The 58,459-nt window shown below is 32.7% G+C and overlaps 5 long non-coding RNA genes across 7 annotated transcripts; 2 read left to right on the forward strand and 3 right to left on the reverse strand.

The window, feature by feature from the left end:
• The first annotated feature begins 5,019 nt into the window (after window positions 1-5,019).
• LOC141704511 (uncharacterized) lies at window positions 5,020-6,405 on the forward strand. The gene is made up of 5 exons (XR_012567982.1): window positions 5,020-5,120; window positions 5,225-5,364; window positions 5,453-5,507; window positions 5,974-6,045; window positions 6,331-6,405. It is a non-coding gene; the product is annotated as an uncharacterized LOC141704511 (long non-coding RNA).
• Window positions 6,406-6,592: 187 nt separating this feature from the next.
• LOC141704509 (uncharacterized) lies at window positions 6,593-11,394 on the forward strand. Of its 2 annotated transcripts, XR_012567978.1 has the most exons (8): window positions 6,593-6,937; window positions 7,027-7,081; window positions 7,577-7,648; window positions 9,172-9,237; window positions 9,466-9,518; window positions 9,606-9,767; window positions 10,485-10,586; window positions 11,077-11,394. It is a non-coding gene; the product is annotated as an uncharacterized LOC141704509 (long non-coding RNA). The 2 variants fall into 2 exon arrangements; XR_012567979.1 differs by lacking the exons at window positions 10,485-10,586; window positions 11,077-11,394 and adding an exon at window positions 9,924-10,458.
• Window positions 11,395-35,438: 24,044 nt separating this feature from the next.
• LOC141704514 (uncharacterized) lies at window positions 35,439-39,199 on the reverse strand. The gene is made up of 3 exons (XR_012567984.1): window positions 39,120-39,199; window positions 38,131-38,202; window positions 35,439-35,492 (listed from the first exon to the last, which is right to left on the reverse strand). It is a non-coding gene; the product is annotated as an uncharacterized LOC141704514 (long non-coding RNA).
• Window positions 39,200-47,066: 7,867 nt separating this feature from the next.
• LOC141704510 (uncharacterized) lies at window positions 47,067-51,635 on the reverse strand. 2 transcript variants are annotated; one of them, XR_012567980.1, is made up of 8 exons: window positions 51,524-51,635; window positions 51,380-51,434; window positions 50,813-50,884; window positions 49,224-49,289; window positions 48,943-48,995; window positions 48,694-48,855; window positions 47,875-47,976; window positions 47,067-47,384 (listed from the first exon to the last, which is right to left on the reverse strand). It is a non-coding gene; the product is annotated as an uncharacterized LOC141704510 (long non-coding RNA). The 2 variants fall into 2 exon arrangements; XR_012567981.1 differs by lacking the exons at window positions 47,067-47,384; window positions 47,875-47,976 and adding an exon at window positions 48,003-48,537.
• Window positions 51,636-52,055: 420 nt separating this feature from the next.
• On the reverse strand, window positions 52,056-53,441 carry LOC141704512 (uncharacterized). The gene is made up of 5 exons (XR_012567983.1): window positions 53,341-53,441; window positions 53,097-53,236; window positions 52,954-53,008; window positions 52,416-52,487; window positions 52,056-52,130 (listed from the first exon to the last, which is right to left on the reverse strand). It is a non-coding gene; the product is annotated as an uncharacterized LOC141704512 (long non-coding RNA).
• Window positions 53,442-58,459: the final 5,018 nt, after the last annotated feature.

Consider the following 58,459-nt stretch of genomic DNA (forward strand, 5'->3'; position numbering starts at 1 on the left):
GATGTAAGAGAAGTGCAGCGCGCGGCCTGACTGGCCAGCTGGAAGAGAGAGACACAGACCGGGAAGCTTTACACGCGCTAGAGAGAAATTGGGCAGGCCCAAGTTAGAGGGCTTGACCAACTCTGCCATTTCCAGCAGCTTTTATTATTTTATTATTTTTTTACAAATCATGCACTTTCAACCAACGATTATAACCGTTCTGAAAAAACCGGTGAATGTTATATATTAAACGTTCAGATTTTCTCCTATAATAAAATTTTCACACTTCTCATTTTATTTTCCTAAGAATTTATTCTAGAGATAAATGAATCCCCATCAATATCCATCTTCAAATCTTAAAATACAAACCCAAATTCTCAATCTTCCACATCCGATTTCTGTATCCATTTCTGAATTTTTTTTCCGTCTGCCCAAAATACAATATCGATAATTCTCAATTTTCCAACCCACAAAATCCGCGTTATAATCCTCAAATGCCAAATTCTCAATTCCCGATTCCTAATCCTTTTTAAACCCTATGCTTACGGTTCAAAATTTTCACATCCAGATTTAGAAAAACAACAAACCCTTACAATAATCAAAATCTCCACACGCACAAAATTCTTTTTTGATACTACGAATATTTGATCGAAACAATGATGTCAATGAATTCGATGACCCACGAGGAGGTGCAACCCGGTGGACTTGGACTGAAGATAAACTCTTAATTAGCGCATGGTTGAATGTGTCGATTAATCCTTGATCGGGGCAGATAAAAAAGGTGAAGTATTTAGGATCGAATTTGTAACCATTGTGAATAAAGTAATCCCCGTCTTATCAAAAGAGGGGTAATAGCTATCAAAAAAAGGTGGCAACGAAAAATGAAGGGGCTTAGCGATATGGAGCATGTAATGAGGAAGTTGTCCCAAAAATAGGGGAGTGGTACAAATTTGGATAACATAATTGCGACAGCTCATGATTTTCATAAAAACTACAATAAGAATTCTAATTTGAAAAGCATTAGAATGATCTAAAGAGATCCTAAGTGGAGACAGCCTAAAGAGACAAATAGTGGAAGTGCAAAGAGAACTAAATTAAGTGATTTTGGAAACTACTCATCATCGATAAATGAAACACCACAATGAGAAGTTGTTGAATCACCGGTTAGTCCTAAGGGTACAAAAACAGGTAATAGGAATGGGAAAGGAAAGGCATAGTTAATGATCTTTAGAAAAAAGAGTATGAACAATAAAAGCTAGTTAATGCAGGAGATTAGATCTAATGGCAGATTTCAATCAACTTAAGAAAAAAGAGGAGGCTAGGAAAAAGAATGAATCAGATATGAAACTTCTTATGCTTGATACTAGTATAATGAATGAGGCTCAACGAGAGATTCATGCCAAATTATTGAGGAAATCAAATCAAGACGCAGTTGGAACTAGCCGTTGGAAACTAGTTGCTTGTTTATTTTTATTTGGAATTAGTTGTTGGAAGCTAGTTGTTTGTTTGATTCTATTTGGAATAAGTTCTTGGAAGCTAATTTTTGTTGTTTCTATTTGGTACTAGCCGCTAGAATTTAGTTCTTGTTTATTTTAGTTGGAACTAGCCATTGCCTTTATTTTTTATATTCTCTATATAACATGTTTGTTCTTTGTGATAGTCTGTACTCATTTCTTCATTCACAATAAAATTAAAATATATTATGGATGAGAACTCTGATGTGTCTAAAGAATTTATTGAAGAGTTTTTCTTTGATAATTCACTGGAGGATCGTCCCCTCGGGCTATTCAACCAAATCTATGGAGAAGGCTCGTCAACCACGACTAAACGAGTGATATGCAGAGACCGTGAAGCGGGTCATGAACGTTTGGAGAGAGATTATTTTGCTCAAAATCCAATAACCCCTAGATACATTCCGACGACAGTTTCGAATGAGAAGACACGTGTTCCTTCGAATTGTGGATGCTCTTTAAAATTTTGATCCATATTTTCAGCAAAGGGTTGATGCATTGGGAAGAAAGGGCCTATCACCTTTACAAAAATGCACTACGGCCATACGGTTTGCATATGGAATTGGAGCAGATGCAATTGATGATTATGTGCGCATTGGTGCGTCCACTACAATTGAATGCTTGAAAAATTTGTTACCAATGTTATTTTAATTTTGAGAGTGAATATTTGCGAAATCCTAACTCAATGATGTAAAACGTCACATAAAAATGGGAGAGGCTCGCGATTTTCCCGGAATGATGGGTAGTATGAATGCATGCATTGGCAGTGGAAAAATTATCCTAAAGCATGGACATGGATGTCATCGGTGGTCATTAAGGAGTTCCAACAATATTGCTTGAGGCTGTTGCCTCATCGGACCTATGGATATGGCATGCATTTTTCGAGTTGCTGCTTCTAATAACGACATAAATGTGTTAACCGGTCACTGATATTGATGATGTTACATGTAGTAGAAGGTCGTGCTCTTGAGGTAAATTACAAATAATGGTAACAACTATAACATGGGGTACTATCTACCAGATGGAATCTATCCTGAATGGGCTACGTTTGTGAAAAATCCACGCCCACGTAGTGTGAGAGAAAATTGTTCTCCATATAGCAAGGTCATCGAAAAGACGTAGAAAGGGCATTTGGCGTGTTACAATCTCGATTTTCAATGTACGCGGTCCATCACGATTCTGAGATAAAGAAGATCTCACTAAAATAGGCCCGCAAGGGTTGGCTCAGTTGGTTAAAGAGAGGAAAACTAACCTCTTGGTCACAGGTTCGAATCCCACGGAGGAGAATTTATGATTATGCCTCCTGAGCCAGAGCCTGTCGCTTAAATGCGGTTTACCTTGGTTCACGTGGTTTGCAGGCTATTACGTGAACTCGTAGGGTTTACCAGTGCGCACCGAAGGGTAGCGGCAACAGGTTACCTACGATAAAAAAAAGAAAAGATCTCACTAAAATAATGAGTGAGAGCGTGTACTATACTACATAATATGATCGTTGAGGATGAGAGAGACACATACGCCACTCCTTTGGCCATTTACCATCTTACGATGATGCACCTCCAAACTTAGGCGAAAATCTTTAGCCTCTTATGAAATGTATATCGGAAAAAACTATCCAACTTCGTGACAGGAAGAAACATCGTCAACTACAATCCGATCTGGTTAAGCATATCACAATGTTCCATAATAATAATGGTTAATTTGTTTCAGATGCAATCTTTTAAATTGTCATGTTCTTGTAATATTTTCTTTTTAATTATAAAAATGTATTTTAATAAAAAGTAATTTTAATTTTTAATTTGTTAATATTTAAATTTTAAATTTTTTAATTTTTTTAATTTTTTAATTTTTTAATCTTTCATTTCTTTTGAAATCCTTTTTAAATCATTTTATTTTTGTGATATCGTTAACCCAATATCACCTTCCAAACCCTTGTCATTCCCCTAACAAGTGAAATGACCTCATAAACTCTTTTCTCCTCATATAACTAGACATGCACAAAAAGGCTAGAGCCAAAAAGTGGGCCCGGATCGATTTCAGTCAAATTCTAATAAAGCCCTAGGCAAAACCCAGTCCGGTCAGATACGGTTAAAAGCCCGGTTATTGGCCCAACCTGATTAAAATTGATTTTTCTAATATTTTTTTATATATATTTATGTATTTACATTATCTATGAATATAATAATAGTGTAAAGACATATATATTTACACATTCATTACTAATAATATTATTTATATACTTTATTATAAGATTCATGAAGCAAGATATAATAAGTACACTATATATATTTGGATAATATTTATAAAACATATTATTTATAAATATGTTCATTTTTACCCCAGTTTAAATATTTCAATACATAGTGTTTTTATAAAATATTTCATGCAAAATACGAATTTTTTGCAATAATTTAGTTGTTAACCTATATAGTCTTTAAAATCTCTAATAAAGCTCGATACGATCTAATGCGGCCCCAAAAACCGGTAAAATCTGACTTGAAAATCAAAACGGACTCTGAAATTTTTCGAAAATCCCGACCTGATATGATATTAATACACTATCAATTCCAGCAATCAACCAAACATACTTGATAGCATATTAGTTCCATATATCGTTAACCTGATACGACCTTCCAAACACTTACCACTCCCCTAACAAGTGAAATGACCCTCTAAGAGCAACTTCAAGAGTTGTTTCACAAACTCTTAAATAAATTACTATTATATGTACTTCGAAGTCACTTATCACTATCCAACTCCAACAATCCTATTCAATTAAATTTTATGGTTTAAAAATAATTATATACACATTAAGCTATACTGCAGGTATTGGAGGGTTTAGAGCGGAAGTACTATATACTAATATAAAATTAGTTGAGAAAGCATTATATGCTGCTTAATAAAGATGAAGATTTTGAAGATCTTAAATGTAGGGAGACATAACGAGAGTGTTGGAGATGATTTTTGTGTTAATTCTATTAAAACATAACTGAGGAGGGATGATAGAGTAGCGCTCGGAGATACTCTAAACTCTTTCTCCTATATATAACTAGAGATGCACAAAAGTTTAGACCCAAAAGTCGGCCTGGATCGATTCGATCAAATTCCAGTGAAGCCCTATGCAAACCCCGGTCTGGTCCGACCCAATTAAAAACCCGGGCTTCGACCCGAGCCGATCTTTGGCATGACCCATCCCAGTTAAAAGTAATTTTAATTTTCAATTTTATTAATATTAAATTTTAAATTTTTCATTTTTTTTATTTTTTAATCTTTTCATTTCTTTTGAAATCCTTTTTAAATCATTTATATTAATATATATATATATATCTTAATTATACTACAAATTAAAAATCATATAAAACTGATTAAACAATAATTAAGCAGGACATACTAAAATTTGGACTTGGGCTTTGAATAAGAGCTAGTTGACCACCTAATTTACAAGCCCATGTTTTGCTCGTCGGCCTATATAATACGGCTTAGGGTTAGGGATTAGCACCCGTTTATTGTAATCAATTTCATGTAATCATGGTTTGGAGGTGAAATCGAGTTGCAGCCGATTGATTTCTTTTTGTACACGAAGCTGTCTCATCATATTCAATCTCTCAATCGCCCCTTTTTATTAATTATAAGGTGTCAATTTCAAGACTCAATTCACTTGTACAATCTTTATGAGTATAATTTTTTTTTTTTAGTTTAATTCTTCATTTTTATTCGAATTTCTGAATTACTTGTAGAAACAATGAAGAAAGTGCTCCACGAATCTCGTCCCCGTCCCCGTACAGTTTCAACTCAAGTTTGAAAATGTTTTTATGTTTCCTGCAAGCAATTGTTGGGCTCACTGCTCACCATTTCATGGAGTGCAGAGATTCTTAAGGTCCTCTTCTTGTACAATCTTTTATGAGTATAATTTTTTTTTTATATTTAATTCTTCATTTTTATTTGAATTTCTGAATTACTTGCAGAAACAATGAAGAAAGTGCTCCATGATTTTCGTTCCTGTTCACGTGTAGTTTCCAGGTAATTCTATTATATTTTTATTTTTGTTAAATACAACAAGTTGATCTAGATTTGTGTAATTGTGTGTGTGTGTAAAGTTTATGAAGAAGAAATCTAGAATGGATACGTTACACGTTCATTTTTGGTTGTTTTTTCTATTTAAATGGATCCCGATCCGTTAAAACTATCGAAATTTCCAGCCTCAAACCCATATAATTTGAAAATTTATTGTTAATACTTAACTTTATCCTAGGGCAACATTTACGGTTTATTTACAGTGAAATGATTATATCGTAAAGGATTAATATGGAAGATGCATTGTTAAGTGGTTGCAGAATAAATAAATTTGTTTTAATTTCTATTTATGAGGAAATATTCACAAAAATAGGCATGACTATGTAAATACGGTAGATTAAAACCGTGGTCTTTGAGAGGGCCTCACCAAGTCTGTTTCTAAAGTTTGTTTTCATGTATTCTAATTGGCTAGCCTTATACTCGTGATCTGGAAGCGGAACTGCACGTGATAAAAGAAGAGAATGCACGTCTGCAACATGCTTCGGTAAGTAAGACACTGGCTACGACTTTGTTTCTTTAAAACAAATCTGCATGTTTTTATTAGTTATCTTTTTGGCTAGTGCAAACATAAACTAGAAGCAACAAAGAGGATTAAGCAGCAGACATGTTGACCATCATTTTATATCTTGCATATTTTCATGTTCAGTAATCATTCATGTGCATTACTTTTACATGAGAAGGTCTAGTAATAAGTTCCTTTAGATTAATATTATTGATCTTGTTATAAACTTATTCTTATAATTTTCTTAACAAGTGCCCTGGTTTTCAGCAATTGTTTGAGGAAGCTGTTGCAGGCCATCTAAATCCATAGCATCTGACCGTGATTTGCTCAGATGAAGCCTCAAATATTATTACTGTGGATTCTTCTTTAATGTCCATCCAATTATTAGAGCAGCTGCACCTGCAACCTACTAGATGCGGTAATGCCCAGAATAGTACATGGGTGCAGAAAGCAAAAGGTGCAGATAATTACTTTAGTCTCTTCATCTTTTTCAAAGACCCTATTTATATCTTTTTGCATATATAGGATAATAGGATGCCTCCGCTGGACCTTTGTTGCACTGTGGAGCAATCAGCTTTTGTTTCTTTGAAGTTCCAGCAGTCTCCAGTGCTTCTTTCGGCCTGAGCTGCTGCATAAGAATCTCGCTAAATAAGGGGTTCTGAAATGCTTTGGCCATGCTAATGAACATCTGCTGTTGCTTCTGTTCAGTCCTTCTCAGCCTCTCTTTAACAGATAACAGATAATTATCTGCATTCTCCTGTTCCCGCAAGTTTCAACTCAAGTTTCAACTCAAGTTTGAAAATGTTTTTATGTTTCCCGCAAGCAATTGTTGGGCTCACTGCTCACCATTTCATGGAGTGCAGAGATTCTTAAGGTCCTCTTCTTGTACAATCTTTTATGAGTATAATTTATCTTTTTTTATCTAATTCTTCATTTTTATTTGAATTTCTGAATTACTTGCAGAAACAGTGAAGAAAGTGCTCCATGATTTTCGTTCCTGTTCACGTGTCGTTTCCAGGTAATTCTTCGTATTTTTCGAAAATAATGCGAGATTTATAATAGTATTTATTTCTGTTAAATACAACAAGTTGATCTAGCTTTGTGTAATTGTGTGTGTGTAAATTGTATGAAGAAGAAATCTAGAATGGATCCGTCCACATTCATTTTTGGTTGTTCTTTCTATTTAAACGGATCCCGATCCGTTAAAACTATCGAAATTTCCAGCCTCAAACCCTTATAATTTGAAAATTTATTGTTAATACTTAACTTTATCCTAGGGCAAAATTTACAGTTTATTTACAGTGAAAGGATTATATTGTAAAGGATTAATATGGAAGATGCATTGTTAAGTGATTGCAGAAAAAATAAATTTGTTTTAATTTCTATTTATGAGGAAATATTTTACAAAAAATAGGTATGACTATGTAATTAAGTTAGATTTAAACCATGGTCTTTAAAAGGGCCGCACCAAGTCTGTTTCTAAAGTTTGTTTTCATGTATTCTAAATGGCTAGGCTTATACTCGTGATCTGGAAGCGGAACTGCCTGTGTTGCAAGAAGAGAATGCAAGTCTGCAACAGGCTTTGGTAAGTAAGACACTGGCTACGACTTTGTCTCTGTAAAACGAATCTGCATCTTTATTATTAGTTTTCTTTTTGGCTAGTGCAAACATAAACTAGAAGCAATAAAGAGGATTAAGCAGCAGACATGTTGACCATGTACTAATCACGTCATATAACAAATTGCAATACACACATTCACTGTAATTTTGCAGATAATGGAATTTTCACGAATCAAGTTCATAACGTTTTTTTTTCTTTTAATCCGCATCAGAAAGTGAGGCAACTTGAAATTCCTAAATATAATTACAACTTACAGATTAGTATATAGTGATGATGCATATGAAAAACATTATTTGGGATGAGGATTAATGATCAAAATTTTGTTGAGAGCGAGTATATTGTTTGGACTGCATTATTTCAGAAGAGGATTAATGATCGATTGAGCCTCTTCTAATCCTTTAATACGGGTTCATACACATTGCTGGCTGTGTTGCTCCGACTCGGCTATTCAATAGGCGGTACCTATGTCGGTGCGGAATCCGTGCCAGATTCATGGTCTTGAAACCGAATCCTTCTTTATCGTTACTGGAAAATAATTGTAGCTCGCCAAAAAATATTCGAAGTTTGCCGTAAAAATCATCCCTCCGGTAATAATCACTGATCTACTGGTGCTTTGAAGGTGACTCTGTATATGTTTGCAGATGTGGGTAGATGATGGATACTTGGATATGTATGACTGCGTACCCGAGTCCAATTATTATAGAGCAGCTGCACCTACTGGATCTAGTAATTCCCAGAATAATACATGGGTGCAGAAAGCAAAAGATAAAGATTATTGCTCTAGTCCCTTTAATTTCTGTCTAAAGTCCCTATTTATTATCTTTTCGCATATAAATGAGAGCTAAGTATTCCTTTCTTTCCTCTTCGGCAATTGTTCATATTCCCAATTGAATACTTTCCGCTTCAGTAATTGTTCAGATTCCTATTGGCCCGTATGATTTGTAGATATATAGTCTTATTTAGTTATTTGTCAATGACTGTTGATGAAATTTACCTTAGCGGATGTATGAGGTCTCAAATATAATGTCTTGCTAACTTTATATTAGGATCTTCATTTAACCTTCTAGTCTTCTGCTTACAACCTCAGAGCTCCCCTGCTGCTTACATTTTGTGCTGTTTTGGATTCGACTCAAAAGCTGTAATCCGATTTCTGACACAATACACCAACATCGCAAAAGATTTATATTTCTCATTACACAAATACATGAATCACTATTTCCTTTCAGTGAAAGGCAGAACACAAATAAAAATCTTTTAAGATAATAATACCCAATATTTGATGTTCCGTTCAAGAGCTTTGGCAAACTAATTTGACCCTCTAACTTTGGATGACAAATTAGATTGAAACTTTTCCAGAATAATGTTTCTAAAAAACACCACTTCTCCCTGTTGTGTGGTACTACATTTAAAGTGTATAATGAGTAGACTTTCTTGCACTACTGCCTCTTGTGCCCTCTGGCATTGAAGTGTATAATGGTTGTGTGCAGGCTTTCTTGCTGGTAATTGCAATCTAAGTGATTCTAGCGACAACTTGCTCTTTGAATTATCTCTCTGTAAGTGACCCATGATAGAATTTTCTTAAGATATAAATTCCGGGTTTTGGTGCATTACAGAATGACCAAAAATGTGCTTTAGAAACTAGAAACAAAAGGGCGGACAATAGTTGTAAGTTTAAAATGTGTGTTATGTGTTTGTTGAGTGAGTGTTGAGAAATCAAGTTATGCTGCTTAATATACAATACCGGGCGTAATCTTAAATATATTCCTAAATGTTTTCTGAAGTTTCCCAGGCCTTATAATGCAAGCGAGGAGGAATCTCTGTTTGTTTTCCCAAGGTATATACCAATTATCGTTATATGCACGTTGCAGTTTTGTTATTTGAAATGATTGTACCGAGAACTTGATGCATGTTTTTTCTCTAGTTTTGCTACTCCGCTTCATTTTAAGAAAAAGGTCATGCAAGAAACAAAGGATGGAGAATTGATAATCATCCTCCTCCCTTAAAACAGAAGGATTAGCGGGAAAGACTTATTTGACTTGCTGCTCAGTCCTTCAGAGGAAGATTTAAAGCAATGGCCCTACAGGTTGACTTTTGATGAATTTTCCTACTAATTTACATGACAAGTATATTCTAGTTACGCCAGGTTTTTTAAAAGTACTTTTATGCAGATGTATTTAATTTTCCCTTTACAAACAAGGCCTTAACCGGCATTTAAAAAAAAAAATCTATATAACTGCAGAAGATTGTGATTACGTTGCAAGTTATGTTGCAAGTTCCCATATGCTATATGCTTATTGGATCCACGGAGGCTTCCACTTGTTTGATAACTTTGAGATGATACAAACCTTTAGTTATAGAAACATTTTGTACTTGGTGAAGTTGATGTATTACTTTTTTTGTAGTTTACCTGTGTATACGTTTTCACAGTTAAGATCATATTTGTAGGTAGAGAAATGGCAGAACAGTAAAAACTATAGGCAAAGAGTTTCTTGGTTACATGAATGTTGGTGATTATTATCAATCCACATATATTAATATGAATTTCTTAACATAGCTGCATAATAGTTGAAAGTGACACTTGGAGCCTTTTCAGATGTGCCATTTAGACACTTCCCCCTTTTCACTGTTATTTTGATCATTTGCCACATAATAATAGAGGAGAAAGAATGTAGACTTTGCGATCTTGTTGGTTAATTAGGTTTTTTGATACTATGAAAGCTTTTCCGTAGTGAAATTTACAGTATTTAGCTCTTCCTCTTTTCTTTCTGCCTGGACTGACCAAAATTCATGTGGTTTACAGGGAAGTGAGGATAGAAGGTTTGAAAACATGGATTATCTAGACAACCTGTTTGATCGAAAATGCTTCACTGAACAAGGAGATACAGTTACTTTTGAATCTGAGGTATACAGTCTTATGTGTGGGTTCCCTTAGTTTTGTACTACAATAGTGCACAATAAATGAGCATAGCTGTCATCATCTCCGGCTTATTGACACTCTTCTTCGAAATAAGGGATGTAAAAACTTAATTATGAACTAAGATAAGTGGAGGAAAATATGCGCAGTAAATCTCCTCATAAAACATATAACAATTTGAGATATATAGAAACCTTTAAGGTAGATAATATATATGCAAGTGTCTCTTAGCCCAAACTAAACATCTTTTTTTTACTTGCCAAATATGCAAAAACTTGTTTTGACTGATGTAAAGTCGCATTAACTATCATTTCTTTTTTACTTCGAGTTCTATCTGTTGTGTGACAATTCTGAAGATAGATTGCTTATGGAGCAGCTTCATGTGGAATGATATCATGTCAATTTTTTAAAAACTTGAATCTACTGCCTTGTAGATGAAGGCTCTGCCTCAGAAGTTGACATCTTATCTATTTTTCAGGTGGATAGGGCTTATCTTTCTACGGAAGATTGTATCCACATGAAAGTATAAAATCAACAATGATTATCTTCTGCAGTTTGTTAATGCAAAAAGCTTGACCTAGTTTTTAGAGGCGGAACCAGAGGGCAGCCAAGGAAGTGTCCGTACCTGCCAACTGTCGAAGTTCGCAGAAATTTTAGTGTAAATTTTTGAAAGAAGTTATAAAATAACTTAGTTTGGTTTCTCCGAATATTAGTCCGTCCCCAGTAAATTTTATATCTGGTTCCGTCCTGTTAGTTTTTAACTCTTATTATAATAAGAAATGAGATGTAAATTACACGTGGGTGCTCCATATATATTTTATAGTTGATATAATTAATTTAAATATTTAAGTTCATTATTAGAAATTTTTCAATAAAGAAGTAGATTATTAGAAATTAACCCATATTTTCGGGCAAAGAAGTTTGAACTCCATAATCATCTGGAAGAAATATTGAAGTAGACAATGAGTGGGCTTGGGCCGGGGAGTGGGCCATTGTATCCAACCAAGACTCTAGTCGTCAATATTCGGCTGAAACGACTTTTGTCCAACATATATCTTTTAGCAATGGATTGGATTTACTATAGTCTATAGTCATGGATATCAATATATTATTACCAACTCTATTTTTTATTTGCATGTATTGTTTTAAAAATTCCCGATAAATTTCCAATTCAGCCGATTAATTCCTTACAAAATATTCGACCGATTTAATTTTTGAAATCCGATTAATTCTTACAGATTTTTATTTATTGGAGTATATATAATTATTTATTAAAATTAAAGTACTATATTAATTTAAATATGAATAATAATAGAAATTATGATATAATAAATATAGAATTATTAATAAATAATTAATGTAATCATAATAAATATTAAATATAATTTAATATTATAATATATCCGATTTTTACTCCGATTAATCCCCAATTTTTAATTATTCCTATATCGGTTACTCAACCGATCTTCACTCATTCCCGATTTTTACAACACTACTTGCATGCAATATTTCAGAAAGATCTGGGTGAAGAAAATAAATTTGGTTTGGTTTGCTGAAACTAGAGATGCACAAAAGGCCCACCGAGTCGGATTTTAACCAGACTTTAAAAAGCTCGGGCTTTGACCGGACCGGGCTTTTTGGACTTTGACTTTGACCAGACCAGGTCGGGCTTTCCGAAAATGTCTGAGCCCGTTTGAGCCCTCGGGCGGGCCTCACCGGCTTTTTTCGGGCCAGATCGGATCGGACCGAGTTTTTTTTATTTGAATCAGATCTAGTTTTTAGAGATTCTGAAGACTACATTGTGTTAGCAAATAGATTATCATAAAAATGTATTAGTTTGCATGAAATATTTTATGAAAACATTACTTCGTTGAAAACATTTAAGTCCGGCAAAAAATAAACATGTTTATAGAATGATATGTTCTATCAATGTTATCCAAATATATAGGGTACTTACTAGATCTTCTTTCATTAATGTTGCAATAAAGTATTTAAATATATTATTAATCACGAATATGTAAATAAATATGTGTTTAAAATATTAATTATATTTATAGTAAATGTATATTGATAATATATAAGAAAATATATTAGAATAATTAGATTTTAACCGGGTTATTTCGGGTTTTTTAATCGGGTCGGGCCAAAGACCGGGCCGCGGCCCGGCCCGGTTAAAATAACCGGGTAGGGCCAGACTTTGCCTAAAAATATACGGCCCGTCGAGGCCCTAAGCCCGGGCCGGGACCAGGCCGGGTTTGACTGGATCGGGCCGGACCGAATTTTCGGGCTCCGGCTTTTTGTATATATCTGGCTGAAACTAATATGAATCGGTATTTATGTAAATTGAGTTTAAGGCTTTTTAGTTATTAAGGACTTGCAAATAATTAACAAGACCTCCATTTGTAGGAAAAGGAGTCGAGCAACTAATGTTGCTACATCTTGTAGTTGACCGTTGTTTATTTTTCACGATTTTCATTCTAGTACGTAATATAAGTATAAAGAATTTTTAATATAAACATACGAGGGCTATATCAATAATTACATGACTTTCACGACTTGATTAAAAATTTGTTAATTTTATTACTAAATTACACTACCAACTTATATATAACTGCGCTAAGTGCGTACTCAGGGACATTTTTCTCATAAAAAATGGCAATCAACATAATAGTTTCTTACTATTATCTTTGACGGTAGGATTGATGAGGAAATGTGCGAAAACTAAAGCCATATATCACAGCTACAAGGTAATCTTCCTTTCTTTCTATATTTTCTGGGGTAAGACTAAGATATCTAACTTTCTTGATCAACTCCACTAGCCTTTGATTTCAAAAACTATAGCAAAATAGCAAGCGACATATCATAAAAATTAAAAGTTCACAAAATTCCCCGTCTTGATATTAATACAAATTAGCAAATTAATGACTTATAGGTTTAAAATCGAACAAATCAATTCCTCTAATCAAACTGCTGCGCTAGATCAATCAGAGCCTCCTTTACTAGACCACCTGTAAAAAATGGAAAATTCTCATTCCCCTCCCCTATGGAAGGAAATTTAATTCTCCTCATGACCCTTCTCTCATGATCAAAAGCAAGAAGACCAACACCTCTTCCAAATTTTTTTGCAGCAATTTGTATTTTTTTGAACTCAAATGAAAGGGACGATGCCTCAACCATGACACGGTTTGAATAGTTTTACCATAAAAGGATCCCACATATGGGGCGTGGATTACTTCAAAAAGCATCATTAGTATTCTTCATTTTGAGATATTTTTCTTTTAGTCCCTACTAAAAGGTGGGATACCAAACGGCCCAACCATTCTCGATAATGAGTATGATTCTCTTTCCATAAGTTGTGACGGTTTAATCTGTAAAGTTAAGGCAAAAATTAATAACATTGTGCAATAAAAACTTGGACAGTTAACATCTTTAAGAACGTCGAGAAGAACCCATCTTGAACCCATTTTCTTGGGTGAAAGAAATCTTTGGACCCAACAACACATTCAACTTCAACGTATGGATATATTCAGACTCGGCCTCCAACTCAGCAGCTCTTTCGCACGAGAATGGATATGCTGACGACCAAATTTCCTCAAACTGTCAACATCATATGGTTCAACAAATTTTCCTTATGGCCCAACAATGACAAGCCTGGGATCTAGACCCCTCTCCAAATCCACATGATAATTAAAAATACGATTCAAATATTTGCATCTTGGGTCTTTGAACAGGAGTGTCAACCATGACATTTTGCTGAATTTCTTCCAAAATGTCTCTTCAGTTGCAAACTCACAAGAATCATACAAGTCATGAATGTAAACAAGAACGACTTCAAATTATGCATTGTGAGCCAACTTGCTGGATTTCTTTCGTAACGTCATCAATTGAAAAAATTTCATTTAAATAACAATGCAACCACCTTATCTTGAAGATCACAAACAGTAACCTCCGAGAGAAGCATAAAATAAGTATATCGATGAAGAAAATAAAAAGATGTGCCAAGAGAATACAAGACTATTAAATCATGATGACCTACAAAAAAGGCATACTTGATTGTCTTTGTTAATGACGTAATCACGCCTAAAGGTAGACAATAGTTTTTTAATAGAAGGATGCTTCGAGGTTTCCTCGTCTTCAAACATAAGTTGTTCAACTTTTTCGAGGGAGAAAGGATAAGCCCGGTTACCATGCCAAAGGAAGATATTGTCAGCTTGACATTGCAAGACCATGCGTGTAGGATCAATTACAACCGAGACTGTATCAAAATCGTAAAGGAAATGAGAAAAATGAAGTCTTAATTTTGATTCCAAAAAATTTTGGAAAGCGCTATCCGAGAACAGGATGGCAGTCCATGGCATGGTAGAAAATTTCTCTTCAAAATATTTCTCAAGATTGCGAAGTGGTTGTCGGTTAGAGCAGAATTGTTCACTCTTCACTCCGATGAAAACTACCTCGAAATCACTACGCTGCAATTGCAAAGGAAAACATTGTATGTATCGACCAAGAAAGTAATATACAGCTCTACGGAATCAGCGGGACGAAATGTAAAACAACAGTCTTATCTTTCAAGCGATCAACATGAGCATACAAAGTTAAAAAATCATAGTCTACCTGACGTTTTGGCACTTTCATGTTACCTGATATTTTGGAACTTTTTTGACATCTCGATTGAAGACGTTCTAAGATTATTTTTTCTTTTAATTTTTTTTGAATCAAGTCCTTCCGTCAGGAAATAAGTAATGTACATTAGCAAACCCGATTAGGGATGTTAATTAATACGATCTGCCGGGTACCTCATACTTTGGATATACATAACCCAAATTTTTTTATTTGGATTTTAATGATACTGAATCGATACCCGATCCAAAATCCGAAGCTCAAACTAAACCCGATCCAAATCTGAAACCCGATTAAAACCCAACACATATATATATATATATAAGATTTTAGATAACAGACATATATTTTACATATTTTATTATATTATTTGAGTAGTAGTGTAACCATGTCAAGATTGTAAACGCTTATTTAGTGAATTGTAACTATCTATTTCAATCTCCAATTTATTATTAAGATGTATTTTAATAAATCTAAAAATATATTTGTGATTGGATACTAAGTATTATGTTATTAACATGTCTTAAATTTCAATCATCATATCAACCGGTAAAATATAATATGTTCGACTACTCATTAACTAATTTATTTTAATTCAAGTATGATATAATGTAAATAATCGTGTTTCGATGTATAAATAATGTAAAATTTGACTATATTATTCGTAATATTAGATACCTGAAAAATATACGATTCGTTCAAAACCCGACGGATTTGCATTGTGATAAACCGGAAATATTGGGATTTGGATTTCACAATACATGATCCGTTACCATCCCTAAACCCAATCAAACCTACTCACCCTCTTTTCGTCAATTAAACCGAAAAAATACCAAAATTTAATACTACAAAATTATCACCCAAAATTTGTATTCAAATAGTTTATAATCTTAAACAATTGCCCTAAAATCAAAAAATATAAAATTCATTTAAACCGGCTGTTAGTCCTATATGGCACACATGTAGAAAAATGTCTAAAATAGCACGACATGTAAAAATAGTCCAAAATAGTAGCGGTTAGCTAAAACACTAAATTGCGTAGCGTTTTGGTCGTTATTAATACTATTTTTTCACTTAGCTAAAACACTAAATTGCATAGCGATTTGATCGTTATTAATACTATTTTTTTCCTTTTGTGTCCATGACGCTAGATGAACTCGTGTTTGAGGTTTTTAAATTTTTTGTCATGGTAAAACGTTAATTTAGTTAGATCGCTTTAAGTAACGTTTTGCACAATTTTTTCTAGTTAGCTTGTTGTGTTTTTTACTCAGTTTTAATATTTTTAAAATCCAAACCGGACATTTTTGAACGCTAAAAAAATTAAAAATTGTTAAATTAGAGATCGATTCCTAAAACTCCGAACCCTAAATCGGTGCACTTTTTATTGATTTCTTTTTTTAATATTTCTAAAATCTAAAAGAGAATTGATAAACTTTAAAATGTTAAATATTGTTAAATTAACTGTGTATATTATTCAAATTATTTTTTGGATATTTAATTAATTCTTTAATTAAAAATCATGCGACATTTACAATAATAATCAAAATTGAAAAATACGTATTAAGATAAATCAAAGCATAGTCTTCTTCGGAAAACTACGATCGTTGATCAGATCTTTAACCGTTGTAAATTCCTCGCTCGCATTTTCGAAATATACAACATTTTTAGAGACACAATCTAACAATTTGTTGGAATTGTAAAAACACATAAATCTGAAGTGTCCAAACGCATTCGAACAACTGACGTGATTCGATGTGACCCCTATCAATGAACTAATATACGAAATTTCGGAGATATATGATCCCGAATAACAAAGCAAACAAACTAAACTCTCACGATGAGAGAAAACAAAACACAAAAAATGGTTAGGAAAACTCAGATAAATACGAAAACTCTTAATTGAAGAGAGATATTTATTTGAAATCAACAAAAACTAGGAAAAAATGATCAAAATGCGGCTTATTATTAACCAACCGAAAAACAAGAGTTCAGGTTTCGAGAAAGAGATAGAGAGGAGGGGCAACTATTTTTTAAATATTTTCAATACCCAAAGTGAATTTTTGAACCCCAAAAAAATATTAAACTAAAACGTAATATTAAGTGATATTTTCGACTCAGAAATGACACATAATAAAAATTAAAATAATAATAAAATACTAAAACGTTACATGATAGTAGCGTGGTGGACTTAATTATTAATTAAATAGGGTGGAGGGGGCAAAGTGAGAAAAAAAGTAGCATTTTTGCTTGTTTTTAAAACTTTGCGCTCAATCTTGTTTTGGAATGCTATTTTGAATTTTATTTTGTTTGTGCCATTTTATCTCCGAAATATGTTATTTAGGGATCGTTGGGTTCAAATATTTCAAATATCATGTATGAGGTTTGTTTATCGCAATTCTTACTTAATGGTTGTTTGAAAATTTTATTTTCTCTACACCCATATCTAAATTCATCAAAAGTAAAATTTTGATAAATAATGAGGAATTGAGTATGAAACATGACAATGATATATCGACTAATATAATTTACGTGTAATTTTATAATACCAAAATTAAGTTATTAGCTCAAAAATATAAAAAATATTAAATATATTATTGTTTGAATTATTTAAAATTATAAATTTAAAAATATTTTAAATTACTCATATAAATTCGAACAATTAACCAAACATGATATTAATACCATATCAATTCCAGCAATCAACCAAATATACATGATATCATACAGTTTTTAAGTCCGGTTAAAATCTGATTATTCTAATATAATTTTCTATATATTTATGTATTTACATTTACTAATATAAATAATATTTTAAAGATATATATTTTTACATATTCGTGACTCATATATTATTTATATACTTTATTATTATTGATGAAAAAAGATATTATAAGTACAATATATAAATTTGGATAACATATATAAAATGTATTATTTTATAAACATGTTCATTTTTGTCCCACAATAAAACATATAAATTAATACATTTTTACAATAATTTAGTTGTTAATCTATATAATCTTAAAATCTCTAATAAAATTTGATCCGATCGCCCAAAAAACCGGTGAAGTCCGCTCAAGAATCTAAACAGGTTTGAAATTTTTCGAAATTCACAACCCGGCCCGATCAAGATCCAAGCCCGAAAAGCGAGGAACCGGTCCAAGTCCAAGCCCGGGTCTTCTGTGCATCTGACTGGTATCTCAGATGTGTAGCATACACAATTTCATCTAATCATGGCTTTGGAGGTGAAATCGAGTTGCTGTCTCATAATATTCAATCTCTCAATCGCCCCTTTTTATTAAATATAAGGTGTCAATTTCGAGACTCTATTCAATTATGTTTTTATTTATTTAATTCTTCATTTTTATTTGAATTTCTGAAATACTCGCATAAACAATGTAGAAAGTGCTCCTTAAATTTTGCTCCTGTCCACGTGTAGTTTCCAGGTAATTCTTCATTTAATTGCGATTTAATTAATTGAATGCGATCATCATATATACATGTACGTTGTTTTATTGACTGCCATCTTACTGTTTTGTTTTGTTGCGCTTGAGTATGTTCATTCGATATGGATTTATTGCTCTATTTATCGTTGTTAGTTGTACTCGAAGAATTTAGTGTTTGATCTGATCATCTATGTATGTTCATAGCTACATGCAATTCCACACACACACTCACACACACATTATCTGGACATTAGGCCAAGTAAAAGAACAGATCAGTACCTAATAAGGAAAGTGGTTTAGTTAATATATATGCTTTGCTTACTGCTATGCATATTTCAGGTTTATTCATGGCAATTAATAAAAAGATGAAAATTGGTCGATTGGAGTCCCTATTACCGGCATCCTTTGGTGGTTTATCATGGGACCAATTTGTTTGGGCCTTGCCTGTCTTTATTTAGGATTAGATGGTGAAGTGTTAAAGGCAGCAATAATCCACACTGACTATTTCGTAATGATACGTATAAACTATAAACTCAGTGTTAACGAATTGATTTTGTTCAATGGCGATCTAACTACATATATATATTGTGAATGTTCTTTCAGGCGACACTTCCTCCAACATACTTATCTTTCTATTATGCTCAAGAATATAGACTAGATATCGATTGCATTAGCCATGGGTAATTATTGTTTTTGCCACTAAAATTATACGTATAAACTATAAACTCAGTGTTAACAAATTGATAAAATTGATTTTGTTCAATGGCGATCTAACTACGTATATAGTAAATGTTATTTCAGGCGACGCGACACTTCCTCCAGCATACTTATCTTTCTATTATGCTCAAGAATATAGACTAGATATCGATTGCATTAGCCATGGGTAATTACTGTTTTTGTCACTGAAACTCTTTCCTGTATTTAGATATCTCAAACTTATACTACTTAAAACCCAAGTAATACATTAATATATATATATATTAATATAAATTTGTGTTTGATCTGATATTGTTCTATTGGTTTAACTGCTATTTTTTATTTATACGCACAGCGTGATTTTGTAATTAATTGAATGTTATGGGGGAGCAATTTATGTTTTATCGGCTTGAACATTTTTACTTTATTTAGTTCAATTGAATATTAATGAGTCGAATCTGTAGTTGAATAAATTAATGAGTCAAGTAGAATATTTAGACTAGAGCTTGAGAAACCTTATTCGAAAGAGAATAGAATTAGCCGCTTAGTTTTATTAATATATATTACCAGTTTTGTATATGATTATGGCCGAAACTCATATATTCTTAAGGGGCAATCCACCTCTATAAATGATAAATTTTCTCATGTATCATATTTTCAATTGTACTAGATCATCTGGGATGATTAATAATCGATTGAGCCTAATATGGAAGATGCACAGTGGTGATACTTAGTGCTTTGTTAAGTGGTTGCAGAAAAAAATATATTTTATAATTTCTATTTAAGACGAAATATTCACAAAAATAAGTATGACTACGTAAATATGTTAGATTAAAACCATAGTCTTTAAAAAGGCCACACCAAGTCTGTTTCTAAAGTTTGTTTTCATATATTCTGATTGGCTAGGCTTATACTCGTGACTTGGAAGCGAAACTGAACGTGTTACAAGAAGAGAATGCACGTCTGCAACAAGCTTTGGTAAGTAGGACACTGGCTACAACTTTGTTTTGTAAAACCAATCTGCATGTTTAGTATTAGTTCTCTTTTTGACTAGTGCATACATAAACAAGAAGCAACAACGAGGATAAAGCAGCAGGCATGTTGACCACGTACTAATCATTTCATATATCAATGCAATACGCACATACTCTGTAATTTTGCAGACAATGGAATTTTCCCGAATCAAGTTCATAAATAATTTCTTTCATTTTTTTTCTTATAATCCCCATCAGAAAGTGAGGCAACTTGATATTCCTAAATATAATTACAACTTGCAGATTAGTACATAGTGATGATATGCATATGAAAAACATTATTGCTTTTGAAGATTCAGTTATTAGAACAACGGGTAATGTGAATTTTTACATTAGATAAGCTATGGAAACCTATGTAACCTGATGCAAATTGCTCAAAAATTCTATGATAATAGTAAAAGAATCAACACATGGAAGTAAGTAATTTGAAGATTATATCTAAATGTTCATAACTACATAAAGAATGGAAATTATTAATACTATAGAGGGCTATATATCATTAATGTTATACAGGCTGAAAGTCAAGATGGATTATCATTATTAAACAAACCTTACCAGTAACTTTCTTATCTTCAACAGGTAGAATCGCAGGATACACTTGCCCTTTAATGCTAAACCTATGACTAAATGGAACAAAGATAAATTGAAGCCGTAATCAGTTAGACTAGTTAGAGATGTATACCTAACTGAAAGCCCTAAAATGGAAACTTAAATCTAATCACCTGCAAAATTAAAACAGTATAAATAAATTGAGAGTAGAAAATCAAATTCAAGAAAAGGAGTTTTTAATTAATAGTTTATAATTTCAGTTTACAATTTGATTTTTGTTGAGAGCGAGTATAGTGTTTGTACTTTGTACTGCATCATTTGTACTGCATTACTTGATATATGGTCTTGAAACTGTATTATTTATAATGCATTATTTGAACTGTAGATATGCGTAGATGTGGGTAGATGATGGAGGGATGGGAAAAATGAATGGGGGATGGAAGACAATAAAGTCAACCACCACAAGTAGAACTGTAGATATGCGTAGTGTATAAAGAAGAAATCTACAGTGGATACCGTCCACATTCATTTTTGGTTATAAGTAATACTTGGAAATAAATGTCAATAAGGAAAATATTACAGGAAATAGAACATTGAAACATGATAGGAGCATATATAACCTAATAAAAATTTTAGCTCTGTTTCTGGCCCCCAAACTCTACCTATTATATTCAATGAATTTAAATTAAAAAAATGTCGTGTCCCCATATTTGTGCCAACTGCCAAATGGTGTTGCCAGGTTCTAAGTCTTTCAAAGTGCCAAATCTGATACTTGGATATATTTGAATCTCCGTACCCGAGTCCAATTATTTAAAGCAGCTGCACCTACTGGATCTGGTAATTCCCAGAATAATATGGGTGCAGAAAGCAAATATAAAGATAATTACTCTAGTCCCTTAATATCTCTCTAAAGCCCCCTATTAATCTTTTGCATATATAGTAGAGAACTTAGTTCTTTCCTCTTCGGTAATTGTTCATATTCCCAATTGAATACTTTCCGCTTCAGTAATTGTTCAGATTCCTTATTGGCCCATATGATTTATAGATATATAGTCTTATTTAGTTATTTTTCCACGACTGTTGATGAAATTTACCTTGGTGGATGAATGAGGTCTCAAATATAATGTCTTGATAACTTCTAATCAGGGTCTTCATTTTGACCTTCTAGTCTTCTGTTGTAGAGAACAAGGAATTATTAGATGTGTACAGGCTCCTTTATTTCTTCCCCTTCTATAAATCTTAGTACCTTATTCTTACCAACCTCACAGCTCCACTTCTGCTTATATTTGATGTTTTTGGATTCGACTCATAAGCTGTAATCCGATTTCTGACACAATACACCAGCATCGCAAAAGATTTATATTTCTCATTACACAAATACATGAATCACTATTTTCTTTCGGTAAAACGCAGAACATACATAAAAATCTTTTAAGAGAATAATACCCAATATTCGATGTTCCGATCAAGAGTTTAGGCAAACTAATTTGACTCATCTAACTTTGGATGACAAATTATATTGAAACTTTTCCACAATTATGTTTCTCAAAACATACACCACTTCTCCCTGTTGTGTGGTACAACAATTAAAGTGTACAACATGTAGACTTTCTTGCACTACTACTGCCTCTTGTGCCCTCTGGCATTGAAGTGTATAATGGTTATGTGCAGACTTTCTTGCTGGTAATTGCAATCTATGTAGTTAATTAGGTTGTAGTCTTAAGTTGTTTTTTTTTGCTGTTTAAGTGCTTCTATTGACAACTTGCTCTTTGAAATATCTCTGTAAGTGATCCATGATAGAATTTTCTTGAGAATATAATTTCTGGGTTGTGGTGCATTACAGAATGACCAAAAAATGTACTTTAGAAACTATAAACAAAAGGGCGGAGAATAGTTTTAAGTTTAAAATGTGCCTTATGTATTTGTTAATGTATTTGTTGAGTGAGTGATTGAGTAATCAAGTTATGCTGCTTAATATACAATACCGGGCGTAATCTTAATTATATTCCTAAATGTTTTCTGAAGGTTCCCAGGCCTTATAATGCAAGCGAGGAGGAATCTCTGTTTGTTTTCCCAAGGTATATACCAATTATCGTTATATTCACGTTGCAGTCTTTTTATTTGAAATCATAGTACCGATAACTTGATGCAGGTTTTAAAATTTTCTCTAGTTTTGCTCCTCCGCTTCAGTTGAAGCAAATGGTCATGCAAGAAACGAAGGATGGAGAGTTGATCATAATCCTCCTCCCAAGAAACAGAAGGATTACCGCAAAAGACTTCAGAGGAAGATTTAAAGCAGTGGCCCTACAGGTTAACTTTTGATGTATTTTCCTATTAATTTACATGACAAGTATATCCTAGTTACGCACGGTTTATTTAAAAGTACTTTTTTGCAGATATATTGTTTTTTTCCCTTTACCAACACGGCCTTAATCGTATTTAAAAATAAATAAATTATATGACAGCAAAAGATAGTGATTGTGTTGCAAGTTTCCAAATGCTATATGCTGATTGGATCCATGGACGCCTCCACATGTTTGATAACTTTGAGATGATATGAACCTATGGTTATAGAAACATTTCGTACTTGGTGAAGTTGTATTATCTCTTTTGTAGTTTGCCTGTGTATATGTTTTCACATCTAAGATCATATTTGTAGGTATAGAAATGGCAGGACAGTAAAAATTGTAGGCAAATGGTTTCTTGGGTACATGAATGTTGGTGATTATTATCAATCCACATATATTAATATGAATTTGTTGACAGCTTTCTTTCTTTGTCTTCCATAGTTATGAGTTTCGACTTAGGGTTTCTCTTTCATCTTGTGGGAATCTCAACATGATATCGCACATCCGGAACATTGACAGCAGCCTTTAGTTTCTCATTTGGCTACCATACATATTTGTCTGTTTCGGATATCTGGTATGCACTGACATTTTTGAACCTAAATACTCTGTCACTGGTTGTAATGTGTTGTGACATGAAATAAAACAAAGATCATAGAAACAGGACTGGGCTAAGTTGGCAGTGACATTTAAGTACCTATTAAAACCTCTGCTATTTGTAAATGGTTGACGTTTTCGTGCTATGTATGTATGTCATTTAGTAATCTTTTGCATATCACCAAAATGGTGCTACTGAGTACAATGCTACATTTTCAACTCCCTCTCACTGTTAGTTTCTAAGGGAATATATTACTTACTTAAAAGTAGAAGAGGCTTATGCTAAACGCTGCTTTAATATTCTTTGAAAGCATTTCATTTGTTTTAAGTAGGTGAAATAAAGTTAAGTGCGTTTACCTTTTATCAACACAATATGAGAGAAAAATGATCATACTGACACGTGTAAATTACTGCCACATTTTAGTACATGCACAATACATTTAAGTTATAGTTGAAACACATGTGTGCGTTATGTTTTACATAAGTGACACTTGAAGGCTTTTCAGATGTGCCATTTAGACACTTCTCCTTCTCAATGTTATTTTGATCATTTGCCACATAATAATAAAGGAGAAGGAATGTAGACTTTGCGATCTTGTTGCTTAATTAGATTTCTTGATATATGAAGGCTTGCCGAAGTGAAATTTACAGTATTTAGCTCGTCCTCTTTTGTTTCTGCTAAATTCATATGGTTTTACAGTGAAGTGAGGATAGAAGGTTTGGAAACATTGGATTATCTAGACAACCTGTCTGATCGAAAATGCTTCACTGAACAAGGAGATGCAATTACTTTTGAATCTGAGGTATAGTCTTATGTGTGGTTCCCTAGTACTTAGTTTTTTACTTCAATAGTGCACAATAAATGAGCATAGCTGTCATCATCTCCCGTTTAGCGACACTCTTCTTCGAATTAAGGGATGTAAAAACTTAATTATGAACTAAGATTAGTGGAGGAGAATATGTGCAGTAAACCTCCTCATAAAACGTATATCAATTTTAGATATATAGAAGGGAGGAATATGAAATTTCCGGACTCTATTCACTTATACAATCTTGATTATCTATGTGTGTGTGTATACTGTGTGTGTATACATATGATTGTGGCACAGTTAGACCATTTGACTGAATTATTTTACTATCTTTAAGTTTGTTCTGTGATTTTTTTAATTTTATTATCGAACTGCTACTTCTACTTCATAAATTTCTGAAATACTTGCAGAAATAATGAAGAAAATGCTCCATGAATCCCCTCCCCCGTTGACATATAGTTTCCAGGTAATTGTCCATTCTTTTTAAATTAATGCAAGATTTGTAATATTTGTTGTTATTTTTTTAGATATTATTATTTGCTATTATTTTATTTTTATTATGAATTCATGCAACTAAAATCAATAGATTTTTTGCAAAAAAAAATAGATAAGTCCCACTAGAATTGAAATACTACCCAACATAATACCTATGTGATCAGTGCAACCATATTGAGAGGTTAAGATAGTGTCTTACCCATCATCGAGACGCATAAATCACATTTGGTTGATGCAAAAGTAGTTAATTTTTACCTTTTAAGTATTCACATTTGGAGTTATAAATCTCATATGGATACTCTGAATACCATATTTATCATTTTGTCATTTGTACCTTTGAGGTATCAATTTTTTTGGGTACGTATTCCAAATTACTCCATTGGAGACCGGTCACAACTCATTCTGAATGGTTTACATAGTTAATGTTTGTTAGATCTTTTACCGACAATATTAAATCATACATATTTTACTTATTCATTGAAGTGGTGTGCATGACTGTAACATGAGAAGGTCTAGTAATAAGTTCCTTAAGGTTAATATTATTGATCTTGTTATATACTTGTTTCTTATAATTTTCTGAACCAGTGTCCTGGTTTTCAGCGTTGCTTGAGGAAGCTGTTGCAGGCCATCTAAAGCCATAGCATCTGACCGTGATTGGCTCAGATGAAGCCTCAAAATATTATTCCTGCGGATTCTTCTTCAATGTCCATCCAATTATTTAGAGCAGCTGCAACCTACTAGATGCGGTAATGCCCAGAAACATGGGTGCAGAAAGTAAAAGGTGCAGATAATACTTTAGTCTCTTCATTTTTTTCAAAGTCCCCGTTTATTATCTTTTTGCGTATATAGTTGATAAATACTTGGTATTCCTTCCTTTCCTCTGCGGTAATTGTTCGTATTCCCAATTGAATACCGCTTTGGAGATTGTTCAGATTCCAAATTGGCATAGAATTTGTAGATATATAAAGTCTTACTTTTTCACAACTGTTGAAAGAATTTACTTTACTGGATATGTGAGGTCTTCTGTTGTAGCCAAAGAAATATTAAATGTGTACAGGCTCCTTCATTTTCCTAGTCCAGATACCATGACTAAAGTTCATTTAATTTTATCTGAACAACAGATAGTAAGATTGCAGTTTTCCAGTGTACTGGGCCTAGTTCTCACTTTCTTCCATTGTAAAAGGTTAACGTTCCCATTGGGTACAAAACTGGTCTCATAAGTTTCTGTAGCAAAACTTATGTTATTCCATGTGACCACATATTCTCATAAGCCTTAACTTCTTTTTTCTCTTAACTTCTTATAGCAGATATAGACGCTATTCTATCCCCTGATAATGGCCGTACAGTATTTTCAGAGTAAACTTTCTTGTCGAATATGGACTTAGAGAGTATTTGTTTAATATGAAATTAAACTAATAGCGCCATAAATTAAATAGGGATTAATGCCTGGCTTAAAGAAAAAAGTGCTTATCCATGATATATGTCCAAACTGCATATGTATATGCATATTAAATGAACACAAGTATGTTAAACGTAATAAAAGGGAGCAAGGTCGTCTTTCATTTCGCTTGGTTATAGATTACTTGTATTGCCATATTAGTTTTAGTTGGTCTCTGTGATGAGGGAAGATAAAGTGAAAACTCATTTGATGAAGTATTGGATCATATATACACCACCTGATTATAGCATGTGCTTGATTATAATGATCTTTTCTTTTTTACTACAGAGTGGTATAATCCCTATTTTTTGTGGGGAATGTTTCGACGTTGTCATGGAAAGCTTAGAAGTGCAATCGAAGGAAAGGTAGTTGAAGACGTGAATATTGACGATGATGTCGACATACTAGGCGGGGGACTTTTGGGACCGGTTTATGTATTATTCCAAAGCAGTCATCAATTCTAATTCTGCTAGAATTCTTAGAGATTGAACTAAATTATTTTGCGGATTCGTAGAGATTTTGACATAGACGATATTCCTTCTGAACCTACGTCAAATTCCAATTCTGCTGAAGTTCGTAGAATTTATTCTTACCTGAACGGCGTTTTACCTGACCAAGTAAAAGTCTTCAACTCACTAATCAACAATCCTATTGACAATTAAAAGTCAAGAAAGTTAACAAGATTTAAAAACCCAACCTGCAGTCAGATTATGTACCTTGTTCAAGTATAATGTTTTCTTTCACATTCCTAAAGTACAAATTGCTTCTCATAATGTAAAGATAATAATAACACCAAGTATATTTGTTGTTAGCCCTATATGGTACATGCGTAGAAAAATGTCTAAAATGGCACGCATGTAAAAACAGCCCAAAATAGTATGTAGAAACGCAGAAAATGGTAATGTTTAGCTAAAACACTAAATTGCTTAGCGTGTTGGTTGTTAATACTATTTTTTTTTTTTTTGTCCATGACGCTAGATGAACTTGGTTTGAGGTTTTTAATTTTTTTTTGTTATGCTAAACGTTACTTAAGTTAGATCGCTTTAAGTAACGCTTTCCCCAATTTTTTCTAATTGGATTGTTGTGCATTTTACTAAGTTTTAATATTTTTAAAATTTTAACGGGGCATTTTGAACCCTACAAAATTAAAAACTGCTAAATTAGATATTAGAATTTTAATTGGAGTTTGATTTCTAAAATCCTGAATTCTATATCATGTACCAATTATTAATTTATTATTTTAATATTTCAAAAATCTAAATGGAAGTTGTTGAACTTTAGGAGCCCGTAAGGTTTATCTAGTGCGCACCCGATGGGTAGCGGCCGCCGGTTACCTACGTTAAAAAAAATGTTCAAGATTGTTAAATTAGCTGTCATTTATTAAAAAAAATTGGATATTCAATTAGTTTATTAATTAAAATCCAAAAAAAATTATTAATAATTAAAACTGAATAAATACGTATCAAGATAAATCAAATCATAGTCTTTTTGAACAAAACTACGATCGTTGATCGGATCTTTCACTGTTGTATATTTCTCGCTCGCAGTTGACATATACATCATTTTATAAAGACAATCCAACAATCTGTTGAAATTGTGAGAACACAGAAATTTGACGTGTCGAAACGCATTCGAACAATTAATAATAGTCGTAATCTGATAGGACCCCTATCAATGAACCAATATACGAAATTTTGTAGATGTACGATTCCAGAGAACAAAACAAACAAACTAAACTCTCACAATGAGAGAGAACAAAACACAATATATAGTTAAGAAAACCTATACATAGAACTAAAACTCTTAATGAAGAGATAGATTTATTTGAAGTAAATAAAAATTAGGAAAAATTATCAAAACAGTGTTTATCATTAACCAATCGAAAAAATAAGAATTAAGATTTTGCGAAGAGAGAGATAGGAGGGCAACTAGTTTTTAAATATTTCTAATATCCAAAGTGAATTATTGAACCTAAAAAATTTATTAAATAAGGATACACCCCTAAGTTTATAAATATTAATTTAAAAATGACTATTGAAAAAATAATATTAAATGATATTTACAGCCGAAAAATAGCACACAATAAGAAATTTAAAATAATAATTAAATAATTTATATACTACGTGTAATTTTATAATACAAAATTAAGTTAGCAATTAAAAAATATAAAAAAAATATTAAATGTTTTATTATTTAAATTATTTAAAATTATAACCTTAAAATATTTAAAATTACTCATATAAATTGCAACAATCAACCAAACATGATATTAATATACTATCAATATCAATTATAGCAATCAACTAAACATACGTCATATGATATTAGTTTCATATATCGTTAACCCAATACCACCTTCCAAACCCTTGTCATTCCCCTAACAAGTGAAATGACCTCCTGAAGATAAACTCTTAATTAGCGCATGGTTGAATGTGTCGATTGATCCCTTGATCGGGGCGAATAAAAAGGTGAATTTTGGGATCAAATTTGTAACTATTGTGAATAAAGTAATCACGGTATTATCAAAAGAGGGGTAATATCTATCAAAAAAAGGTGGCAACGAATAAATGAAGGGCTTAGCAATATAGAACTCATGGTTATTATAACATGTTTCTATATGCTAAGCCCCTTCATTTATTCGTTGCCACCTTTTTTGATAGATATTACCCCTCTTTTGATAATACCGTGATTACTTTATTCACAATAGTTACAAATTTGATCCCAAAATTCACCTTTTTATTCGCCCCGATCAAGGGATCAATCGACACATTCAACCATGCGCTAATTAAGAGTTTATCTTCAGGAGGTCATTTCACTTGTTAGGGGAATGACAAGGGTTTGGAAGGTGGTATTGGGTTAACGATATATGAAACTAATATCATATGACGTATGTTTAGTTGATTGCTATAATTGATATTGATAGTATATTAATATCATGTTTGGTTGATTGTTGCAATTTATATGAGTAATTTTAAATATTTTTAAGGTTATAATTTTAAATAATTTAAATAATAAAACATTTAATATTTTTTTTATATTTTTTAATTGCTAACTTAATTTTGTATTATAAAATTACACGTAGTATATATAAATTATTATAATATATTTTAAATTTCTTATTGTGTGCTATTTTTCGGCTGTAAATATCATTTATATTATTTTTTCAATAGTCATTTTTAAATTAATATTTATAAACTTAGGGGTGTATCCTTATTTAATAAATTTTTTAGGTTCAATAATTCACTTTGGATATTAGAAATATTTAAAAACTAGTTGCCCTCCTATCTCTCTCTTTCGCAAAATCTTAATTCTTATTTTTTCGATTGGTTAATGATAAACACTGTTTTGATAATTTTTCCTAATTTTTATTTACTTCAAATAAATCTATCTCTTCATTAAGAGTTTTAGTTCTATGTATAGGTTTTCTTAACTATATATTGTGTTTGTTCTCTCTCATTGTGAGAGTTTAGTTTGTTTGTTTTGTTCTCTGGAATCGTACATCTACAAAATTTCGTATATTGGTTCATTGATAGGGGTCCTATCAGATTACGACTATTATTAATTGTTCGAATGCGTTTCGACACGTCAAATTTCTGTGTTCTCACAATTTCAACAGATTGTTGGATTGTCTTTATAAAATGATGTATATGTCAACAATGCGAGCGAGAAATATACAACAGTGAAAGATCCGATCAACGATCGTAGTTTTGTTCAAAAAGACTATGATTTGATTTATCTTGATACGTATTTATTCAGTTTTAATTATTATTATAATTTTTTTTGGATTTTAATTAATAAACTAATTGAATATCCAATTTTTTTTAATAAATGACAGCTAATTTAACAATCTTGAACATTTTTTTTAACGTAGGTAACCGGCGGCCGCTACCCATCGGGTGCGCACTAGATAAACCTTACGGGCTCCTAAAGTTCAACAACTTCCATTTAGATTTTTGAAATAAAATAATAAATTAATAATTGGTACATGATATAGAATTCAGGATTTTAGAAATCAAACTCCAATTAAAATTCTAATATCTAATTTAGCAGTTTTTAATTTTGTAGGGTTCAAAATGCCCCGTTAAAATTTTAAAAATATTAAAACTTAGTAAAATGCACAACAATCCAATTAGAAAAAATTGGGGAAAGCGTTACTTAAAGCGATCTAACTTAAGTGTTTAGCATAACAAAAAAAAATTAAAAACCTCAAACACAAGTTCATCTAGCGTCATGGACAAAAAAAGGAAAAAAATAGTATTAATAACAACCAACACGCTAAGCAATTTAGTGTTTTAGCTAAACATTACCATTTTCTGCGTTTCTACATACTATTTTGGGCTGTTTTTACATGCGTGCCATTTTAGACATTTTTCTACGCATGTACCATATAGGGCTAACAACAAATATACTTGGGTTATTATTATCTTTACATTATGAGAAGCAATTTGTACTTTAGGAATGTGAAAGAAAACATTATACTTGAACAAGGTACATAATCTGACTGCAGGTTGGGTTTTTAAATCTTGTTAACTTTCTTGACTTTTAATTGTCAATAGGATTGTTGATTAGTGAGTTGAAGACTTTTACTTGGTCAGGTAAAACGCCGTTCAGGTAAGAATAAATTCTACGAACTTCAGCAGAATTGGAATTTGACGTAGGTTCAGAAGGAATATCGTCTATGTCAAAATCTCTACGAATCCGCAAAATAACATTTAGTTCAATCTCTAAGAATTCTAGCAGAATTAGAATTGATGACTGCTTTGGAATAATATAAACCGGTCCCAAAAGTCCCCCGCCTAGTATGTCGACATCATCGTCAATATTCACGTCTTCAACTACCTTTCCTTCGATTGCACTTCTAAGCTTTCCATGACAACGTCGAAACATTCCCCACAAAAAATAGGGATTATACCACTCTGTAGTAAAAAAGAAAAGATCATTATAATCAAGCACATGCTATAATCAGGTGGTGTATATATGATCCAATACTTCATCAAATGAGTTTTCACTTTATCTTCCTCATCACAGAGCACAACTAAAAACTAATATGGCAATACAAGTAATACTAGAACCAAGCGAAATGAAAGACGACCTTGCTCCCTTTTATTACGTTTAACATACTTGTGTTCATTTAATATGCATATACATATGCAGTTTGGACATATATCATGGATAAGCACTTTTTTCTTTAAGCCAGGCATTAATCCCTATTAATTTATGGCGCTATTAGTTTAATTTCATAGTAAACAAATACTCTCTAAGTCCATATTCGACAAGAAAGTTTACTCTGAAAATACTGTACCGGCCATTATCAGGGGATAGAATAGCGTCTATATCTGCTATAAGAAGTTAAGAGACAAAAGAAGTTAAGGCTTATTGAGAATATGTGGTCACATGGAATAACATAAGTTTTGCTACAGAAACTTATGAGACCAGTTTGTACCCAATGGGAACGTTAACCTTTTACAATGGAAGAAAAGTGAGAAACTAGGCCCAGTACACTGGAAAACTGCAATCTTACTATCTGTTGTTCAGATAAAATTAAATGAACTTTAGTCATGGTATCTGGACTAGGAAAATGAAGGAGCCTGTACACATTTAATATTTCTTGGCTACAACAGAAAGACCTCAATATCCAGTAAAGTAAATTCTTTCAACAGTTGTGAAAAAAGTAAGACTTTATATATCTACAAATTCTATGCCAATTTGGAATCTGAACAATCTCCAAAGCGGTATTCAATTGGGAATACGAACAATTACCGCAGAGGAAAGGAGGAATACCAAGTATTTATCAACTATATACGCAAAAAGATAATAACGTGGACTTTGAAAAAAATGAAGAGACTAAAGTATTATCTGCACCTTTTACTTTCTGTACCCATGTTTCTGGGCATTACCGCATCTAGTAGGTTGCAGCTGCTCTAAATAATTGGATGGACATTGAAGAAGAATCCGCAGGAATAATATTTTGAGGCTTCATCTGAGCCAATCACGGTCAGATGCTATGGCTTTAGATGGCCTGCAACAGCTTCCTCAAGCAACAGCTGAAAACCAGGACACTGGTTCAGAAAATTATAAGAAACAAGTATATAACAAGATCAATAATATTAACCTTAAGGAACTTATTACTAGACCTTCTCATGTTACAGTCATGCACACCACTTCAATGAATAAGTAAAATATGTATGATTTAATATTGTCGGTAAAAGATCTAACAAACATTAACTATGTAAACCATTCAGAATGAGTTGTGACCGGTCTCCAATGGAGTAATTTGGAATACGTACCCAAAAAAATTGATACCTCAAAGGTACAAATGACAAAATGATAAATATGGTATTCAGAGTATCCATATGAGATTTATAACTCCAAATGTGAATACTTAAAAGTAAAAATTAACTACTTTTGCATCAACCAAATGTGATTTATGCGTCTCGATGATGGGTAAGACACTATGTTTCTTAACCTCTCAATATGGTTGCACTGATCACATAGGTATTATGTTGGGTAGTATTTCAATTCTAGTGGGGACTTATCTATTTTTTTTGCAAAAAATCTATTGATTTTAGTTGCATGAATTTCTATAATAAAAATAAATAATAGCAAATAATAATATCTAAAAAAATAACAACAAATATTACAAATCTTGCATTAATTTAAAAAGAATGGACAATTACCTGGAAACTATATGTCAACGGGGAGGGGATTCATGGAGCATTTTCTTCATTATTTCTGCAAGTATTTCAGAAATTTATGAAGTAGAAGTAGCAGTTCGATAATAAAATTAAAAAAAATCACAGAACAAACTAAGATAGTAAAATAATTCAGTCAAATGGTCTAACTGTGCCACAATCATATGTATACACACAACAGTATACACACACACATAGATAATCAAGATTGTATAAGTGAATAGAGTCTGGAAATTTCATATTCCTCCCTTCTATATATCTCAAATTGATATACGTTTTATGAGGAGGTTTACTGCACATATTCTTCCTCCACTAATCTTAGTTCATAATTAAGTTTTTACATCCCTTAATTCGAAGAAGAGGTCGCTAAACGGGAGATGATGACAAGCTATGCTCATTTATTGTGCACTATTGAAGTAAAAAAACTAAGTACTAGGGAACCACACATAAGACTATACCTCAGATTCAAAAGTAATTGCATCTCCTTGTTCAGTGAAGCATTTTCGATCAGACAGGTTGTCTAGATAATCCAATGTTTCCAAACCTTCTATCCTCACTTCACTGTAAAACCATATGAATTTAGCAGAAACAAAAGAGGACGAGCTAAATACTGTAAATTTCACTTCGGCAAGCCTTCATATATCAAGAAATCTAATTAAGCAACAAGATCGCAAAGTCTACATTCCTTCTCCTTTATTATTATGTGGCAAATGATCAAAATAACATTGAGAAGGAGAAGTGTCTAAATGGCACATCTGAAAAGCCTTCAAGTGTCACTTATGTAAAACATAACGCACACATGTGTTTCAACTATAACTTAAATGTATTGTGCATGTACTAAAATGTGGCAGTATTTACACGTGTCAGTATGATCATTTTTTCTCTCATATTGTGTTGATAAAAGGTAAACGCACTTAACTTTATTTCACCTACTTAAAACAAATGAAATGCTTTCAAAGAATATTAAAACAGCTGTTTAGCATAAGCCTCTTCTACTTTTAAGTAAGTAATATATTCCCTTAGAAACTAACAGTGAGAGGGAGTGAAAATGTAGCATTGTACTCAGTAGCACCATTTTGGTGATATGCCAAAAGATACTAAATGACATACATACATAGCACGAAAACGTCAACCATTTACAAATAGCAGAGGTTTTAATAGGTACTTAAATGTCACTGCCAACTTAGCCCAGTCCTGTTTCTATGATCTTTGTTTTATTTCATGTCACAACACATTACAACCAGTGACAGAGTATTTAGGTTCAAAAATGTCAGTGCATACCAGATATCCGAAACAGACAAATATGTATGGTAGCCAAATGAGAAACTAAAGGCTGCTGTCAATGTTCCGGATGTGCGATATCATGTTGAGATTCCCACAAGATGAAAGAGAAACCCTAAGTCGAAACTCATAACTATGGAAGACAAAGAAAGAAAGCTGTCATCAAATTCATATTAATATATGTGGATTGATAATAATCACCAACATTCATGTACCCAAGAAACCATTTGCCTACAATTTTTACTGTCCTGCCATTTCTATACCTACAAATATGATCTTAGATGTGAAAACATATACAACAGGCAAACTACAAAAGAGATAATACAACTTCACCAAGTACCGAAATGTTTCTATAACCATAGGTTCATATCATCTCAAAGTTATCAACATGTGGAGGCGTCCATGGATCCAATCAGCATATAGCATTTGGAAACTTGCAACACAATCACTATCTTTTGCTGTCATATAATTTATTTATTTTTAATACCGATAAGGCCGTGTTGGTAAAGGGAAAAAAAACAATATATCTGCAAAAAAGTACTTTTAAATAACCGTGCGTAACTAGGATATACTTGTCATGTAAATTAATAGGAAAATACATCAAAGTTAACCTGTAGGGCCACTGCTTTAAATCTTCCTCTGAAGTCTTTTGCGGTAATCCTTCTGTTTCTTGGGAGGAGGATTATGATCAACTCTCCATCCTTCGTTTCTTGCATGACCATTTGCTCAACTGAAGCGGAGGAGCAAAAACTAGAGAAAATTTTAAAACCTGCATCAAGTTATCGGTACTATGATTTCAAATAAAAGACTGCAACGTGAATATAACGATAATTGGTATATACCTTGGGAAAACAAACAGAGATTCCTCCTCGCTTGCATTATAAGGCCTGGGAACCTTCAGGAAAACATTTAGGAATATAATTAAGATTACGCCCGGTATTGTATATTAAGCAGCATAACTTGATTACTCAATCACTCACTCAACAAATACATTAACAAATACATAAGGCACATTTAAACTTAAAAACTATTCTCCGCCCTTTTGTTTATAGTTTCTAAAGTACATTTTTTTGGTCATTCTGTAATGCACCACAACCCAGAAATTATATTCTCAAGAAATTCTATCATGGATCCTTACAGAGAGATATTTCAAAGAGCAAGTTGTCAATAGAAGCACTTAAACAGCAAGCCAAAAAAACAACTTAAGACTACAACCTAATTAACTACATAGATTGCAATTACCAGCAAGAAAGTCTGCACATAACCATTATACACTTCAATGCCAGAGGGCACAAGAGGCAGTAGTTAGTGCAAGAAAGTCTACATGTTGTACACTTTAATTGTTGTACCACAACAGGGAGAAGTGGTGTATGTTTTGAGAAACATAATTGTGGAAAAGTTTCAATATAATTTGTCATCCAAGTTAGATGAGTCAAATTAGTTTGCCTAAACTCTTGATCGGAACATCGAATATTGGGTATTATTCTCTTAAAAGATTTTTATGTATGTTCTGCGTTTTACCGAAAGAAAATAGTGATTCATGTATTGTGTAATGAGAAATATAAATCTTTTGCGATGCTGGTGTATTGTGTCAGAAATCGGATTACAGCTTATGAGTCGAATCCAAAAACATCAATATAAGCAGAAGTGGAGCTGTGAGGTTGGTAAGAATAAGGTACTAAGATTTATAGAAGGGGAAGAAATAAAGGAGCCTGTACACATCTAATAATTCCTTGTTCTCTACAACAGAAGACTAGAAGGTCAAAATGAAGACCCTGATTAGAAGTTATCAAGACATTATATTTGAGACCTCATTCATCCACCAAGGTAAATTTCATCAACAGTCGTGGAAAAATAACTAAATAAGACTATATATCTATAAATCATATGGGCCAATAAGGAATCTGAACAATTACTGAAGCGGAAAGTATTCAATTGGGAATATGAACAATTACCGAAGAGGAAAGAACTAAGTTCTCTACTATATATGCAAAAAGATTAATAGGGGCTTAGAGAGATATTTAAGGGACTAGAGTAATTATCTTTATATTTGCTTTCTGCACCCATATATTATTCTGGAATTACCAGATCCAGTAGGTGCAGCTGCTTTAAATAATTGGACTCGGGTACGGAGATTCAAATATATCCAAGTATCAGATTTGGCACTTTTGAAAGACTTAGAACCTGGCAACACCATTTGGCAGTTGGCACAAATATGGGGACACGACATTTTTTTAATTTTAAATTCATTGAATATAATAGGTAGAGTTTGGGGGCCAGAAACAGAGCTAAAATTTTTATTAGGTTATATATGCTCCTATCATGTTTTCAATGTTCTATTTCCTGTAATATTTTTCCTTATTGAATTTATTTCCAAGTATTACTTATAACCAAAAATGAATGTGGACGGTATCCACTGTAGAGATTTCTTCTTTATACACTACACGCATATCTACAGTTCTACTTGTGGTGGTTGACTTTATTGTCTTCCATCCCCCATTCATTTTTCCCCAATCCCTCCATCATCTACCCACATCTACGCATATCTACAGTTCAAATAATGCATTATAAATAATACAGTTTCAAGACCATATATCAAGTAATGCAGTACAAATGATGCAGTTACAAAGTACAAACCACTATACTCGCTCTCAACAAAAATCAAATTGTAAACTGACAATTATACACTATTAATTAAAAACTCCTTTTCTTGAATTTGATTTTCTACTCTCAATTTATTTATACTGTTTTAATTTTGCAGGTGATTAGATTTAAGTTTCCATTTTAGGGCTTTCAGTTAGGTATACATCTCTAACTAGTCTAACTGATTACGGCTTCAATTTATCTTGTTCCATTTAGTCATAGGTTAGCATTAAAGGGCAAGTGTATCCTGCGATTCTACCTGTTGAAGATAAGAAAGTTACTGGTAAGGGTTGTTTAATAATGATAATCCATCTTGACTTTCAGCCTGTATAACATTAATGATATATAGCCCTCTATAGTATTAATAATTTCCATTCTTTATGTAGTATGAACATTAGATATAATCTTCAAATTACTTACTTCCATGTGTTGATTCTTTTACTATTATCATAGAAATTTTTGAGCAATTGCATCAGGTTACATAGGTTTCCATAGCTTATCTAATGTAAAAATTCACATTACCCGTTTGTTCTAATAACTGAATCTTCAAAGCAATAATGTTTTTCATATGCATATCATCACTATGTACTAATCTGCAAGTTGTAATTATATTTAGGAATATCAAGTTGCCTCACTTCTGATGGGGATTATAAGAAAAAAAATGAAAGAAATTATTTATGAACTTGATTCGGGAAAATTCCATTGTCTGCAAAATTACAGAGTATGTGCGTATTGCATTGATATATGAAATGAGTAGTACGTGGTCAACATGCCTGCTGCTTTATCCTCGTTGTTGCTTCTTGTTTTGTATGCACTAGTCAAAAGAGAACTAATACTAAACATGCAGATTGGTTTTACAAAAACAAAGTTGTAGCCAGTGTCCTACTTACCAAAGCTTGTTGCAGACGTGCATTCTCTTCTTGTAACACGTTCAGTTTCGCTTCCAAGTCACGAGTATAAGCCTAGCCAATCAGAATATATGAAAACAAACTTTAGAAACAGACTTGGTGTGGCCTTTTAAAGACTATGGTTTTAATCTAACATTTTACGTAGTCATACTTATTTTTGTGAATATTTCGTCTTAAATAGATTATAACAATTATTTTTTTTCTGCAACCACTTAACAAAGCACTAAGTATCACCACTGTGCATCTTCCATATTAGGCTCAATCGATTATTAATCATCATCCAGATGATCTAGTACAATGAAAATATGATACATGAGAAAATTTATCATTTATAGAGGTGGATTGCCCCTTAAGAATATATGAGTTTCGGCCATAATCATATACAAAACTGGTAATATATCTTAATAAAACTAAGCGGCTAATTCTATTCTCTTTTCGAATAAGGTTTCTCAAGCTCTAGTCTAAATATTCTACTTGACTCATTAATTTATTCAACTACAGATTCGACTCATTAATATTCAATTGAACTAAATAAAGTAAAATGTTCAAGCCGATAAAACATAAATTGCTCCCACATAACATTCAATTAATTACAAATCACGCTGTGCGTATAAAATAAAAAATAGCAGTTAAACCAATAGAACAATATCAGATCAAACACAAATTTATATTAATATATATATATATTAATGTATTACTTGGGTTTTAAGTAGTATAAGTTTGAGATATCTAAATACAGGAAAGAGTTTCAGTGACAAAAACAGTAATTACCCATGGCTAATGCAATCGATATCTAGTCTAATTCTTGAGCATAATAGAAAGATAAGTATGGGAGGAAGTGGTCGCGGTCGCCTGAATAAACATTTACTTATACGTAGTTTAGATCGCCATTGACAAAATCAATTTTATCATTTGTTAACACTGAGTTTATAGTTTATACGTATAATTTTAGTGGCAAAAACAATAATTACCCATGGCTAATGCAATCGATATCTAGTCTATATTCTTGAGCATAATAGAAAGATAAGTATGTTGGAGGAAGTGTCGCCTGAAAGAACATTCACAATATATATATGTAGTTAGATCGCCATTGAACAAAATCAATTCGTTAACACTGAGTTTATAGTTTATACGTATCATTACGAAATAGTCAGTGTGGATTATTGCTGCCTTTAACACTTCACCATCTAATCCTAAATAAAGACAGGCAAGGCCCAAACAAATTGGTCCCATGATAAACCACCAAAGGATGCCGGTAATAGGGACTCCAATCGACCAATTTTCATCTTTTTATTAATTGCCATGAATAAACCTGAAATATGCATAGCAGTAAGCAAAGCATATATATTAACTAAACCACTTTCCTTATTAGGTACTGATCTGTTCTTTTACTTGGCCTAATGTCCAGATAATGTGTGTGTGAGTGTGTGTGTGGAATTGCATGTAGCTATGAACATACATAGATGATCAGATCAAACACTAAATTCTTCGAGTACAACTAACAACGATAAATAGAGCAATAAATCCATATCGAATGAACATACTCAAGCGCAACAAAACAAAACAGTAAGATGGCAGTCAATAAAACAACGTACATGTATATATGATGATCGCATTCAATTAATTAAATCGCAATTAAATGAAGAATTACCTGGAAACTACACGTGGACAGGAGCAAAATTTAAGGAGCACTTTCTACATTGTTTATGCGAGTATTTCAGAAATTCAAATAAAAATGAAGAATTAAATAAATAAAAACATAATTGAATAGAGTCTCGAAATTGACACCTTATATTTAATAAAAAGGGGCGATTGAGAGATTGAATATTATGAGACAGCAACTCGATTTCACCTCCAAAGCCATGATTAGATGAAATTGTGTATGCTACACATCTGAGATACCAGTCAGATGCACAGAAGACCCGGGCTTGGACTTGGACCGGTTCCTCGCTTTTCGGGCTTGGATCTTGATCGGGCCGGGTTGTGAATTTCGAAAAATTTCAAACCTGTTTAGATTCTTGAGCGGACTTCACCGGTTTTTTGGGCGATCGGATCAAATTTTATTAGAGATTTTAAGATTATATAGATTAACAACTAAATTATTGTAAAAATGTATTAATTTATATGTTTTATTGTGGGACAAAAATGAACATGTTTATAAAATAATACATTTTATATATGTTATCCAAATTTATATATTGTACTTATAATATCTTTTTTCATCAATAATAATAAAGTATATAAATAATATATGAGTCACGAATATGTAAAAATATATATCTTTAAAATATTATTTATATTAGTAAATGTAAATACATAAATATATAGAAAATTATATTAGAATAATCAGATTTTAACCGGACTTAAAAACTGTATGATATCATGTATATTTGGTTGATTGCTGGAATTGATATGGTATTAATATCATGTTTGGTTAATTGTTCGAATTTATATGAGTAATTTAAAATATTTTTAAATTTATAATTTTAAATAATTCAAACAATAATATATTTAATATTTTTTATATTTTTGAGCTAATAACTTAATTTTGGTATTATAAAATTACACGTAAATTATATTAGTCGATATATCATTGTCATGTTTCATACTCAATTCCTCATTATTTATCAAAATTTTACTTTTGATGAATTTAGATATGGGTGTAGAGAAAATAAAATTTTCAAACAACCATTAAGTAAGAATTGCGATAAACAAACCTCATACATGATATTTGAAATATTTGAACCCAACGATCCCTAAATAACATATTTCGGAGATAAAATGGCACAAACAAAATAAAATTCAAAATAGCATTCCAAAACAAGATTGAGCGCAAAGTTTTAAAAACAAGCAAAAATGCTACTTTTTTTCTCACTTTGCCCCCTCCACCCTATTTAATTAATAATTAAGTCCACCACGCTACTATCATGTAACGTTTTAGTATTTTATTATTATTTTAATTTTTATTATGTGTCATTTCTGAGTCGAAAATATCACTTAATATTACGTTTTAGTTTAATATTTTTTTGGGGTTCAAAAATTCACTTTGGGTATTGAAAATATTTAAAAAATAGTTGCCCCTCCTCTCTATCTCTTTCTCGAAACCTGAACTCTTGTTTTTCGGTTGGTTAATAATAAGCCGCATTTTGATCATTTTTTCCTAGTTTTTGTTGATTTCAAATAAATATCTCTCTTCAATTAAGAGTTTTCGTATTTATCTGAGTTTTCCTAACCATTTTTTGTGTTTTGTTTTCTCTCATCGTGAGAGTTTAGTTTGTTTGCTTTGTTATTCGGGATCATATATCTCCGAAATTTCGTATATTAGTTCATTGATAGGGGTCACATCGAATCACGTCAGTTGTTCGAATGCGTTTGGACACTTCAGATTTATGTGTTTTTACAATTCCAACAAATTGTTAGATTGTGTCTCTAAAAATGTTGTATATTTCGAAAATGCGAGCGAGGAATTTACAACGGTTAAAGATCTGATCAACGATCGTAGTTTTCCGAAGAAGACTATGCTTTGATTTATCTTAATACGTATTTTTCAATTTTGATTATTATTGTAAATGTCGCATGATTTTTAATTAAAGAATTAATTAAATATCCAAAAAATAATTTGAATAATATACACAGTTAATTTAACAATATTTAACATTTTAAAGTTTATCAATTCTCTTTTAGATTTTAGAAATATTAAAAAAAGAAATCAATAAAAAGTGCACCGATTTAGGGTTCGGAGTTTTAGGAATCGATCTCTAATTTAACAATTTTTAATTTTTTTAGCGTTCAAAAATGTCCGGTTTGGATTTTAAAAATATTAAAACTGAGTAAAAAACACAACAAGCTAACTAGAAAAAATTGTGCAAAACGTTACTTAAAGCGATCTAACTAAATTAACGTTTTACCATGACAAAAAATTTAAAAACCTCAAACACGAGTTCATCTAGCGTCATGGACACAAAAGGAAAAAAATAGTATTAATAACGATCAAATCGCTATGCAATTTAGTGTTTTAGCTAAGTGAAAAAATAGTATTAATAACGACCAAAACGCTACGCAATTTAGTGTTTTAGCTAACCGCTACTATTTTGGACTATTTTTACATGTCGTGCTATTTTAGACATTTTTCTACATGTGTGCCATATAGGACTAACAGCCGGTTTAAATGAATTTTATATTTTTTGATTTTAGGGCAATTGTTTAAGATTATAAACTATTTGAATACAAATTTTGGGTGATAATTTTGTAGTATTAAATTTTGGTATTTTTTCGGTTTAATTGACGAAAAGAGGGTGAGTAGGTTTGATTGGGTTTAGGGATGGTAACGGATCATGTATTGTGAAATCCAAATCCCAATATTTCCGGTTTATCACAATGCAAATCCGTCGGGTTTTGAACGAATCGTATATTTTTCAGGTATCTAATATTACGAATAATATAGTCAAATTTTACATTATTTATACATCGAAACACGATTATTTACATTATATCATACTTGAATTAAAATAAATTAGTTAATGAGTAGTCGAACATATTATATTTTACCGGTTGATATGATGATTGAAATTTAAGACATGTTAATAACATAATACTTAGTATCCAATCACAAATATATTTTTAGATTTATTAAAATACATCTTAATAATAAATTGGAGATTGAAATAGATAGTTACAATTCACTAAATAAGCGTTTACAATCTTGACATGGTTACACTACTACTCAAATAATATAATAAAATATGTAAAATATATGTCTGTTATCTAAAATCTTATATATATATATATATGTGTTGGGTTTTAATCGGGTTTCAGATTTGGATCGGGTTTAGTTTGAGCTTCGGATTTTGGATCGGGTATCGATTCAGTATCATTAAAATCCAAATAAAAAAATTTGGGTTATGTATATCCAAAGTATGAGGTACCCGGCAGATCGTATTAATTAACATCCCTAATCGGGTTTGCTAATGTACATTACTTATTTCCTGACGGAAGGACTTGATTCAAAAAAAATTAAAAGAAAAAATAATCTTAGAACGTCTTCAATCGAGATGTCAAAAAAGTTCCAAAATATCAGGTAACATGAAAGTGCCAAAACGTCAGGTAGACTATGATTTTTTAACTTTGTATGCTCATGTTGATCGCTTGAAAGATAAGACTGTTGTTTTACATTTCGTCCCGCTGATTCCGTAGAGCTGTATATTACTTTCTTGGTCGATACATACAATGTTTTCCTTTGCAATTGCAGCGTAGTGATTTCGAGGTAGTTTTCATCGGAGTGAAGAGTGAACAATTCTGCTCTAACCGACAACCACTTCGCAATCTTGAGAAATATTTTGAAGAGAAATTTTCTACCATGCCATGGACTGCCATCCTGTTCTCGGATAGCGCTTTCCAAAATTTTTTGGAATCAAAATTAAGACTTCATTTTTCTCATTTCCTTTACGATTTTGATACAGTCTCGGTTGTAATTGATCCTACACGCATGGTCTTGCAATGTCAAGCTGACAATATCTTCCTTTGGCATGGTAACCGGGCTTATCCTTTCTCCCTCGAAAAAGTTGAACAACTTATGTTTGAAGACGAGGAAACCTCGAAGCATCCTTCTATTAAAAAACTATTGTCTACCTTTAGGCGTGATTACGTCATTAACAAAGACAATCAAGTATGCCTTTTTTGTAGGTCATCATGATTTAATAGTCTTGTATTCTCTTGGCACATCTTTTTATTTTCTTCATCGATATACTTATTTTATGCTTCTCTCGGAGGTTACTGTTTGTGATCTTCAAGATAAGGTGGTTGCATTGTTATTTAAATGAAATTTTTTCAATTGATGACGTTACGAAAGAAATCCAGCAAGTTGGCTCACAATGCATAATTTGAAGTCGTTCTTGTTTACATTCATGACTTGTATGATTCTTGTGAGTTTGCAACTGAAGAGACATTTTGGAAGAAATTCAGCAAAATGTCATGGTTGACACTCCTGTTCAAAGACCCAAGATGCAAATATTTGAATCGTATTTTTAATTATCATGTGGATTTGGAGAGGGGTCTAGATCCCAGGCTTGTCATTGTTGGGCCATAAGGAAAATTTGTTGAACCATATGATGTTGACAGTTTGAGGAAATTTGGTCGTCAGCATATCCATTCTCGTGCGAAAGAGCTGCTGAGTTGGAGGCCGAGTCTGAATATATCCATACGTTGAAGTTGAATGTGTTGTTGGGTCCAAAGATTTCTTTCACCCAAGAAAATGGGTTCAAGATGGGTTCTTCTCGACGTTCTTAAAGATGTTAACTGTCCAAGTTTTTATTGCACAATGTTATTAATTTTTGCCTTAACTTTACAGATTAAACCGTCACAACTTATGGAAAGAGAATCATACTCATTATCGAGAATGGTTGGGCCGTTTGGTATCCCACCTTTTAGTAGGGACTAAAAGAAAAATATCTCAAAATGAAGAATACTAATGATGCTTTTTGAAGTAATCCACGCCCCATATGTGGGATCCTTTTATGGTAAAACTATTCAAACCGTGTCATGGTTGAGGCATCGTCCCTTTCATTTGAGTTCAAAAAAATACAAATTGCTGCAAAAAAATTTGGAAGAGGTGTTGGTCTTCTTGCTTTTGATCATGAGAGAAGGGTCATGAGGAGAATTAAATTTCCTTCCATAGGGGAGGGGAATGAGAATTTTCCATTTTTTACAGGTGGTCTAGTAAAGGAGGCTCTGATTGATCTAGCGCAGCAGTTTGATTAGAGGAATTGATTTGTTCGATTTTAAACCTATAAGTCATTAATTTGCTAATTTGTATTAATATCAAGACGGGGAATTTTGTGAACTTTTAATTTTTATGATATGTCGCTTGCTATTTTGCTATAGTTTTTGAAATCAAAGGCTAGTGGAGTTGATCAAGAAAGTTAGATATCTTAGTCTTACCCCAGAAAATATAGAAAGAAAGGAAGATTACCTTGTAGCTGTGATATATGGCTTTAGTTTTCGCACATTTCCTCATCAATCCTACCGTCAAAGATAATAGTAAGAAACTATTATGTTGATTGCCATTTTTTATGAGAAAAATGTCCCTGAGTACGCACTTAGCGCAGTTATATATAAGTTGGTAGTGTAATTTAGTAATAAAATTAACAAATTTTTAATCAAGTCGTGAAAGTCATGTAATTATTGATATAGCCCTCGTATGTTTATATTAAAAATTCTTTATACTTATATTACGTACTAGAATGAAAATCGTGAAAAATAAACAACGGTCAACTACAAGATGTAGCAACATTAGTTGCTCGACTCCTTTTCCTACAAATGGAGGTCTTGTTAATTATTTGCAAGTCCTTAATAACTAAAAAGCCTTAAACTCAATTTACATAAATACCGATTCATATTAGTTTCAGCCAGATATATACAAAAAGCCGGAGCCCGAAAATTCGGTCCGGCCCGATCCAGTCAAACCCGGCCTGGTCCCGGCCCGGGCTTAGGGCCTCGACGGGCCGTATATTTTTAGGCAAAGTCTGGCCCTACCCGGTTATTTTAACCGGGCCGGGCCGCGGCCCGGTCTTTGGCCCGACCCGATTAAAAAACCCGAAATAACCCGGTTAAAATCTAATTATTCTAATATATTTTCTTATATATTATCAATATACATTTACTATAAATATAATTAATATTTTAAACACATATTTATTTACATATTCGTGATTAATAATATATTTAAATACTTTATTGCAACATTAATGAAAGAAGATCTAGTAAGTACCCTATATATTTGGATAACATTGATAGAACATATCATTCTATAAACATGTTTATTTTTTGCCGGACTTAAATGTTTTCAACGAAGTAATGTTTTCATAAAATATTTCATGCAAACTAATACATTTTTATGATAATCTATTTGCTAACACAATGTAGTCTTCAGAATCTCTAAAAACTAGATCTGATTCAAATAAAAAAAACTCGGTCCGATCCGATCTGGCCCGAAAAAAGCCGGTGAGGCCCGCCCGAGGGCTCAAACGGGCTCAGACATTTTCGGAAAGCCCGACCTGGTCTGGTCAAAGTCAAAGTCCAAAAAGCCCGGTCCGGTCAAAGCCCGAGCTTTTTAAAGTCTGGTTAAAATCCGACTCGGTGGGCCTTTTGTGCATCTCTAGTTTCAGCAAACCAAACCAAATTTATTTTCTTCACCCAGATCTTTCTGAAATATTGCATGCAAGTAGTGTTGTAAAAATCGGGAATGAGTGAAGATCGGTTGAGTAACCGATATAGGAATAATTAAAAATTGGGGATTAATCGGAGTAAAAATCGGATATATTATAATATTAAATTATATTTAATATTTATTATGATTACATTAATTATTTATTAATAATTCTATATTTATTATATCATAATTTCTATTATTATTCATATTTAAATTAATATAGTACTTTAATTTTAATAAATAATTATATATACTCCAATAAATAAAAATCTGTAAGAATTAATCGGATTTCAAAAATTAAATCGGTCGAATATTTTGTAAGGAATTAATCGGCTGAATTGGAAATTTATCGGGAATTTTTAAAACAATACATGCAAATAAAAAATAGAGTTGGTAATAATATATTGATATCCATGACTATAGACTATAGTAAATCCAATCCATTGCTAAAAGATATATGTTGGACAAAAGTCGTTTCAGCCGAATATTGACGACTAGAGTCTTGGTTGGATACAATGGCCCACTCCCCGGCCCAAGCCCACTCATTGTCTACTTCAATATTTCTTCCAGATGATTATGGAGTTCAAACTTCTTTGCCCGAAAATATGGGTTAATTTCTAATAATCTACTTCTTTATTGAAAAATTTCTAATAATGAACTTAAATATTTAAATTAATTATATCAACTATAAAATATATATGGAGCACCCACGTGTAATTTACATCTCATTTCTTATTATAATAAGAGTTAAAAACTAACAGGACGGAACCAGATATAAAATTTACTGGGGACGGACTAATATTCGGAGAAACCAAACTAAGTTATTTTATAACTTCTTTCAAAAATTTACACTAAAATTTCTGCGAACTTCGACAGTTGGCAGGTACGGACACTTCCTTGGCTGCCCTCTGGTTCCGCCTCTAAAAACTAGGTCAAGCTTTTTGCATTAACAAACTGCAGAAGATAATCATTGTTGATTTTATACTTTCATGTGGATACAATCTTCCGTAGAAAGATAAGCCCTATCCACCTGAAAAATAGATAAGATGTCAACTTCTGAGGCAGAGCCTTCATCTACAAGGCAGTAGATTCAAGTTTTTAAAAAATTGACATGATATCATTCCACATGAAGCTGCTCCATAAGCAATCTATCTTCAGAATTGTCACACAACAGATAGAACTCGAAGTAAAAAAGAAATGATAGTTAATGCGACTTTACATCAGTCAAAACAAGTTTTTGCATATTTGGCAAGTAAAAAAAAGATGTTTAGTTTGGGCTAAGAGACACTTGCATATATATTATCTACCTTAAAGGTTTCTATATATCTCAAATTGTTATATGTTTTATGAGGAGATTTACTGCGCATATTTTCCTCCACTTATCTTAGTTCATAATTAAGTTTTTACATCCCTTATTTCGAAGAAGAGTGTCAATAAGCCGGAGATGATGACAGCTATGCTCATTTATTGTGCACTATTGTAGTACAAAACTAAGGGAACCCACACATAAGACTGTATACCTCAGATTCAAAAGTAACTGTATCTCCTTGTTCAGTGAAGCATTTTCGATCAAACAGGTTGTCTAGATAATCCATGTTTTCAAACCTTCTATCCTCACTTCCCTGTAAACCACATGAATTTTGGTCAGTCCAGGCAGAAAGAAAAGAGGAAGAGCTAAATACTGTAAATTTCACTACGGAAAAGCTTTCATAGTATCAAAAAACCTAATTAACCAACAAGATCGCAAAGTCTACATTCTTTCTCCTCTATTATTATGTGGCAAATGATCAAAATAACAGTGAAAAGGGGGAAGTGTCTAAATGGCACATCTGAAAAGGCTCCAAGTGTCACTTTCAACTATTATGCAGCTATGTTAAGAAATTCATATTAATATATGTGGATTGATAATAATCACCAACATTCATGTAACCAAGAAACTCTTTGCCTATAGTTTTTACTGTTCTGCCATTTCTCTACCTACAAATATGATCTTAACTGTGAAAACGTATACACAGGTAAACTACAAAAAAAGTAATACATCAACTTCACCAAGTACAAAATGTTTCTATAACTAAAGGTTTGTATCATCTCAAAGTTATCAAACAAGTGGAAGCCTCCGTGGATCCAATAAGCATATAGCATATGGGAACTTGCAACATAACTTGCAACGTAATCACAATCTTCTGCAGTTATATAGATTTTTTTTTTTAAATGCCGGTTAAGGCCTTGTTTGTAAAGGGAAAATTAAATACATCTGCATAAAAGTACTTTTAAAAAACCTGGCGTAACTAGAATATACTTGTCATGTAAATTAGTAGGAAAATTCATCAAAAGTCAACCTGTAGGGCCATTGCTTTAAATCTTCCTCTGAAGGACTGAGCAGCAAGTCAAATAAGTCTTTCCCGCTAATCCTTCTGTTTTAAGGGAGGAGGATGATTATCAATTCTCCATCCTTTGTTTCTTGCATGACCTTTTTCTTAAAATGAAGCGGAGTAGCAAAACTAGAGAAAAAACATGCATCAAGTTCTCGGTACAATCATTTCAAATAACAAAACTGCAACGTGCATATAACGATAATTGGTATATACCTTGGGAAAACAAACAGAGATTCCTCCTCGCTTGCATTATAAGGCCTGGGAAACTTCAGAAAACATTTAGGAATATATTTAAGATTACGCCCGGTATTGTATATTAAGCAGCATAACTTGATTTCTCAACACTCACTCAACAAACACATAACACACATTTTAAACTTACAACTATTGTCCGCCCTTTTGTTTCTAGTTTCTAAAGCACATTTTTGGTCATTCTGTAATGCACCAAAACCCGGAATTTATATCTTAAGAAAATTCTATCATGGGTCACTTACAGAGAGATAATTCAAAGAGCAAGTTGTCGCTAGAATCACTTAGATTGCAATTACCAGCAAGAAAGCCTGCACACAACCATTATACACTTCAATGCCAGAGGGCACAAGAGGCAGTAGTGCAAGAAAGTCTACTCATTATACACTTTAAATGTAGTACCACACAACAGGGAGAAGTGGTGTTTTTTAGAAACATTATTCTGGAAAAGTTTCAATCTAATTTGTCATCCAAAGTTAGAGGGTCAAATTAGTTTGCCAAAGCTCTTGAACGGAACATCAAATATTGGGTATTATTCTCTTAAAAGATTTTTATGTGTGTTCTGCCTTTCACTGAAAGGAAATAGTGATTCATGTATTTGTGTAATGAGAAATATAAATCTTTTGCGATGTTGGTGTATTGTGTCAGAAATCGGATTACAGCTTTTGAGTCGAATCCAAAACAGCACAAAATGTAAGCAGCAGGGGAGCTCTGAGGTTGTAAGCAGAAGACTAGAAGGTTAAATGAAGATCCTAATATAAAGTTAGCAAGACATTATATTTGAGACCTCATACATCCGCTAAGGTAAATTTCATCAACAGTCATTGACAAATAACTAAATAAGACTATATATCTACAAATCATACGGGCCAATAGGAATCTGAACAATTACTGAAGCGGAAAGTATTCAATTGGGAATATGAACAATTGCCGAAGAGGAAAGAAAGGAATACTTAGCTCTCATTTATATGCGAAAAGATAATAAATAGGGACTTTAGACAGAAATTAAAGGGACTAGAGCAATAATCTTTATCTTTTGCTTTCTGCACCCATGTATTATTCTGGGAATTACTAGATCCAGTAGGTGCAGCTGCTCTATAATAATTGGACTCGGGTACGCAGTCATACATATCCAAGTATCCATCATCTACCCACATCTGCAAACATATACAGAGTCACCTTCAAAGCACCAGTAGATCAGTGATTATTACCGGAGGGATGATTTTTACGGCAAACTTCGAATATTTTTTGGCGAGCTACAATTATTTTCCAGTAACGATAAAGAAGGATTCGGTTTCAAGACCATGAATCTGGCACGGATTCCGCACCGACATAGGTACCGCCTATTGAATAGCCGAGTCGGAGCAACACAGCCAGCAATGTGTATGAACCCGTATTAAAGGATTAGAAGAGGCTCAATCGATCATTAATCCTCTTCTGAAATAATGCAGTCCAAACAATATACTCGCTCTCAACAAAATTTTGATCATTAATCCTCATCCCAAATAATGTTTTTCATATGCATCATCACTATATACTAATCTGTAAGTTGTAATTATATTTAGGAATTTCAAGTTGCCTCACTTTCTGATGCGGATTAAAAGAAAAAAAAACGTTATGAACTTGATTCGTGAAAATTCCATTATCTGCAAAATTACAGTGAATGTGTGTATTGCAATTTGTTATATGACGTGATTAGTACATGGTCAACATGTCTGCTGCTTAATCCTCTTTATTGCTTCTAGTTTATGTTTGCACTAGCCAAAAAGAAAACTAATAATAAAGATGCAGATTCGTTTTACAGAGACAAAGTCGTAGCCAGTGTCTTACTTACCAAAGCCTGTTGCAGACTTGCATTCTCTTCTTGCAACACAGGCAGTTCCGCTTCCAGATCACGAGTATAAGCCTAGCCATTTAGAATACATGAAAACAAACTTTAGAAACAGACTTGGTGCGGCCCTTTTAAAGACCATGGTTTAAATCTAACTTAATTACATAGTCATACCTATTTTTTGTAAAATATTTCCTCATAAATAGAAATTAAAACAAATTTATTTTTTCTGCAATCACTTAACAATGCATCTTCCATATTAATCCTTTACAATATAATCCTTTCACTGTAAATAAACTGTAAATTTTGCCCTAGGATAAAGTTAAGTATTAACAATAAATTTTCAAATTATAAGGGTTTGAGGCTGGAAATTTCGATAGTTTTAACGGATCGGGATCCGTTTAAATAGAAAGAACAACCAAAAATGAATGTGGACGGATCCATTCTAGATTTCTTCTTCATACAATTTACACACACACAATTACACAAAGCTAGATCAACTTGTTGTATTTAACAGAAATAAATACTATTATAAATCTCGCATTATTTTCGAAAAATACGAAGAATTACCTGGAAACGACACGTGAACAGGAACGAAAATCATGGAGCACTTTCTTCACTGTTTCTGCAAGTAATTCAGAAATTCAAATAAAAATGAAGAATTAGATAAAAAAAGATAAATTATACTCATAAAAGATTGTACAAGAAGAGGACCTTAAGAATCTCTGCACTCCATGAAATGGTGAGCAGTGAGCCCAACAATTGCTTGCGGGAAACATAAAAACATTTTCAAACTTGAGTTGAAACTTGAGTTGAAACTTGCGGGAACAGGAGAATGCAGATAATTATCTGTTATCTGTTAAAGAGAGGCTGAGAAGGACTGAACAGAAGCAACAGCAGATGTTCATTAGCATGGCCAAAGCATTTCAGAACCCCTTATTTAGCGAGATTCTTATGCAGCAGCTCAGGCCGAAAGAAGCACTGGAGACTGCTGGAACTTCAAAGAAACAAAAGCTGATTGCTCCACAGTGCAACAAAGGTCCAGCGGAGGCATCCTATTATCCTATATATGCAAAAAGATATAAATAGGGTCTTTGAAAAAGATGAAGAGACTAAAGTAATTATCTGCACCTTTTGCTTTCTGCACCCATGTACTATTCTGGGCATTACCGCATCTAGTAGGTTGCAGGTGCAGCTGCTCTAATAATTGGATGGACATTAAAGAAGAATCCACAGTAATAATATTTGAGGCTTCATCTGAGCAAATCACGGTCAGATGCTATGGATTTAGATGGCCTGCAACAGCTTCCTCAAACAATTGCTGAAAACCAGGGCACTTGTTAAGAAAATTATAAGAATAAGTTTATAACAAGATCAATAATATTAATCTAAAGGAACTTATTACTAGACCTTCTCATGTAAAAGTAATGCACATGAATGATTACTGAACATGAAAATATGCAAGATATAAAATGATGGTCAACATGTCTGCTGCTTAATCCTCTTTGTTGCTTCTAGTTTATGTTTGCACTAGCCAAAAAGATAACTAATAAAAACATGCAGATTTGTTTTAAAGAAACAAAGTCGTAGCCAGTGTCTTACTTACCGAAGCATGTTGCAGACGTGCATTCTCTTCTTTTATCACGTGCAGTTCCGCTTCCAGATCACGAGTATAAGGCTAGCCAATTAGAATACATGAAAACAAACTTTAGAAACAGACTTGGTGAGGCCCTCTCAAAGACCACGGTTTTAATCTACCGTATTTACATAGTCATGCCTATTTTTGTGAATATTTCCTCATAAATAGAAATTAAAACAAATTTATTTATTCTGCAACCACTTAACAATGCATCTTCCATATTAATCCTTTACGATATAATCATTTCACTGTAAATAAACCGTAAATGTTGCCCTAGGATAAAGTTAAGTATTAACAATAAATTTTCAAATTATATGGGTTTGAGGCTGGAAATTTCGATAGTTTTAACGGATCGGGATCCATTTAAATAGAAAAAACAACCAAAAATGAACGTGTAACGTATCCATTCTAGATTTCTTCTTCATAAACTTTACACACACACACAATTACACAAATCTAGATCAACTTGTTGTATTTAACAAAAATAAAAATATAATAGAATTACCTGGAAACTACACGTGAACAGGAACGAAAATCATGGAGCACTTTCTTCATTGTTTCTGCAAGTAATTCAGAAATTCAAATAAAAATGAAGAATTAAATATAAAAAAAAAATTATACTCATAAAAGATTGTACAAGAAGAGGACCTTAAGAATCTCTGCACTCCATGAAATGGTGAGCAGTGAGCCCAACAATTGCTTGCAGGAAACATAAAAACATTTTCAAACTTGAGTTGAAACTGTACGGGGACGGGGACGAGATTCGTGGAGCACTTTCTTCATTGTTTCTACAAGTAATTCAGAAATTCGAATAAAAATGAAGAATTAAACTAAAAAAAAAAAATTATACTCATAAAGATTGTACAAGTGAATTGAGTCTTGAAATTGACACCTTATAATTAATAAAAAGGGGCGATTGAGAGATTGAATATGATGAGACAGCTTCGTGTACAAAAAGAAATCAATCGGCTGCAACTCGATTTCACCTCCAAACCATGATTACATGAAATTGATTACAATAAACGGGTGCTAATCCCTAACCCTAAGCCGTATTATATAGGCCGACGAGCAAAACATGGGCTTGTAAATTAGGTGGTCAACTAGCTCTTATTCAAAGCCCAAGTCCAAATTTTAGTATGTCCTGCTTAATTATTGTTTAATCAGTTTTATATGATTTTTAATTTGTAGTATAATTAAGATATATATATATATATTAATATAAATGATTTAAAAAGGATTTCAAAAGAAATGAAAAGATTAAAAAATAAAAAAAATGAAAAATTTAAAATTTAATATTAATAAAATTGAAAATTAAAATTACTTTTAACTGGGATGGGTCATGCCAAAGATCGGCTCGGGTCGAAGCCCGGGTTTTTAATTGGGTCGGACCAGACCGGGGTTTGCATAGGGCTTCACTGGAATTTGATCGAATCGATCCAGGCCGACTTTTGGGTCTAAACTTTTGTGCATCTCTAGTTATATATAGGAGAAAGAGTTTAGAGTATCTCCGAGCGCTACTCTATCATCCCTCCTCAGTTATGTTTTAATAGAATTAACACAAAAATCATCTCCAACACTCTCGTTATGTCTCCCTACATTTAAGATCTTCAAAATCTTCATCTTTATTAAGCAGCATATAATGCTTTCTCAACTAATTTTATATTAGTATATAGTACTTCCGCTCTAAACCCTCCAATACCTGCAGTATAGCTTAATGTGTATATAATTATTTTTAAACCATAAAATTTAATTGAATAGGATTGTTGGAGTTGGATAGTGATAAGTGACTTCGAAGTACATATAATAGTAATTATTTAAGAGTTTGTGAAACAACTCTTGAAGTTGCTCTTAGGGGGCCATTTCACTTGTTAGGGGAGTGGTAAGTGTTTGGAAGGTCGTATCTGGTTAACGATATATGGAACTAATATGCTATCAAGTATGTTTGGTTGATTGCTGGAATTGATAGTGTATTAATATCATATCAGGTCGGGATTTTCGAAAAATTTCAGAGTCCGTTTTGATTTTCAAGTCAGATTTTACCGGTTTTTGGGGCCGCATTAGATCGTATCGAGCTTTATTAGAGATTTTAAAGACTATATAGGTTAACAACTAAATTATTGCAAAAAATTCGTATTTTGCATGAAATATTTTATAAAAACACTATGTATTGAAATATTTAAACTGGGGTAAAAATGAACATATTTATAAATAATATGTTTTATAAATATTATCCAAATATATATAGTGTACTTATTATATCTTGCTTCATGAATCTTATAATAAAGTATATAAATAATATTATTAGTAATGAATGTGTAAATATATATGTCTTTACACTATTATTATATTCATAGATAATGTAAATACATAAATATATATAAAAAAATATTAGAAAAATCAATTTTAATCAGGTTGGGCCAATAACCGGGCTTTTAACCGTATCTGACCGGACTGGGTTTTGCCTAGGGCTTTATTAGAATTTGACTGAAATCGATCCGGGCCCACTTTTTGGCTCTAGCCTTTTTGTGCATGTCTAGTTATATGAGGAGAAAAGAGTTTATGAGGTCATTTCACTTGTTAGGGGAATGACAAGGGTTTGGAAGGTGATATTGGGTTAACGATATCACAAAAATAAAATGATTTAAAAAGGATTTCAAAAGAAATGAAAGATTAAAAAATTAAAAAATTAAAAAAATTAAAAAATTTAAAATTTAAATATTAACAAATTAAAAATTAAAATTACTTTTTATTAAAATACATTTTTATAATTAAAAAGAAAATATTACAAGAACATGACAATTTAAAAGATTGCATCTGAAACAAATTAACCATTATTATTATGGAACATTGTGATATGCTTAACCAGATCGGATTGTAGTTGACGATGTTTCTTCCTGTCACGAAGTTGGATAGTTTTTTCCGATATACATTTCATAAGAGGCTAAAGATTTTCGCCTAAGTTTGGAGGTGCATCATCGTAAGATGGTAAATGGCCAAAGGAGTGGCGTATGTGTCTCTCTCATCCTCAACGATCATATTATGTAGTATAGTACACGCTCTCACTCATTATTTTAGTGAGATCTTTTCTTTTTTTTATCGTAGGTAACCTGTTGCCGCTACCCTTCGGTGCGCACTGGTAAACCCTACGAGTTCACGTAATAGCCTGCAAACCACGTGAACCAAGGTAAACCGCATTTAAGCGACAGGCTCTGGCTCAGGAGGCATAATCATAAATTCTCCTCCGTGGGATTCGAACCTGTGACCAAGAGGTTAGTTTTCCTCTCTTTAACCAACTGAGCCAACCCTTGCGGGCCTATTTTAGTGAGATCTTCTTTATCTCAGAATCGTGATGGACCGCGTACATTGAAAATCGAGATTGTAACACGCCAAATGCCCTTTCTACGTCTTTTCGATGACCTTGCTATATGGAGAACAATTTTCTCTCACACTACGTGGGCGTGGATTTTTCACAAACGTAGCCCATTCAGGATAGATTCCATCTGGTAGATAGTACCCCATGTTATAGTTGTTACCATTATTTGTAATTTACCTCAAGAGCACGACCTTCTACTACATGTAACATCATCAATATCAGTGACCGGTTAACACATTTATGTCGTTATTAGAAGCAGCAACTCGAAAAATGCATGCCATATCCATAGGTCCGATGAGGCAACAGCCTCAAGCAATATTGTTGGAACTCCTTAATGACCACCGATGACATCCATGTCCATGCTTTAGGATAATTTTTCCACTGCCAATGCATGCATTCATACTACCCATCATTCCGGGAAAATCGCGAGCCTCTCCCATTTTTATGTGACGTTTTACATCATTGAGTTAGGATTTCGCAAATATTCACTCTCAAAATTAAAATAACATTGGTAACAAATTTTTCAAGCATTCAATTGTAGTGGACGCACCAATGCGCACATAATCATCAATTGCATCTGCTCCAATTCCATATGCAAACCGTATGGCCGTAGTGCATTTTTGTAAAGGTGATAGGCCCTTTCTTCCCAATGCATCAACCCTTTGCTGAAAATATGGATCAAAATTTTAAAGAGCATCCACAATTCGAAGGAACACGTGTCTTCTCATTCGAAACTGTCGTCGGAATGTATCTAGGGGTTATTGGATTTTGAGCAAAATAATCTCTCTCCAAACGTTCATGACCCGCTTCACGGTCTCTGCATATCACTCGTTTAGTCGTGGTTGACGAGCCTTCTCCATAGATTTGGTTGAATAGCCCGAGGGGACGATCCTCCAGTGAATTATCAAAGAAAAACTCTTCAATAAATTCTTTAGACACATCAGAGTTCTCATCCATAATATATTTTAATTTTATTGTGAATGAAGAAATGAGTACAGACTATCACAAAGAACAAACATGTTATATAGAGAATATAAAAAATAAAGGCAATGGCTAGTTCCAACTAAAATAAACAAGAACTAAATTCTAGCGGCTAGTACCAAATAGAAACAACAAAAATTAGCTTCCAAGAACTTATTCCAAATAGAATCAAACAAACAACTAGCTTCCAACAACTAATTCCAAATAAAAATAAACAAGCAACTAGTTTCCAACGGCTAGTTCCAACTGCGTCTTGATTTGATTTCCTCAATAATTTGGCATGAATCTCTCGTTGAGCCTCATTCATTATACTAGTATCAAGCATAAGAAGTTTCATATCTGATTCATTCTTTTTCCTAGCCTCCTCTTTTTTCTTAAGTTGATTGAAATCTGCCATTAGATCTAATCTCCTGCATTAACTAGCTTTTATTGTTCATACTCTTTTTTCTAAAGATCATTAACTATGCCTTTCCTTTCCCATTCCTATTACCTGTTTTTGTACCCTTAGGACTAACCGGTGATTCAACAACTTCTCATTGTGGTGTTTCATTTATCGATGATGAGTAGTTTCCAAAATCACTTAATTTAGTTCTCTTTGCACTTCCACTATTTGTCTCTTTAGGCTGTCTCCACTTAGGATCTCTTTAGATCATTCTAATGCTTTTCAAATTAGAATTCTTATTGTAGTTTTTATGAAAATCATGAGCTGTCGCAATTATGTTATCCAAATTTGTACCACTCCCCTATTTTTGGGACAACTTCCTCATTACATGCTCCATATCGCTAAGCCCCTTCATTTTTCGTTGCCACCTTTTTTTGATAGCTATTACCCCTCTTTTGATAAGACGGGGATTACTTTATTCACAATGGTTACAAATTCGATCCTAAATACTTCACCTTTTTTATCTGCCCCGATCAAGGATTAATCGACACATTCAACCATGCGCTAATTAAGAGTTTATCTTCAGTCCAAGTCCACCGGGTTGCACCTCCTCGTGGGTCATCGAATTCATTGACATCATTGTTTCGATCAAATATTCGTAGTATCAAAAAAGAATTTTGTGCGTGTGGAGATTTTGATTATTGTAAGGGTTTGTTGTTTTTCTAAATCTGGATGTGAAAATTTTGAACCGTAAGCATAGGGTTTAAAAAGGATTAGGAATCGGGAATTGAGAATTTGGCATTTGAGGATTATAACGCGGATTTTGTGGGTTGGAAAATTGAGAATTATCGATATTGTATTTTGGGCAGACGGAAAAAAAATTCAGAAATGGATACAGAAATCGGATGTGGAAGATTGAGAATTTGGGTTTGTATTTTAAGATTTGAAGATGGATATTGATGGGGATTCATTTATCTCTAGAATAAATTCTTAGGAAAATAAAATGAGAAGTGTGAAAATTTTATTATAGGAGAAAATCTGAACGTTTAATATATAACATTCACCGGTTTTTTCAGAACGGTTATAATCGTTGGTTGAAAGTGCATGATTTGTAAAAAAATAATAAAATAATAAAAGCTGCTGGAAATGGCAGAGTTGGTCAAGCCCTCTAACTTGGGCCTGCCCAATTTCTCTCTAGCGCGTGTAAAGCTTCCCGGTCTGTGTCTCTCTCTTCCAGCTGGCCAGTCAGGCCGCGCGCTGCACTTCTCTTACATC

Source organism: Apium graveolens, unplaced genomic scaffold (genome assembly GCF_009905375.1).
Source record: "Apium graveolens cultivar Ventura unplaced genomic scaffold, ASM990537v1 ctg7931, whole genome shotgun sequence".
In the NCBI taxonomy this organism is placed as follows: domain Eukaryota; kingdom Viridiplantae; phylum Streptophyta; class Magnoliopsida; order Apiales; family Apiaceae; genus Apium; species Apium graveolens.